General features: G+C 36.1%; 3 protein-coding genes across 3 annotated transcripts; all 3 read left to right on the top strand.

The window, feature by feature from the left end:
* The first annotated feature begins 7,475 nt into the window (after nucleotides 1–7,475).
* On the top strand, nucleotides 7,476–15,950 carry LOC110880101 (homeobox-leucine zipper protein GLABRA 2). Its single transcript, XM_022128662.2, has 11 exons — nucleotides 7,476–7,759; nucleotides 7,826–8,064; nucleotides 10,064–10,181; nucleotides 10,269–10,463; nucleotides 11,102–11,479; nucleotides 11,972–12,073; nucleotides 12,141–12,350; nucleotides 12,875–13,049; nucleotides 14,274–14,545; nucleotides 14,658–14,744; nucleotides 15,383–15,950. The coding sequence occupies exons 1-11, from the start codon at nucleotides 7,664–7,666 to the stop codon at nucleotides 15,758–15,760; spliced, it is 2,250 nt and encodes a 749-aa protein (XP_021984354.1). The 5' UTR covers nucleotides 7,476–7,663; the 3' UTR covers nucleotides 15,761–15,950.
* A 38,263-nt stretch (nucleotides 15,951–54,213) lies between these two features.
* LOC118479244 (probable 2-oxoglutarate-dependent dioxygenase AOP1) lies at nucleotides 54,214–55,612 on the top strand. The gene is made up of 3 exons (XM_022128663.2): nucleotides 54,214–54,643; nucleotides 54,771–55,095; nucleotides 55,182–55,612. The coding sequence occupies exons 1-3, from the start codon at nucleotides 54,285–54,287 to the stop codon at nucleotides 55,425–55,427; spliced, it is 930 nt and encodes a 309-aa protein (XP_021984355.1). The 5' UTR covers nucleotides 54,214–54,284; the 3' UTR covers nucleotides 55,428–55,612.
* Nucleotides 55,613–65,434: 9,822 nt separating this feature from the next.
* LOC110880103 (probable 2-oxoglutarate-dependent dioxygenase AOP1) lies at nucleotides 65,435–66,836 on the top strand. Its single transcript, XM_022128665.2, has 3 exons — nucleotides 65,435–65,858; nucleotides 65,983–66,307; nucleotides 66,394–66,836. The coding sequence occupies exons 1-3, from the start codon at nucleotides 65,500–65,502 to the stop codon at nucleotides 66,637–66,639; spliced, it is 930 nt and encodes a 309-aa protein (XP_021984357.1). The 5' UTR covers nucleotides 65,435–65,499; the 3' UTR covers nucleotides 66,640–66,836.
* Nucleotides 66,837–72,089: the final 5,253 nt, after the last annotated feature.

Raw genomic sequence — 72,089 nt, 5'->3', positions numbered from 1 at the left:
TATGTACCTTAGTAGAGTAATTATGTGCAATTACTCTAGAGCAATTATAAACTCTACTAATGTTATTTAAAAAAAATTGTATTAGATTTTAAGACTAAACTACCTGCTTATTAAGATGAGAAAAAAATCCAAAAAAAATTATCTTCTTCATTTCTTACGTTAAACTAATTTGTACGTTAAGACTCACCTGTATCAAAACTTACCTCTATATAATTATATTGGTTATCAAATCTAATAATCTATAATAGCATTTTGAAAAGCACCGTTAAAATGATATAGTACCTGCCTTAGGGAGGCGGGGCGCAACGTTGTGGTCCGTGGTGGTTGACGTTCCACACGTGGAACACTGTCGCCATTGAAGGTGACCACACGTGGTGGTCATAACGCGTTGTGGCCATGACGCGTGAAGATTGATGAAAGTTACCGATGATGATTGCAATGATGAAGATTAGTTAATTTTGAACTAGTAATGGGTACCCCCACTAAAATTTATCACTAGTAATTGAATGAAGTTCGATAACGTGACAGAAGCTGATTGAGTGTGATGAGTGATAAAAAGTGAAGCACCCCACCCATTATTGTGCTAAATATATGTGCTTTCTCAAACCACTCCATATTAATTTATTGAAACAACACTGAGTGGATAGAAGATAATGGGTTAATGGCCTAATTGGTAATGTTTTTTGAACTCGACGTCTGCACGATTATAAAATATTACTTTGTACTAGTGTTATAGTAATAACTAGTTGATGCCCCGCTCGCATTGTGGGCGATGGTCGAATAATTCTCAATAAATTAAAAAAACACAACTATAATTTTGCTAGGAAAAAAAACAAAAATGATGATAAGACCGTAATTTTAGGCTCAGGTCAAAACTGTAATTTTTCAGGACTAATGAGCCAGTGTTAGACAGCTCATTTACACGAAAAAAATTAAATCGAGTAAACAAATTAAAAAAAAAACCTTTATAGGTTTGCTAAAAAAAACTAAAACGATGGGAAAAACGTAATTTTTAACTGATGGCGAAATAATAATTTTAATTCAGGGATAAAATCGTAAATTAAATGGACCAATGGGGAGTGCCAGAAAGCTGTCGGCATGACTGTAATTTTACACTGGTGGCAAAATTGTAATTTCACCAGAAAAACAAACAAAAACGATGGACAAAATGTAAATTTAAGTTGAGGGCAAAATCGTAACTTGACTGTGAGAAAAAAAAACTAATGGTAAAACTATAAATTTATACGGGGTAAAATCGTAATTTTGAACTTAGTGCAAAATTGTAAGTTTTAGCTGGGAGCAAAAGGGTAAATTTATTTTTAAGTGTGGATAAAAACATAATTTTGAACTGATCGCAAAATCGTATTTTTAAGGGGAAAAACTAATGGCAAAACTGTAAATTGAAACGGGGCAAAATCGTAATTTTGAACGGGGGGCAAATTTGAAATATTTAGTTAGGAGCAAAAGCATAAATTTATTTTTAAATGGGGGCAAATACGTAAATTTAAACTAATGGCAAAAACGTAATTTTAAAACGGGATAAAATTGTAAATTTATTGGGCCAATAGAGGAATGCCATGTGCCTGACACTATTCCCTTTTACCGCCCCTTTCCTCCAATCAATAGGATTCTCTATTTCCGCATACATTTACCTTTGTTGTAGTTAGAAAATTACGTGTTTTGAAGTACTAAACCAAAATAAAAACTAAAAAGCCATATCGAATTACATACAAGATTCAGAATTTAACCAGCACACCAATACGTCATACTTTGAAACAATCAATGATAGTGTGTGTATAACATACATAATCATCCGACGGCCACATGACCAATGGATGAAAATTCAATAAGCAATTGTCTATATCGCCAATAAGGTGGTGGTGGAGTGATAAGGGAGAGACTTGGTATGTTAAGGAACTCAAGTTCGATTCATGCCCTCCGCATTGTTTTCTGCGGCACCTGGTAATGATGGGAGACGAGACGAATAGGTGGAGATCGATAGTTCGATCCTGAAACTGAGCGTGTTTTATCTCACCGCAATGTCGTGCCTTCAGGCGTGTGTTCACGGGCTTTGGCCCTAGGTGAGGGTTTTCCCAGGTTCCCATGCGAGTATCCCAATGTGGTGAATTTCGCTAGTAACTCATTTGGAGGATTCGTTGACCGTTAAAAAAAAAGAAGACTAAGTATATATTTTTATATCGTCACAACTCATCCAATAGTTTCCTTTTCTTAATTTGAGGTTGGTATTCTTAATCAAGACGGAGACAAGTTACATCACCTTCTACGTAATGAAGATAACGGAAGTAATTTGACAAATGGTGTGTGTTTATAAAAAAAATAATTAAAATTAAATGTTGAAGTAAAATTAACTATGTTTATAAATAGGCAAATTGGATTTTAATAATCTCAACTCACTGTTATTGGCCAATAATAATCCCAACTCATTTAATCACTCATTTAAATAATCTCAACTCACTATTATTGGCCAATAATAATCACAAATCATATATTTTTTTATCTTAAAGTAAAAAAAGAAAAACAAAAAGAGGTAGGAGTAGCAACACTACAAGTTATACATTTTCTAAACCATAAGGGGAGTGGGGTGGTTACTAGTGATGAATTTCCATCACTCACAAACATCCAATCATGTTACGCCATGTCAGCAACCATTTTTCCATCACTCACAACATTTTTTAGTGGCAATGATCATCATCACCACCATACCTAACAATTTCCTCCAACCAACATTTTCTCTCACAAAATCATATCATCACGCGTTGAAAAAATGACGCGTTAAAGAAATTGGCATTTATCACGCGTTCTAAATTGATGGTGGCGGTGGTATCTTCCTGTTTTCCACGATTTGAAAAGCCCATCACAGAACTTCAACGCTGCCACCTCAATGGCCTAAGGCTAAAAAGTATGGTGTCGTATGATTATGAAGATTGAAGTGCATAAAATTTTCTTAGTTTTTAAAAAGCAAATAAGATTTTATCATTTTGTTTGAATTATGTCCTAACTCCTTGCGAGGCATGTTTCAAAAATGATAAAATCTTATTTGTTTTTTAGAAACTTAGGAAATTTTATGCATGCGTCGCCCGTCAGCATCCTTAATTTATTGTACCTACCAAGCCAACATCTCAAAAGGGACCAGCCTTTTATTTGGTAACCTCCAAATCTTGGAACTCGACCCCACCATTGAGCATGAAATAGATTATTATTATTATTATTATTATTATTATTATTATTATTAATTTATTATTATTATTATTAATTTATTATTATTATTATTATTATTGTTGTTATATTATTAATTTTTTAATTTGTTATTTTATGATATATGATATGTTAGACTACATGTTGTGGTTCTTGTTAGGGGTGGCATGAGCCATGTCGGAGCCTATGTGGCTCACGAGCACCGCAACGGGGTGTTGCGAGCGGTAGCGCGTGATGAGAAAAGTGAGTATGGTAGCAGGTATGGAGGTGACCGTTGGGCATGGGGAAGACCAAACTATCCGTTGGGGATTTAAGAAAAAAACTCAATTTTTATTTTTTAAACCTACTTAAACCCTTTAAACCTTTTAAAAAAAATACCCACTTTCTCTCTTTCTCTACACACATACCTTTAGAAAAATACTCATCTTCTACATCATTTAAAAAAAACAATGAATCCCGATTTGTGGCGCACGAATTGTTACTGGGCCGAGGTTGACTTCGATTAATCCGACGGGTACGACACGGAGTTAGAGCGTAACATGAGTCAAATGCCACTATTTTCTCCCAACTTTGTTATTCCGAATACGCAACATGAACCGGTTTAAGGTCAAAAAATAGAATAACTCAAAAGGGTTCCAAGAAAACCGGAAGAGATAGAACCTCGAAAAAGACGGGAGAAACGTCCGGACCAAAACGCATAACTACTCCTTGGACGAAAGACGAGAAAATTGCATTGTGTTGTGCTTGGATTGAAATATCGAAGGATCGAAAAGCAGGTATAGTATTCCAATATTTTTTTTTCGTACACTTTTTTATATTTTTTAAACATTTGTTAACTTTTTTGTTATGTAGCGGACTACCAAAGAGCGAGAACATTTTGGAGTAAAATACGAGAGTTGTTCTACAAGCAAGTGGGAAGTGATGCATGTAATCAAGATATAATATCGGGACGGTGGGTGAAATTCGCAAATACATCGGGCTATTTACAAATCTGCATACAGAAACAGTAATCGAATGCGACCAAGTGGGAGTGACGATCTTCAAGTTTACCGATTCACTTGCGAAGAATGTAAGGAGGAGGTGTTTCATAAGTTCAAGGTTACGAAAAAGTTTTACGAGGACTATTTGTGTAAAATTATCAGGAATTGTTCAAAATGGACAGAGTTAATTAACATAGATGAAATGGGCGACTCAGTCTCAAAGTGTACGAAAACTAATTCGCCTGGCATTCGTCTCCTCTAGTGTTCGGATGCTCATGTAAGGATTGACATAAACGCTGACGAGTATGAAGCGGCAGAAGAGGCACCACGTCAACCAGCAGGAAAGCATCGTGGAAAAAAAACAACTTTAGAAGCTGATACAGAATTATGCGCTGAGATTCTAGAAAATATCAAGTAGTATTGCAGTGACAACGCAAGTAAAAACTGTGAAACAAAGGATGAGGAATTTTGACTTTCTTACCAAGGATTTCAGCAACCTATCACCAAGTCGTTGAGTGATACTTGAAAAAGAGTAGGAGCGTATTGCAAAGCAACTAGAAAAAAATCAAAGCACTATGGGCTAGATTTGTTTTTTTGTGTGTGTTTTTTTATTTGTTTTAAAATGTGTTATGTTTTTTCTTTAATGTTCTATGTATTATTATAAAATTTACCTTTTTAATTTATATTGTTAATTTTCATTTTTTAAATAAAATAAAAAACTTGCTCAAGCCACTGCTTACCTGGACCACAACAGGGTTAGGTGGCTTTAGAAATGACTTTAGTAGTGGCTTTATCCAGTGCTCTAACAACTCCCAAGATACCCTAGAAAGAACCCTGATCGAAACCCCGGACACGCATGACAAAACCCGACATGAAAAACGAAGAATCCACATCCTGGCATCCCAGGCGGCACGCGGGGGATACCCCTGCATATCCCGCGGCGCGCATGGGAGTACCAAGCCACGTGGCACTGTTTCGCAAAAAATTGGCAAGGTTGTGCAGTTGACAAGGCTGACCTAGCCCTAATAGGCTGCTATCGCGCCACGCGGGGGAGATCCCTAATCCTCCCGCGACGCGTTGGGGAACCTAAATAGGCTATATAAGGGCATCTGCAGGACGAGTCTCAGTGCACCTCTTCGATTAAAAAATCGGTACTCTTCCTCTCTTAAAACACTGTTCTAACACCCGAAGCCCCTAAACCCCTAAACTCTGCTCCATAATCAACGTGCTAACCCTAATCACTGGTACGATACCTTGTCCGATCTTCTGAAACCAAATCAACGGATGTTAAAGTGTTGTCTGAATAAGGCTATACTTTGTCATCTACGTTGAGGTTTTGATCTCGTGATTATCGTTAAAGTTTAAATTGGGTTAATACACTAATACGTGTTGAATTGTGTGTTTAATTGGGACCTCAGGACTTAGACTAGAACGCTATTACTGAAAACCCTAAATCTACAAAGTGAGTCATTCTCTTTTATCAAATGCTTTTAAAATCCTAAATGTTTTCTAGTTGTTTTTACAGTGATTAAGTCTTTGTATTCTGAAATTACAGCTGGTATGTGGGTTTTTATATACATTACTTGATAAGCTTTACTATTGAACAAAGGGTTAGCCAATAGTAATATGACCACCGTCACCGAAATGGGCGAGTGACAAGTACTATAGGTAATTGAAAAATATAAACAAATATAAAAACTGTTAATGTTGTAATTACAATATTGTGTCTTTTTATACAAATAGAATGAACTCAACAATATTTTTCGCTGATCAAATATTTTTAAAACGTGTTTCAGTTGATTTACTGTGAAGAGAAGGAATAGTGCTATGAGGCACTCAAAGCTTAAATAAGTGGCTATCTAACCTGAATAAAACGTGTTTTGTAATTAAGGGTTTATCCTTGTGAAAATCCTTTATGTAAATACGGGTTTCATCCCACAGTTTATGAAATGAATACTACGGTGTTTTGAAAACTCTGATTATTTTTCGTTGTGATAATTTTAATAAACACCGGTACCACTTGTAGCTGCTCACGGATCCCACCCAGGATGGGCTCGGGGGTTGTGACAGAAGGTGATATCCGAGCCATTGGTTTAAGCTAATTAAGTATTGAGAAAATACTTAAAATTAGTAGTCAGAAAATAAGTGAAATAACTTTTGCATGTGATCATTGTGCTACTAACTAAATATTATATATATATGATTTTCGGAGTTGGTTGTTTTTATTAATTTTTTGGCTAATAGTATGAGCTATAGAGAGTTGTCTGAAGCTTTCTGAAACATATCTGTTAACAATTCAGATATGGATACTACTGAAGATCAAGCCGGTACACAAGCCAGAATGAAGCAGACAAAGATGAACCGATGATATTCGAAGATCAACCATTAGAAAAAGCACTCCCTAAAAAGGAGATTGGACTGGAAGGTAAAAAGGGAAAAAAGGAAGAAGAAGAAACCAACATCAACAAAAACAAAACCAACTTGAGAAACAATCGGAAAACCAACCGAAGGCGAAAATTCATACCCAACACCCATGCACTGTCATGGGAAGAATTAGACCAACGTCTGGCCAATTGTGAAATATTCAGGCCAATAACCGATTGAATCAACCTTAATATGTCACCCTACTCATCAATACCAATTAACCTAAAACTTAAGAACCCTGAACCAATCATGCCACAACAACCACTTCCAAACTCAGTTGAAGAATGATGGACCAACGACTGGGCATTTCAAAATCCGTCACTGCACGTGAGGTCAATAAACGACCTAAATAGTTTTCAGTTGTATCATATACAAAAGAATATATTCTTCAAAGAAACTAATAACCCAAAAATTAAAGCCGTAATCTAAAAAAATTACAATAGAAATATCCATTCTCATTCACCGTTATCGTTTTCTTTCATATTCTTATTTTTTTTTCCCTAAAACCATCCATAAGATATATTTTCCACCACATCAACATTATTTCTCATTGTCTCTTTTCACTCTCCAATAACCCCGTAGAAGAGAAAACAACATTGAAGGCATCATCGAACCTCTTTATACCCATAATACCGATTACACATTCTAATGTCAACCAAACACTTATGTCCGACTTTCCATATAAAAATCCTTTCAAAAGTTCAAATCATAATGGCCTCGACTCCAAACACTCAATTCATGTGTAATGACATGTAATGTAGTTCGAAGCTTAACCCTGGTTAAAAGAAAAACTAGAGCCGGTCCAACACTATCTAACGGTCAACCCCTACCCGCCCCCACTCCCTCTCTCCACCACTACACCCTTCCCCACCCCACACACACATCTTTCCATTCCTTCTTTCTCTCTCTCTCTCTCTCTCTCTCTCTCTCAGCATCACATGGTCACAGTCCCGCACGCAGACCAAAAGCGAACACAATTTAGTAGAACCAGCACCAGCATACACAGCCATGGCTAATCCGTAACAAACTCTGCTACTACGGTCATGTCGTCTTCCAACGATAACAATAATAATTTCATTAACAATCCACTGACTTCTACCAAAGACCTTTTTCCGTCCACTTCTCTCTCGCTCACTCTCGTAAGTCTTCTTCTTCTGTTAATTAGGTTTAGTTTTTATAAATTTGTATGTGACGATGATATGTAGGGATTGTTTCGTGACGGAGAGGATGCGGTGGATGATCGAAAAGAGGAGGCTGCTAATACGACGGTGACGGAGATCAGCAGCGAGACTTCCGGACCGGTGAGATCACGATCGGATGATGACGATTTCGATGCTGATCCTGACGTCGATGACGGAGATGACGCTAGCAATAAGAATAACAAAAGTAAGAAGCGAAAAAAGTACCACCGCCACACCGCTGATCAAATTCGTGAGATGGAAGCGTACGTCATTCTCATTCTCATTCTCGTTCTTTCTTTTATTATTGTAAATTATTGTTGTTGTTATTTTGCCCTAAATTTCATCGTAACAACTTTGCATAAACTATTTAGGGATTGATTACGGATTAGCTGAGATTAGCCGTACTGCAATTTGATGCATGCTTGTAGATTAAAACGATTGCTAACATTAGGAATGAATTATCACTGGTTATAAGTTTAGAATCGGTGAAAAACATCGAAAAAACAATAACATTAGGAATGAATTGTCACTGGTTTTAAGTTTAGAATGGGTGAAAGACAGCGATAAATCTGACTTGACCGAGTTGTACCTATTTCGAGTAATGTTGACCGAGTTAAAGAAAATCGTCTCGGCACCCTACCGAGTACTGAGTACTCGACCGCCTAGACAGATTTTTACAACACTGCAACTTATATTACTTATATGACTGGAAACCTAGTTTCAATGGTTCAGTGGTTCATGTGGATTTACCAGAAATGAGGTTGGTGGTTTGTAACTATGTTAATCAAGAATATGTTAAAATTCTGAGGGGTGGATAGTCATAATCAAAATTGTGTATAAAAGAATCTTTCAAGAATATGGAGGTGGTTGGGTAAGAGGATACATTGAATAGGATCACTAATTCATCTTTTAAGAAACAACAAGAAAAGGGAAAGCTACTGTTAATTTAATATAAATAAATAAAGTCATCATGTTATAATGCCCTTTCTTTTCTCGTGTAATTTAATAATAAAGAGGCAACTACTAACCACAGCATGTGTGGCCGCATATTTTAAAGCACAATATTGTCACATGTATGTATAGTCAATATAGAATATTCAAAGTTCTTGTGTACTATGACAGTTTTGGTCCTTTGAGTTTGTGATATACTGATATGACTATCTTGTTTGGAAGCATTAAAAATTTTGTTATACAACATGATTCTTAATGAACCATTTGTTAGTTTAAATCATTCTTTTTGACATGCTTGCATCAGGGGCGGACCTAGTGTAGTCCAAGGCGTAGCCCGGGCTACGGCTCAACTTTTATCCGGTAGTGTAATTTTTTTTTTTTTTCGAGTTTTATACTAAGAACACCCCTCAACAACAACTAGGACACCCCTCAAAAAAAAAAAATTTACAAACTGAAATTAAGACCAAAAAATACTGATTATATTGGCCCAAATAACCATGGAAGGAAAACAAAGAAAAAAGATGAAGTTGGTAAAGTTTCTTTGTTAGCGTTGAAGTGAAATAAAAAAAAGTTGCAGGTTTTGATACAAGGAAGAAAGGTTTCTTGAGGAGTACATCTTGGGAAGATAAGTCTAAAAGTCAAAAGTTAATTAATTTACCTTTCAATTCCAAAAAAATACATTTTAATTCTTTCTTTAAAGAAACAATTTAATATAACCTGTTAGGTGGGGTGAGGATGGACTATTAAGGGATTTGTGTTGTGTATAAATATTGAGAAGCAGTTTCATTATATTCAACAATTAGTGTGCCTTGTAGCGAAATTCGGTTTACAATCTTCTTGCTCCAACGCACAGTCTTCATTCTCTGCGTAATCGATCGGCCCCTTACGTAAAAATTAAAAATAAATCTAGCCCGGTCTAAAACCTAAAAACTTATTGTCAATATTGATTCATGAAACATAGCTCAAATGTGAAATGCTCAATAGGGATTCATTAACCTAAATACTAATAACATTAAAAAAACTAGTTTATAAAATTTAATTCTTTAAGGCCTAAGTGTCTTTTTATGGCTCGACCAGGGCACTTGATTTTCAAGATTGGCCCTGCCCCGTAATACAGGTAAAAAAAATTCTCCATTCTATAAATTATATAAACACACGGTAAAAAAATTGGGATACCCCTGAATATTTCTTCTGGTTCCGCCACTGGCTTGCATATTGGATATATCAGTTTGGATGATATACGGTCTTGTAGGTCAGCATGACATCATGCATGGTTCTGTTATTGATTAATGGCTGACATTCATTTTACAGGCTCTTTAAGGAGTCACCTCACCCAGACGAAAAGCAACGACAACAGTTAAGCAAGCGGTTAGGTCTTCATCCTAGACAAGTGAAGTTCTGGTTTCAAAATCGCCGTACTCAAATCAAGGTGTTCATATTTACTGTCATGCCAAATAAGATTTTTGGTTATTGTTATGTTAAAAAGTGATAAGAGAAACTGTGTTTGCTGTTGCAGACTATACAGGAACGCCATGAAAATTCGTTACTAAAATCGGAACTGGATAAACTAGGTGAAGAAAATAAGTTATTAAGGGAGACAATCAAGAAGGGTACCTGTACCAACTGTGGTTTCGGTAGTTCTAGCAAGGATGTCACCACTTACGTTGATGAACAACAGCTTCGCGTTGAAAATGCCAAACTTAGAGCTGAGGTTGTACAGTTATCAGTAGGGCTGCACACAAACCGAGCAAACATGAACAGATCTTGTTCGTGTTCGTTTGTTGAGGAAATATATGTGTTCACGAACTGTTTGTGGACACTTATCGAACGAAACTTTATGTCCGTGTTCGTTTGTTAAGTAAATGAACATGTTCATGTTCGTTTGTTAATTTTAGGTGACGAAAGTTCATGAACACAAACTATGCTCATAAACACAAATGAAAACAAACAAGCATTCATTAATAGAATATATAATACACTGATACTTATTAAATATTTTATTATCAGAATTTTGAAGCATTTATATAAAATAAAATATAAAAACTAAAAACACTAATGAACTATCAATCAAAAACGAACACGTTACCGAACGTTCATGACATAAATGAACGAACGTGACCTCTGTTCGTGTTCGTTCGTTTAACTAAACGAACGGATTTCTTGTTCGTGTTCGTTTATTTATTAAAAGAACGAACACAAACGAACTTTCCGTCGAACGGTTCACGAACCGTTCACTGAACGTTTGGTTCTTTTGCAGCCCTAGTTTTCAGTTCCTCACCTGCGTTTTTTTTCCTTTTTTTAATGAAATTATGCACCTAACGTTAATAAATAAACTGGAGTTTTATGTAGATTGAGAAGCTAAGGACATCAGTTGGGAAATATCCACAGGGAGCATCACCAACGAACTCGTGTTCGGTAGGAAATGACCATGAAAACAAAAGCTCATTAGATTTGTGTAGTGGGTTATTCGGGCTTGAAAAATCTAGAGTAATGGAGGTTGTCGATCTGGCTGTGGAAGAGCTTGTACAAATGGCTAGTGCTGGTGAACCACTATGGGTCAAGAGCTTGGAGACGGGTCGAGAAATACTTAATTACGATGAATACTTGACCAAGTTCTCCACTGTGGATTCAAGCAATGTTCAACGGTTGAGATTCATTGAGGCATCTAGAGATAGTGGTGTTGTTTTTGTGGATCTCCCCCAGCTAGTTCGAAGTTTCATGGATGTGGTATGCTTACCTAAAATGGGTTAATTGCATTCATAATTTCCAACTACAGAACAGGGTCAAATCTAGAGGTGGCATTATGAACATTTTCGGTAACGGGTCAAAACGGGCACCGGGTTGAAGTGATGTGTTAACACTTTTTGTTCCTTTTTTTGGAGTGTTTTTATTAATACTGAATGATTTAATTATGATTACCAAATAACTATTTGAAGTACTAGTCTACATCTTCAATAAAACAATTAAAATAGACTTTGGGTGATCGACTTCCAATCCGTTTGACTAGTTAGACTCATTTTACTTGAAGTAAAATGCCATTTCGTCCCTGAGGTTTGGCCACTTTTGCGATTTTCGTCCAAAAGTTTGTTTTTTCGCATTTGGATCCAAAAGGTTGCCATTTTTATCCGGCTTGTTAACTCCATCCATTTTTCTCTGTTAAGGCAGGGGCATTTTCGTTTTTGTTTTTGGGCATTTTCTTACGTATATTTGTTATTGCAGAAAGAATTTGAGGAAATGTTTCCATGCATGATCTCAAAAGCAGCTACCCTTGATGTTATTTGTAACGGCGAAGGTCCTAACAGAAAGGGTGCGGTTCAACTGGTGAGTAACACACTTAAGTCAAACAATCTAGTTCCTAAAGTTGGTTGATATTTCACATTGGTTGCAGATGTTTGCTGAGCTGCAAATGCTAACTCCGTTGGTGGCCACAAGAGAAGTTTATTTCGTGAGATATTCCAAGCAATTGACTGCTGAAAAGTGGGCAATTGTTGACGTTTCTATTGACAATGTAGAAAAGAACATTGATGCCTCCTTAGCGAGATGCAGAAAACGTCCATCTGGTTGCATCATCGAGGACAAATCAAATGGTCACTGTAAGGTAAAGCATCATACTACACCTAATAATAATTGTGCAAGAAAAATTAAGAGTAAAATGCCATTTTTCGTCCCTCAGGTTTGGTAATTTTTTCGATTTTCATCCAAAGGTTTGTTTTTAGCATCCGGATCCAAAAGTTTGAAATCTTGCCATTTTCATCTGGCTTGTTAACTCCATCCAGTTTTCTCTGTTGTCAGGGATATTTTCGTCTTTTTTGCTAACTTAAAGGGGAATTCGGTCTTTTTCACTTTATGTAAAAAGACCTAGTACCCCTGAAAAAGACCGCATTGCCCTTTAAATTAACAAAAAAGACAGAAATACCCCAGACTTAACGGAGAAAAATGGATGGAGTTAACGAGCCGGATGAAAATGGCAAGATTTCAAACATTTTGGATCCGGATGCTAAAAAACAAACCTTTGGACGAAAGTCGCACTGGTCAAACCTCACGGATGAAAATGACATTTTACTCAAAAATTAATAACATATGCCCTTTTTTCCTGAATATATATCCAATGTGGTGTGCTAGGTGACATGGATAGAGCATTGGGAATGCCAAAAAAGCGTATCTCATTCTATGTTTCGTGCAATCATCAATAGCGGCCTCGCTTTTGGAGCAAGGCATTGGATGGCCACATTGCAGCAACAATGCGAACGTCTTGTGTTCTTCCTTGCAACAAATGTTCCCACTAAGGATTCTTGTGGTATTTGAATTTGAGTTGATACCATAAACAAGTCAACATACCTTCTCATTTTGCATGAAAAAGTCCTCAACCAAATTTGGATATTAAAGTCCCATATTGGGATACTCAGGTGTCATGGATAGGGGTGCAAACGGGCCGGGCAGCTCAGGAGCTGCTTGAGATCGACTCGAGAAAAAGCTCGCAACGAGCCGAGCCTGAGCCTAGCATGTGAAGCTTGTCAGGCTCGTCGAGCCTTATCGAGCGTTAGTGTAATATTAGTTTTTATTAATATTTAATAACATTTACCCCTTATTTAAAGTTGTCTAGTAGACAAGCCGAGCTTATTTAAACTTGTTTACGAGCGGAGCCCGAACCTAAAAATAAGCTTGTTAGTAAACGAGCCCGAGCTTCACTTTTCGAGCTCGTGAGCTTAAACGGGTCTATTTTTATATTATTTTTATTAAATATTTTAATTAATAGATAATAAACGCGTTGAGCTCGAGCTTGAGAAAATTAACAAGCTCAAGGACTTTAAGATGTCGAAATTTTGGACTTTAATATAAATTAACAAGTTCAAGGACTTTAATATGTCAAAATTTGGATTAAATAACTTCTTCATGCAAAATGAGAAATTGTGTTGGTTATATTCTAAGTAGCACTGGAACGGGTACGGGATCGGGGTACGGGGACGATACGGGAATGAGGAACGGCAAAACTCAAAATTCCAAGATACGGGTACGGCAATAAAAAATATAAAAAAATAAAAACACATTGAACAAATTCCAAAAATACTACATCTTCCAAAGGTAAATAGGTAATTAATTATCAATAATCAAATCATTTTCAAATTCCGGTTCATCTAGTGAGAGATCGGCAATCGGTAGAGAATTAGAGATGATGAGACTTGAGAGTTTAGAGATTAGAGAAGCCGAATATGATAGGTCTATTTATTTAATGGCCGGTTGTGGAATTTGAAAGGGTAAAAACCCTAAAAATAAATGGAAACGGGCTGGATACTTCTACCAGATACGTCCCCGACATTGGAAACGGTTAGGAAACGTCCCCGACGAGTACCTATGGTGTTTCCGTCCCCGACAAGTACCCGAAACGGGTACGGCCACATAAATGGAGTCCCCATGCTACATAGGTTATATTATATTGGTATTAAGTAATAACCTTTAAAATTCCGACGTTTTTTCACTCTACTAATAATTACTTACATATGTTGTTTTTGTATTGAATCAGGTATCGGTACACTGGCGGGGAGGAAAAGTATTCTAAAACTGGCACAGAGAATGACGTCGAGTTTTAGTAGAGCACTAGGAGCCTCAAGCTATCACACATGGAAAAAGATACCAAGTAAGACGGGATATGACATACGGGTGGCTTCCAGAAAGAACCTAAATGATGCCGGTGAACCTTTAGGTGTGATACTATGTGCAGTTTCGTCTATATGGTTGCCAGTTTCTCACACTCTTCTTTTTGACTTCCTAAGAGATGAAACTCGAAGAAATGAGGTAGACAATATACATACACCCCTTTTCAGTCTTTGAATACGAATAACGTTAAACAAAGTCTACCTAAAGCTTTGAAGTTTGAAATGTTTGTATTCTTGTTTGAATTTTCAAGTGGGATATTATGTCAAATGGTGGTCCGGTTCAATCTATTGCCAACCTGGCAAAAGGACAAGATCAAGGAAATACCGTCTCCATCCATGTAAGATTTGATTATTTTTTTTAGTAAAGGTGACAGTTTCAATCATTTACTTGTAAAGTTATGCTTTATCTCATATGGGTTAAATAATTGGTATAAAAAGTTGGTTAAATAGGAAACGGGTCAATTACGTGCGCTAATAAACCTCTTAAAATCATTTCATGAAAAAAATTACTAGATTATTTTTTAAATCTTTGCAGTTAATATCGGTTATCGGTCCCCATTTTAAATATCGGTGTCAAATATTGGTCAAGTCAGAATATTGATACCGATATGATTGGCGATATTGACCGATATATCACCGATTCTCCCGATATTAGTACCTTTCTTCTTAGTTCTACCATTCGTCTATCTTCTTATTGCTGCTATTATTGTTTTAAGTCTTAATTGTTAATTGTTAGTGTTAAATGTTGGTGTTTCAAGTCTTAGTCAGTTCCTACTTGCTACAGCTGTTAGTGTTTTGCAAGTTGCAAAAGGTTGTTAATTGCTATATATATAAATTTTGCATGATATTAAAATTACGGATATCCCACCGCGATAACCCATATCTTCTTATATACAACCTTTGACTTATAGAAGTCAAACTCAAAACTAACTGGATTATATTAACTAACCAACCAATTGTAACATATTGCATGCAGACAATGAAGTGGAAGGAGAACATGTGGATGATCCAAGATAGCTGCACAAACGCATACGAGTCCATGGTGGTGTGTGCACCGGTGGCTGTGACCGCCATGCAGTCCATAATGGCTGGCTGTGACTCTAGCAACATCGCCATATTACCCTTGGGTTTTTCAATTCTACCTGATGGGATTGAAACAAGGCCTTTGGTGATCACATCAAAGGCAGATGATCAAAGTTGGGAATACGGGTCGTTGTTAACCGTTGGATTTCAGATCCTTACAAGCGACTCACCCATATCTAAACTCAGTATGGAATCCGTGGATTCCGTTAATACGCTTATTTCGAGCACCCTGCACAATATCAAGACGGGTTTACAATGTGAAGATCAATGATTTTACTGCTACAATATAGAGATATACTTGTGCATCATGAATAATCTTTTAGTTTTAAGGACCACCCATAAAATCTGACTTTTTCCAGGTATTAGGTGAAAATGTCTTGGTACAAGTAAATATTTGGTGGGTTTTGAAAGATTAGATTTGAATACGTGAAGACAATTAAGATACTAATTATTGGAGACTAGATGATGATAATATATTTATGTTTGTAGAAAAAAGATCAAATACAAATAACTTTAATGTACAGAACGTATGAACCGAAGGTTTTGCTGAAAAAACGTGGTGATATTTTCGTAATTATTAGTACTTATCAAAATTACTCTACAAATAATTTTGATCTGGAAGAGTAATTTTGATCTTGTAGGGTAACTATCCAAATTACTCTACAAGAAAATTACTCTACAAGAATCTTGTAGAGTAATTTGGATCTTGTATGGTAATTATCAAAATTACTCTACAAGTGTATCAAAATTACTCAACCGCATTCAACGCTAATAATTTAGCGTAACCTCAACATCATTCTTTATTAGTGAGTCCACAAGCTATTCATTTATTACCCATTCATTTCTAAATTACCAGTAAATAACTAGTCTGACACATAGTATGCACCACTATTCAAGCATGTAGTACAAGACACTAATGCATACTTCCAAGGATGGGATTGGTACAGTACCTGTACTTATACTCATACCGGTACCGAAAATACCGTACCAAATATATAGGTACGGTACGGTACGGTCACGAGTACGGGTACTGGTATGGGTATTTCGGTACAGTACCCGCTTTGATACCATTTTGTTTTTATTTAGTTTTTGAGCACTTGTACAAGTACTAAATAGGTAAAATTGACATGAGTATCAATATAGTACGAGTGCCAAATAGTTAAAATTGGTACGAGTACCAATACAATATGGGTGTCATATAGGTAAAATTAATACGAGTACTATAAATACCATAATACGAAATAAGACATAATACAAAAAAACTTTTAAAGGTCTATATAAAATTTGGTACCAGTACCCGTTCTTACCCGTACCCGTACCAATACCGAAACTACCGAATACCAAAATCAATAAAACTGGGTACCGATACATGTACCAAATACCTAAAATTGGTACGGGTACGAGTGCGGGTATTTGGGAAAAAAAGCCCATCCTAACATACTTCTACCAATTTTGAACTCGGACAAAAACCTTCACATCGATTAATTCAAACACACCTTCCTCATATAAGCTTTCTAACAATTTCATTATTATCACATTCTATACATAATTACCATGTTTTTGCTTACAACATCACCTTCCAACTTCACATAGGCATTTCATGAGACACTCGGTATGTGCAGTGGCGAACCCATAAATTTTTCTATGGGGGTGCGGAATATTGTTAAAGATTTTAGGCCCCTGTGTATATATAAAAAAATCGGTTAATATCGGGCAAGTCTTGTAAAACAAAAGAACATCAAACTAAAATTTATATAACCATAAAAAATACGTCAAATGTCATTATAAGCATGTTTAAAATTGTGCCTTACAAGTTTTCATTTTTTTAAAATCTATGCAAAAAGTCATCTAGAGTTACTTTATTAATGGTTACTCATGAGAAATCTTGCCAAAGCTTCCCTACTCATGGTTTCTATCACATATAAATCAATCCATAAATTTCAATTTTAATTTTCAAGTCCTAGTAAAGTCTAGAACAACAATTTTTTTTTAATCAAAACACATAAAATTTCAAATCCTTTTAACATCTCTATAACTTTATCTATCCTAAAAATCACAAAAAAAAAAAAAAAAACAAAGGTACCTCGTGAAATTTTGTATTCCCGGTGATGGGGTGGCCGGAATCAAGCTTTTCCGTTGAGAATGTAGCCGTCGTCGTGCTTATTGACTGCTTTCGTGCGTCGGTCGTTGCGCGATCAGAAGAGGAGTGGGAAAAAGAACTGAAAGGGGTGGTTGGGTTGGGTTATTTTATTTAACTTCATATTTAATTGGGTGGGGTTAGTTGGGCTTAGGTTACAATGGAATGTTTACTGGGCTAATGGCTAAATTGTTAAATGAAAGTTATTGGGTTAAATTGTTAAGTAAAGTGGTTAAAGAATAATTATATACACTAGGTTATATTTTAATAAAAAGCAATGTTTATATATTTTATATGGATTCAGTTAGTTCTTTTTATTCTTGCTCGAGCCGGATGATGAAAAATTATCATGTCCGTAATAACTGAGGGAAATTTAACAAAGACCTGAAAAGTATATTGGAGGTAAAAAAATATAACAATTGAAGCATGAATTATATTGGGGGTAAAAAAATATAACAATTGAAGCATGAATTTTAATGGGTCCCAATTCTTTTTAAACGTGATCAAGAATGTACGGAATGTTAATGAGTAAGTATGGATAGTTAGAGCGTCAACGTGGCCTTTAGATGCGTCGGTCGTACAGTTGTACTGTAGAAAAGTATGCAGACGACTTCCATTCGTCAGCCAGACCACTCGAAGGCGTCGGACTGACCCCTAAAATGTGTCGGCCTTACGGTCTAGTGCGTCAGCCAGAACACTCAAAGGCGTTGGGCCTTACGTTCTAATGCATTGGCCTGACGGTCTAGCGCGTCAGCCAGACCACTCGAAGGCGTCGACCGTTACGTTCTAATGCGCCGGGCTGACAATCTTATGCGTCAGCCAGACCACTCTTATGCACCGGGCTGCCACTTTGTTGTGTCAGCCTGGCCTCAAATCCATGACGTCGGCCAGACCACTCCATTGCGTCGGCTTGACATCTCTATTGCGTCAGCCATAACGCAACACATATGCAAGCCACACAACTTTCCTAATATTGACGCAAGCCGTCTAGGAGACGTCGATACTATGTGTCAATCGACGCAACAGGTTTGTCGGACACGTGCCACCACCCCTTAATGGACGCAAAATCTAACACATGGACGCGTCCCATGGTTTAGACGTCACTCCATGAACGCTTGAGGGTGACATTTTGATAATATGAGTTGGTCAACTGACATTTTTGTAATTTCCACAAATTAAAAGTGACATGCTGACATACTACAACAACCTATTAAAATTGACATGCTGACATATTACAACAACCTATTAAGTTTAGGACCACATTATTTTTCTTTTGAAAGGAAAAGGAATTTCATTCAAAAAATAAAACAGTCCTTATCACCACATAAATAAAATCATTAAAACATTCATGTCGGTAGTGTTTGAATAGTCGCTTATCAGTTGTCACCGTTATTATCAACGTATATAACCGGTGATATTTGGGCTACACGTAATTTTTTCACAAAATTTCTTAACCTCGGATTAAAATTAAAACCTAGTAATGAAATTTTCTTGAAATTAGTTTAAATGACTTAATAGTTATCAAATAAATACGTCGAAATAATAAGAGTGTTTGAATAAATTTTGATTTCGAATTCAATGAAACACGAAAATAAAGGTGTGTTTGGATGGTCATCATGCAAAATTGGGTATACCTTGGAAATCACTTCGACACCTCACGTATACATATATTATCATCGACACTAGAACAATATTTAAAATCAATTCAAAACTTTTAAATATAGATATGAAAATATATAATAAAATTAAGTAGCAAAGATTGTTGAATAATCATTAAGTTGTAAAGTTACTTTTTTCTGTTACTAATAAAATTGATATAGTTTTGAAGCAGATTTCATGCTTTCTTTCAGTTTTACATGTGAAATGGAAAATTAAAAAAAAAAAAAAAAACATTTCCATTCAAAATATTCTTCTTTGTCATTCTCTCGTCCGCTTCCAAGTTGCATGCCCCCCACACCTCTTAGATGAGTTTGGTGTACGGATTATTATTAAAGGAATTAAAATTTGATAGAACTAGATTTGAAATATAGATATCTCTCTTGACTGTTTCCAAGTTTCATGGCCCCATCATCTCTGGATGCGTTTGCTTTACGGAATATAGTTAAAGAAATTGATTTTGATAGAAATGGATTTGAAATTTAGATCAAACAAAAAGATTTACAATTTTAAAGGAATTGAAGTTGGAATTTGAATTTGTAATGTATTAGGGTGATAAAACAATCATAAAAGAAATGAAATTTATCGCTACGTCCACCATCTACTCGTCAGAGTTACCACTGTCGTCAGGCCCATTCCACTTTTGCACTACCGTTTACCGGTTGCCACTAGAATCATCAATAGTGGTGACGATAGATGGTGAAGGCAAGTATGATCTGGACAACTACGTGGGTGGTGGAGGCGAGATGTGGTGGCTGCGAAGTTGGTGGTCATGATGGTGGGGTTGTGAGAGTAAGAGGAAGGCGGTGGTAAGTATCACACCACAATCGATGGTGGAAACATCAAGGCGGGACGAACGAGATTGCTCAAAACGTCATAACATACTATTTGTGATAATAAATTAAGATTTCAATTTTCGTTTCATTTCATAACTTCCAAAGATACATTGTCTCAAAAAAAATTCCAACAACTTGCATGGGATCAACATGACTAAACATCAAAAGAAATACATAAACAAAATTCGGGTGCGTTTCTAATTTCCACCTTAAGTTGATTTCTCGTGCATCGTCATAAATTTCCTGCAACATTTATATAAAGTATACGTCAATACAGAAAGATCGGTGAACATACAAGTTTTGTCTACATATCATAATTATAAAAGTGTCTCGAATCCACATGTTAATTGTACACGAGGTTATATGAACATACTAGCATGCACCAACTATAAATCAAACCAAAGTGTCCACTAGCTTAATCTTATAACCGAAGTGAATAAGACCGTATTGACTGAATAGTGAATACTTAACACTGACCACAAAATGGGCGATGTGCTATTCCTATAGCGCTATACATGTTAAGGAAGGCTTGCAAAGTTAATGATAGAGAGCATGCATGATAGGATTCTAGTATGTGTAAACAAGTAGCATTAGAAGTAGAATGTTAAGGATTGAATGTTTGCATAAGATTGATTGTATGTGTGATTGTGAATTTAGTAATGATACATGTTACAACCCAAAGTGTTTTAAAGCGTTAAATGGGTCAAGTATACTAATGGTTTGTGAATATATTCCACAAAAGCGAGTTGAATGAGTTTGAAGGTTGGAGTTACCCTAAAACGGGAAACAAAGGTGTGTGAGTTTATGAAGTTTGATGGTGGGAAATGTATTTGGTTATCTTTGCTTTGATACTCATTTGGACATGATCTTTAGTTAGTGTTTTTCATGGATGTTACACTCATGGAAGTCCAGAACAAGGAGTCCTAGACTAAGATAAGTTCCACCTTAATATCTAACATTCAACCATGGTCTCGGTTGATGTTATAGTTTGGTTTTTAGAAGTATTACAAAGGTATATTAATAAGTATATTATAGTCATGTGTTGTTATGTATTAGAGGAAGGGTAATCCACTAACCTCATGATGTTCACCATTGCACAAAAATCACCACAAGGATGATTCGAATTGTCATATATAATATGAAGAACATAAACCAACTCTTCTAATTCACCATGTAACCAAGTGAGTTCAACTAGACGAGTGCTTCCAAACATGCTTATTGTTGGAGACTTGGGGTAGTTTGTTCACTTTGTTAACTTGAAAGTTACTTGGTGACTTAGATTGTATGAAAATGGAGGTATATGACCTCAAAGTTTCTAAATTCATACCTCAACACAAATCTTCTAACAATAGAACTTGTTGGTAACCTGGTTTGGTGCAAAGAAATCCAAGAAACAAGGTACAAGATGAACAAGTATGAAAGTTTTAAGAAAAACACCCAATTTGGACATCAAAATGGTGATGTGCCAACTTGGTTTACCTTGGTAAACTTGTGGTAACGCTCCTAGAGGTTTTCCAAGTAGGAGGAAAGCAAGAAACAAGAAGAAAACAAGATTAAATGAGTTTAAAACTTACTGTTTTAAACTTAAGAACAATCTGCCAACACTTGAATTCTTATGAGATTGAGAAGATTTGAGATTGTTTTGTATGTGTGTAAAAGGATTAGGAGGTGTGGTGAAGGTGTATTCATAAGTGGGTATTAAGGTTTGGATTTAAATGAAGGTAGTTGGGAGTTGGAGTGGAGGGAAGGTGTAAAAGTGACAAAATTTGCTATTTGAAATGGAGTCTGTCATACCAGATCCTTGCGGATCGTATGACCTTTGGTCTTGCGGTCCATAAGACCTAAATTTTTTTTTCAAAAATGTCACTTTGAGTCCCTGCAGTTAGGTTGTGTGTTATTTCATGTTATAATTACACAATTAGGTATGTTTTAGGCATTTTATGGTGTATACAAGCATGCGTACTGTGTGAATATGTTTGAATATAATTCCGGGAAAATATATTCTCGGTGTATGACTTGGCTTTTAAATATAAATGTGTATTTCGTGATTGTTTGCATATAATGCAAGATTATTTGTGCAAGTATGATATAAAATGTGGTTTCCATTATGATCAAACTCTCGGAGTTACAAGAATTGAATTTGAAATACGAATTACAATAAATTGAAAACGAAACTGAAAAATACGGAACATTACAGCAAGGATGGGTGGCGTATGCAACGGTGGTGGTCGAAGATTAAAATTCCTTTGGTTAAATTTATTCACAACTTGGAAGGAATGTTGAAATCCCTCCTGTTGTGCTCTCGAGTTTAATAAACAAAACAAAAGAAGAGAAAATGTAATAAGGAGCGAAAAGAAAGTGTGGAAAGAAAATATTAAATTAACTATCGTGTTCCTGAGTTCGAAGAAAATGAAAATAAAAGTTAAGATACGTATTAAAAATCCTTTCCTTCCATATCTCTCGAATTCGGAAGGATTTAAAATGAAGGAAATTAAGATAAGTTTTCCTTTCCTTTCTCTCCATTTTCTTTCTTTAAAAAACTTTGGAACACGACTTTTTTTTTGACGTACTTCCAAATCCTTTCTTTTCCTTCGTTAAATGAAAGTCGGGAACACAACGTTAGCTAAAGAAATTTGAGAGATTTGATTTCAATTCTAATCTAATTCATTTATCTAACGAAACACATTAAACCTATTGCAATACTAACTAATTATACAAACCAAACTTTAAAAAAAATGGAATTTAAATTCCAATTTCAATGATGTCACACCCCAACCGATGTCGGAAACATCGAGGCGTGACAGGCGAGATTGCTCAAAGACAACATAACACAAAATTTGCGACAATAAACGTATAGGTATTAAGTGACTTGGTTGAAGGTTAAAAATTGGGTTTGGGTATTAAATGAGTTGGTTGGGGGTTAAATGTATGCAATCATAATAATAAAATTTATGAAATAACATTCCAAATAAAATCTTGATGTATGAATCGGTTTTGAATTACAAAGATTTGAAAATAGAATACGAATTAAAACAAAGTGGAAAGATATTGAAAAATACGGAATGTTACAATTGAATTACGTGAACCAAAGAACCATTGTATCTGCCAGACAGTTACTTCTCATGTACAAATATTTCAAATAACTAGATGATTCGACATTAAGCCGTGCAATAGATTCATATGGAACTGGTAAAGAGGTCACTATTATTCTTTTCAATCTGGTTTTGAAAACCATGTTCTATTATTTATATTACGTGTTGCTTACAAATTTAATATTTTAATATTTTATCTGGTTCACCTTATTATATTTGTAACAGTAAATTATTGTTTTCGTCACTTTGGTTTGCTTAAATAACTATTTTAGTCTAATAGTTCAAATCTTACCAAAACAATACTAGAGGTAGGGGTGTTCAGAATTCGATTCGTATTGAAAAAAATCGAAATTCAATTCGAATTCGATTAAAAAGGTTCGAATTTGAGTTAATTCGTATTCGAATCCAGTAATTGAATTAGAATCGAATACGAATTTATGATTTTTAGTTCGATTCGGTTTGAAATTCGAATTCAGTTTATATGTATTTTTTTAATATATGTATATACACACACAAACATATATACACATATAACTTCTAAACTTGGCTAAAGTACGAACTACCTTCATAAGTGATAAGTTTATTATTCATAACATTACCAAACCTACTCACAAATAGCCCATACTACTTATTTCTAAATTTTTACCTAACTTAAATCGCTACCAGTAACCAACCTATCTTCTAAATTTTGGTGTTTTAACATATTGATAGTTAATTAGTTTTGCAGATTATCATATTTTATGTTGAATATAATTATTTGTAGTAATTTTAAAAAATGAAAGTAAAACAATTTATTGTTTAGGGTAAAGTTGAACTGAATCGAATTTATTCGATGTGGTTCGAATTCGATTCGCATTCGAGTTTCAAATACTAATCGAAGCGAATACGAATTCAGGTAAAACATATAAATATTCGAATAATTCGATTCGAATGATTCGAAAATTTGTTATTCGATTCGATTAACACCCCTAACTACTCCAGAAATTTCATCTTCGTTTCATTTAACTTCATCTACTTATTATGCTAATTATGCATGAAATGACCATAGTGTCCTTATTATGCTAATTATGCATGAAATGAGCATAGTGTCCTTATTAGTAAAACTTATAATAGATATAAGAGTAAACTTCTATTTTGCTCCTTGTGGTTTGGTGGTTTTAACGCTTTTGCCCTAAACCTTTAAAAATAGACATTTTACTCCCTGATCTATGCCAGCTATCTCTATTATAGTCCCCGCCTCAAACGCCGTTCATTTCAGCTGTTAAATAACTGTCATGTGCCCCTCATGTGAGGGGCATTTTAGTCATTTCCAATCCAATCTAAAAAGATATTTTATTTTATTATTATATATAATACAAACATATAGACTATCTCCTCTCTCTCTCTCTCTCTCTCTCTCTCCTCTCTCAACATGTGTCTCTCTCCTCCATGACCAGACATCCCCATCAGCAACTTCACCATCAACAATCTCACAACCAACAGCAACCATCCCGCACCACCACCACACTTGCCGCATGCACCACCACTGCTAGTTCTGAATCGTCCCTCTCTATAAACCCCCATAGTCCACCATAACACAAACATAGACTCTAAACCCCAATAACCACCATAACACCACCTACCGACCACAACCACCTTGTCCTACCGACCACCACAACCTCCCCTTCGCCTAATTTGAAAACAATGATCTGAAAAATTATTTCTCCCCAAAACCCTAGTTGTCTGCCATCAAATCAGGCCCGAAACCCCAGATCCGACAATGAGATTCAAGACCCAACTAGATTGATTTCACCCGAGACACGTTTTCTTAGCCAAGGTTTTCGATTTGTCGATTTGGGGCGGTGTTATCGCCTGTTCATATTCCCCCGCCACCGCAAGTTAGGTTTGCAAGTGTCACACCCCCAATTTCCACGTGTCACCAGTGGGCCCGGTGGGGGTTCCGTGACGTAGTTGATATCGTCATAGTCAAACATAATATATAAATGCACAGCGGAAGCAAAAAAAAAATTATTTCAACTTATTAATATTGTAATATCCACGTATCACAAAATAGTCGAAATAGATCCACAGGCAGATTCAAACAAAAAGGAAACTTCATTTCAACAGACTTCATGTATCCTAAGCTTGCGAGACTTCTATGGATGCTAAGGAGTGACCAGCCTATTACGCGTAGTACCTGCACTTAGCCTTTTTGGAAAATACGTCAGTTTACACTAGTAAATACAATTTAAATGACTCATTTTGAAAATGTTTGAAAATTGATTTAAATGCCCGAGGCACAAAACTTTTTATAACTTGGGATAATTATTTGCTTAATAATCTTGTAAAAGAATTACATGTCTGTTATGCGTTCAGTTGCCCGGGTCGTGCCGGGTTAAAGATTAATAGACACACCACTTGATATAATTCCGCCGCGAGACTTCTCTCGACCGACGATTATACTTTATTGAAATGCACTACGGGTGTACGCCTACAGCTGTGTGCTCAGGTCGTGGCCATTCTTTTAACGATGCCAAGGATATCCGGGACATGGTCATTAAACCCCCAAAGACGTTAAACAAACAAAACAGCATTTGTAAACGGGTTAATTTGACAACACTTAGCCACCAACTGGTTAAGGTCAATTCCCCGACCAAGCGGTATTTTATATACCGTACCCCAAGCCCGTATAGGGAAAATAAGTTAAACGTATTTACCTGAGCAAAGTATTAATCAAATATAGCGAGTGCACGTAGCTTTTACTGGGCTCCTAGATCTGGAAATTAAGGTTTTAATAACCTATTAGAATTCTAACGGGTCTTAAGCTTAGACCGGTTAGTTTTATATAAAGATTACGGTTTTAAACGCATGATAAGGCGAAGACCGTTTTAGAATGTGGTTTTGACCCAACAAGCTTGAATGCTTGTTTAATATGGGTAACATAATCACATTCTGGATTTTGAGACCAAAATGATATGGTTTGACCCGTTTCGGCTAAAATGGCCAAACTAGTCACAAAAGCCGATCCGAACGCGTATAGTGCGTAACGAGTAACCATAAGATTCAAATACAAGTTTCTGAAGTTAATATGGCTAAAATATGTTGTGATATCAGAATGATACCTTCCATTATGCCCCAAATGGTTTTAAACCAAAACTACGCCTTATAAGGGCGTTTTGGTCATTTTATAAGGTGTAAAAAGGGTTAAAATAATAACCTGAGTTACAGGTCTGATTAAATTAGTAAATATACTTAATTTACTAAGTTATAACAGTAGGGTATCAAATCTATGTGAAATTTGTTACCTTTAACCTTACTATGCACCGTATGGGCATTTTGGTAATTTCACATGTGCCTATAAGGTCAATTCTGGAATTCTGAGTTCAAAACATTTGCCTACTGTTTAAAATATATAAATTCACTGATTACATCAGTAGGTTCAATCCCTTAAGCTTAATAAGGTTCTAGTGCACACATATGCGTTAAAAACGCTTAAAAAGGCGATTTGGAGCCATTTCCGGATTTTCTGTAAAAAGCTGATATTTTTAATATTCCAGAAGGCTCAAAATAATTTATTTATCATAACAAATCAGTAGAAATTGGTTTCAGGTCAAAAGGATTTGTAAAACTCATTTTATGGCTAAAAAGGGCAAAATCGGTATTAACCGGATTAATCTTAGAACACTAGGTTATGCTCAACCTAAAATTAAATAAAAATCTCCAAAAATCCCAAAATATTATTTTATAACAGTGGGTAAATAGTTTGGTATAGAAATCCGGGTTTTGATAGGCTATAAGCAATTTACGCCATTTAATTAGTAAAGAAGCTCTTAATTACGCTATTGAGCATAACTCTTAATCTAGACCTCAAACTGACCTCAAATTTTGGGTGCAAGTTTATAAATCAGCAGCTAAGGTGCCTACCCTTTTATTTTTCCAAAAATCTCATTTTAAGGTCATTTGGGCATAATGGTCAACATATAAGCGATTAACGGAAACATGCATGTGAATAGGTTATCTAATGAACCAAGTTGTATAATCTCAGAGAGTTATACTAACATGTAAATAGGTCCAAATGAAGCTCTAAGGCAATCCTAATCTTGGCTTAAACGGGTCAGAACCGATAGTCAAAGCAATAGTCAAACTTTGCGACTTTCGGTTCCAAACCGAGCCTAAACTGAAAATTGTCAAGTTGAACATGTTGGAACATGTTCTTACATTAATTACCAAGTTATTTTAATGATCAAACAGGTTGCATGTATCCTACATTGCTAATTATGCATTAATTTGCAAATAACCTTTCTGTTGACTTTTTATAATGAACTTTGACTCGACAATTAGCATAGTTAAAGTGGGAATCTAAAAATACCCTTTTAGGGGTTTGTTACCCACATAATTACCTACTTATAGGTATTTTTAATTCGGGATATTAGTGAGTAATTATTGACTAATCCCGAAGTCAAACCTTAATTACGACGGTTTGACTTTTAGCTAATTAACTAAGCTAAAACGAATTAAGAACGGTTAAGGACACTTACAAGAGTCCTAATTGTGATTAGAGAGCCTAATGAGTCCTTGTTGCTGACCAGAGAGCTTCAGGAGTGCACTTGTGAACTCTTTGCAAATGAATGCCTAAAATGGTTACAACCTCTTGTTCTTATACAGTGAACTTTGATCAACAAGATCATGCCAAGGAGGTCTACAAGGGTTTCCAGATCAAGACAAGTGCCCCCCTATGCATGTAAAACCATTGGAGAGGCTCTGGTATAAGAAAACAAGCCATTAAAGTCGGTTACAGACCTGAACTGGCATCTGTCCACGCTTTTCTGTCGCTGGCACCCTGACGCGGCCCGCATAAGCCTGTAAGGGGGGCTTACGCGGGTCGCCTGACCTGCATAACCTGCCAAACGTGTTTCATTCTTTGCACTTTTGGTCCCTGGTCCTTTGTAACGTGGTTTTAAGCTTCTAAATTGCTATTTCAGCCTTCTAACTTGATTTTTAAGGGCCTTGGGACTTTTACTAACTTGGTTAAGTCCTTGACTAACCTTGTAACCACACTCATAAGGCCTTAGAATTCAATGTTGACGCTTTTAACCCCTCGAACACGAATTTGATCATAACTTTCTCACACGATAACGAAACTTTATGAAATTTTAACCACGTATTCTAGTGAGTATATTTTATCGTTACAAAGCTTCGGGTCTGCCAAAAGGTCACTCAGAGGTATACTTTGCACATGTTGACACATTTAGCCCCTGTAGTTTGTAATTCCTCACTTTCTTTCATATTCAGCTTCGTATGATCCATGATTTATTCGTTTGAAGGTATAAACATTCTGCAGGGCTATTTTAGAATATATTTATCCATTGTTGACACTTTGGACCCTTATATTCTCATAGTTTCCCCGTTTGTCATCTTTCGTCCCTCCAAAGTATTCTTTCTCACGTTCAAAGCTTATGACACATGTTTAAACATTATTGGACATAAATTTTCAAGGTGTTACATCCTCACCCCCTTAAAAGAAATCTCGTCCTCGAGATTTATGGAAACAGATGGGGGTATTTCTCTTTCATTGTGGATTCTAGCTCCCACGTATATTCAGGACCTCTACGGGCATCCCACTTCACCTTGACAATAGGCACAAGCTTTCTTCGAAGCTTCTTCACCTGTCGATCCTCAATCGACACAGGTTTTTCCACAAATTTTAAGCTCTCGTCTATATGCACATCTGTGTGTGGTATGACTAGCGACTCATCAGCTAGACATTTCTTCAGATTGCAGACGTGAAATACATTATGAATACCATCGAGCTCTTCAGGTAAATTTAACTTATAAGCCACTGACCCCACACATTCGATGATCTCGAATGGTCCTATATACCTTGGGCTTAACTTACCTTTCTTACCGAATCGCATCACCCCTTTCCAAGGTGATACTTTGAGCAAAACTTTATCGCCAACCTCAAACTTGAGAGGTTTTCGCCTTTTATCCGCATAGCTCTTCTGCCTATCTCGAGCAGCTTTTAGGCGATCGCGAATCTGGACAATCTTGTCCGTTGTCTCGAAAACTATGTCAGGACCTGATAATTGAGTATCCCCTACTTCTGCCCAACAGATAGGCGTTCTGCACTTTCTACCATATAGTGCCTCAAAAGGTGCAGCCTGAATGCTGGTATGGTAGCTATTGTTGTAGGAGAACTCGACCAATGGTAGATGCCTGTCCCAACTACCACCTAGATCAATTACACATGCACGCAGCATGTCTTCCAACGTTTGAATAGTACGCTCACTCTGCCCATCCGTCTGAGGATGGTAAGCCGTACTGAAATTCAATTGGGAGCCTAGTGACTGTTGGAAACTCCTCCAAAAATGAGATGTGTATCTTGTATCCCTATCAGAGATAATAGATACTGGTACGCCATGCAAGGATACAATCTTATCCACGTACAGTTGGGCTAACATGTCAGAGCTGTAAGTCTCTTTAATGGGTAGGAAATGTGCTGACTTAGTCAGTCTATCAACTATAACCCATATTGTATCGTTTCCTTTCTGCGTCTTAGGCAACTTGGTGATGAAATCCATTGTTACCATTTCCCATTTCCATGTGGGAATCTCAGGCTGTTGCAGCAAACCTGACGGATTCTGATGTTCAGCTTTTACTTGGGCACACGTCAGACATTTAGCTACATAAGCAGCTATAGACTTTTTCAAGCCTATCCACCAATAATTTGCCTTTAAATCCTGGTACATCTTATCAGCTCCAGGATGAACGGAATACTTGGAACTGTGAGCTTCCTTGAGGATAACATCCCGAAGTCCTCCATATACAGGAACCCATATTCGTCCATTCAATCTCAACATTCCGTCCTTATCGTAGGACAACTGTTCTTCAGTCACTCCTAATTTTTCCTCAGGATAGTTAGCTTCCAACACAGCTTCCTTTTGTGCAACTAACAACCTTTCATTCAAACCGTTCTTAATTTCAATGCTCTTGGCATTGATCCGTATTGGTTTCACTCTCTCCTTTCTACTTAAGGCATCAGCGACTACGTTTGCCTTTCCCGGATGGTATCTTATTTCACAGTCATAATCGTTCAGAGTTTCCATCCATCGTCGCTGCCTCATATTTAAATCCTTCTGATTGAACAAGTGCTGAAGGCTCTTGTGATCGGAGTAGATCACACATTTAGTTCCATATAAGTAGTGCCTCCATAGCTTCAGTGCAAATACAACAGCACCCAATTCCAAATCATGAGTGGTGTAATTCTTCTCGTGCACCTTTAATTGTCGTGAAGCATAGGCAATAACCTTGCCTTTCTGCATTAACACACAACCCATACCAGTATGTGATGCATCACAGTACACGACAAACTCATCAATACCTTCAAGTAGAGTCAGCACTGGAGCGTTACTCAACTTCTACTTCAAGATATCAAAAGATTCTTGCTGCTTAGGCCCCCAATTAAACTTAATATTCTTACGTGTTAACGAAGTTAAGGGCACAACAATCCTTGAGAAATTTTCAATAAATCGCCTATAGTATCCAGCCAAACCTAGGAAGCTACGAATCTCTGAAGGCGTCTTTGGCTCTTGCCAGTTCATAATAGCTTCTATCTTTGCGGGATCCACTTGAATTCCACGTTCACTCACAAAATGTCCAAGAAACTGGACTTCACGAAGCCAAAATTCACACTTTGAAAACTTGGCATAGAGCTTCTCTTGATGAAGCAGTCTAAGAATGCATCTAAGATGTTTTTCGTGGCCAGCTTGGCTCTTCGAGTAGATGAGGATGTCATCGATGAAGACGATGACAAATTTATCTAGATAGGGCTTGCAAACGCGATTCATGAGATCCATGAACGCGGCAGGTGCGTTAGTGAGCCCAAAAGGCATCACTAGGAACTCGTAATGACTGTAACGAGTCCTAAACGCAGTCTTGTGCACATCTTCATCCTTGACTTTCAATTGATGATAGCCTGACCTGAGATCTATCTTGGAGAAGTAGCTTGCTCCTTGCAATTGGTCAAACAGATCGTCGATCCTGGGCAGAGGATATCTGTTCTTGATAGTAACCTTATTAAGCTCCCTGTAGTCGATGCATAAACGCATCGAACCATCTTTCTTCTTGACGAACAAGATTGGCGCTCCCCATGGAGACGAACTAGGTCTAATGAAGCCTTTAGCTAGCAATTCATCTAACTGCGTCCTTAATTCCTTCATCTCCGTTGGCGCTAATCTATTAGGTGCTCTGGCCACTGGTGCAGCTCCGTGGATGATGTCAATCCTAAATTCCACTTGCCTATCTGGCGGCAAACCAGGTAGTTCTTCCAGAAAAACCTCGGGATATTCGGAAATGACTGGTATGTCTTCGATCCTGGGCTTCTTCTCGTCAATGGTTACTTGTGCCATATAAATGATGCAACCTTTACTCAGACATCTGGATGCCTTAAGCATAGTCACTTGCTCAGGCAATCCATGTTGAGTATCTCCCTGAATGGTGAGTGGCTCACCAGATGGAGTCTTGATTACTACCTGCTTCTTGTTGCACATTATTTGGGCTTGGTTATGCGATAACAATCCATGCCTATCACTACATCAAAGCCAGCTAGCTTAAAAGGTAATAAGGACAAAGGAAAAGAGTGGTTCCTAATGGATATGACACATCCATCTAACACAGTCGAAGCGGTTTCTATGGTTCCATCTGCTAATTCCACTTCATATTTCATACTTAGGGTTTTAACAGGTAACTTCAATAATTCACAGAACTTATTATCTACAAAGGACTTATCTGCCCCAGAATCAAATAATACCCTTGCGAAGACATCATTTATGAGAAAAGTACCTGTTATGACATTGTCATCTTGAATAGCTTCCTTCGCATCCATGCGGAAGACCCTTGCATTAGTCTTCTTTCCCTCATCTGCTTTCTTTGCAAGTTTCGGGCAGTTGGGTCTAATATGCCCCTTCTCATTACAATTGAAGCATATGGCATCCTTAAGTTTCTTACAGTCTAAAGCGTTATGATCCGGGGTCTTGCAAATTCCACAAGCCTTTGGCTGGGACTGGGACTTTGACTCATACCTGCACCTCCCAAAATGGTGCCTCTTGCAAGTCTTGCACTTGGGTTTATCACCCGTCTGTTGATCTCCCTTCTTAGATCCCGACCCTTTCTTCTGGTCCTTGTTTCCCTTGCGCTTCTTATCTGAGCGTCGCGAACCATCATCTTCGCGTTTTCGTTTCTCGGCATCTGCAGCTCTTAGGGATCTCTGTCTGACTGCGTCTAGCGTAAGGGACAGAGATATGTCAGCTACTGATCGAAATGTAGTGGGCCGAGAGGCTTTGACACTCGCTTTGATTTCTGGAGCCAGACCCCCAATGAAACGGGCTATCCTCTTTGGTTCAGGCGTCACAAGATAAGGAACTAGCCTCGACAAGGTATTGAAACTTGTGAGATAAGCCTGGCAGTCCAGGTTCTTCATCACCAGAGATAGAAAATCAGACTCTATCTTTTCGACCTCGTGCTGAGGGCAGTAATTCTCCTTGATTAGGGCAACAAATTGTTCTCAAGACATGTTGTACAAAGGTACCTTTCCGGTGGCTTGAATCAACGACTTCCACCATGCTAGGGCTTCACCCTTGAAAGACTGCGACACAAACTTCACAATGTCTTTTTCAGCACAACCACTTATATCTACCACCGTGTCCATTTCATCCAGCCAAGTCATACAGTCCACCGCCCCCTTCTCCCCAGTAAAATCCCGGGGTTTACAAGACACGAAATATTTATACGTGCAACCTTTTGCACGTGGGGCATCATCAAACACAATCTTCTTGGAATGATCACCATTTTCATTTGAAGAATGTCTATCATCATCCTTCTTAGTCTCGTCCTTCTTAGACTTGGGTTGGACAAAAGGTGGCTTGCTGTGAGACTCCGAATGAGTCTTAGACTTATTATGCGGTGTAGACAGGGTCCTACTATGGGTCCCACTATACTCACTGTATTGCTGTTCCAAGGCCTTTGTGACTGCATCATCAATAAGCGCTTTCAGCTCTGCGCCAGTTAACTGTATCTTTGCATTCTCGTGGTTTTCCACCGGGCGACTATTCACCTCGTCCGACCTAGCCATGTAGCTTCAATTGCTACATAAAAGGATAATAGGCAAGGTTTTATTTAGAAGCTAATACAATATTTTATATTCTATTAACCATGGTTTTGAATAACCATTGCCGGTTAATTTGATAATTAATTATTTATGCAAGACCTTTATTATAATCCTATATTACAATTTAATATTAGCACAAAAGCTTAGTCACAAGGACAGGGTAAATCTATAACCAAGATTTTCACAGAATCAAGGTATTCGGGTCTGAATCGCAGTTCATTACCCTATTCTAGACAGTGAGTTGCAGACTTCTACTGTCTCTTAGTCCCAGAGGACATTAATTTATTACCCGTAGGCACTTCATCCCCAATGGATGGTTATTTAAATACAAGGAATTTTAAATTAACCCAATTTAAAGATGGCCTGTGTGATTTATACTGCATCACAATTTGCCGGATATGCTAACATACTTACAGATGTTAACAAAGTTTTGGAATCTTTTAGACAGGTTCTACCATCTTGGCCATGTCTGCGACAACACGTGGCTAGGTTTTACCCCTAAGATTCTCTTTATTTAACGCAGATCAATCCTAAGTTGAGACGTTAATTATGGATCTAAATCTAATTATGGAGATACCATCTTGGCCTTATCTTAAAATGACATATGGCTAGGTCTTGTCCCTTTTTAGATTTTGCCATTTAAAAAAATGGTAGATCTTCTTTATTAGGAATGTTATTTTCATTTTACTCTTTATTTTAAGTTTATGCATATAAATAATAAACAATTATGAAAATTTAAATTCAACCATTCCAATAATAAAGATTTAAACAGTACAACATTTGCCCTAAACGGGACTTCTACAAAATAACATGCCCACGCAGGGGCGAAAAATAAACAACAAACCCACGCAGGGGTTAACTAAAAGACATGCCCACGCAGGGGCAGAATACTGAAAGACAAGCCCGCGCAGGGGCTGAATACAGAAACAACAAGTCCACGCAGGGACTGATTACAACTAAACAAATAAATAACAAGGTCTTTAATGACCCCTTCTCTTGGACTTCCCCTTGAGCAAGTCTGATAGACCCTTGAAGAAGCCTCGGTTGCTTTCGCGGTCTTTACGGACCTCTTGCTCGACTCGGTTCAACCGGTCGAGAACCTGCTGCTGGCGCTCCGGCGGGATGAGCTGCGGCTGCGGCGGCTGGTACAGAGGTTGAGGAGGTGGTGGACGCTGGTACCCATATGTTGGGTAACCAGTGGTCCAAAGACCACCATAAGGTCCCTCTGGGTGACATGCGTTGTAGTCCCACACTTCCTGATATGGGTCTACGTTGGCATAGTCGAACTGGGTATGAGCCGGCTGCTCAAAAGGGTTGTACGCCGCTGAGCCGGCGTAAGCAGGTATTGGGTTGTCAAAACCCAACGGAGGTGCCATAGGCACTGAGTTGACCTCTGGAATGGGGTTTGATGGACCCCCCATTTGTGGTTCTTCTTCTTCTTCCTGGAGTGGCGGATAATGACTGCCACTAGATGGTTGGGGAGTGCTGATGCGGACTCCCCCTCGCACGGACATCCGTGCGTTCGACCTCCTCCGCCTCGGTGGCTCCGGAGGCGATTATTGCTCCACTGGTGGTGGTGGTGGTGGCGGAGTGACTGTCACAAAATGGTGATCCTCGGAAGGATCTTGCTGCTGCTGCTGGTGATAAGGGGACGAGTGCTCGGACGGGATGAAATACTAGTCCCACTGTTTGAACCTCTCCTGGTAACTGTTCGGACCGCGGTACGGTGATCTGTGGAAAGATGACCCATCTGAGATCTCGATGGGGTGGTTCGGCGTCCCTGTAGCAGGCTCCATGGGGTCAGTATCTTCGTCCATGTCATTCTCACCAGAAAAATGATCTTCTGGTCCAAGTGGGTTAAAACCCACGGGTTCTGGAAAAATGTTAGCCGGGTTGAACCGGCTTTGAAAAACTGGGGTTGGGTCGTCAAACGAATGGTGAGAATTGGACCTTTGCAATGGTATGAAAGAGGGTGGTTGATTATTGGGCTCATTCTCTAATTGGGGCCCAAAGGAATGTAAGTATGAAGGTGAGGAGCTGAGGGAGACTGACCGCCTCCCGGGTTCAACATAGAGCCTCCACGGCTCTTGTGGGCTCGTACTCATCGTAATGGAAGGTGTTCGCCGGTGTGAGGGCCCGGCTTCATGATCGTGGCTCGTGAAAGGATCCTTTCCTCGTCCGCGTCTCATTCGTGGCGGCATGATTTAGACCTGTCAACAAAATGATACAACAACATATATATATAAAATAAAATAAAGACAAAAATGAAATAAAACAAAACAGAGTTTGTCCTACGTTCTTTGTCTAGACTCGGAACTCGACGAATGTGCATTTATTTGACTGAGATTAAACACAAAAGGCTAGTGTTTAATTCACTCAGCGTTGGCTCTGATACCAACCTGTCACACCCCTAATTTCCACGTGTCACCGGTGGGCCCAGTGGGGGTTCCGTGACGTAGTTGATATCGTCATAGTCAAACATAATATATAAATGCACAGCGGAAGCAAAAAAAAATTATTTCAACTTATTAATATTGTAATATCCACGAATCACAAAATAGTCGAAATAGATCCACAGGCAGATTCAAACAAAAAGGAAACTTCATTTCAACAGACTTCATGTATCCTAAGCTTGCGAGACTTCTATGGATGCTAAGGAGTGACCAGCCTATTACGCGTAGTACCTGCACTTAGCCTTTTTGGAAAATACGTCAGTTTACACTGGTAAATACAATTTAACTGACTCATTTTGAAAATGTTTGAAAATTGATTTAAATGCCCGAGGCACAAAACTTTTTATAACTAGGGATAATTATTTGCTTAATAATCTTGTAAAAGAATTACATGTCTGTTATGCGTTCAGTTGCCCGGGTCGTGCCGGGTTAAAGATTAATAGACACACCACTTGATATAATTCCGCCGCGAGACTTCTCTCGAACGATGATTATACTTTATTGAAATGCACTACGGGTGTACGCCTGCACCCGTGTGCTAAGGTCGTGGCCATTCTTTGAATGATGCCAAGGATATCCGGGACATGGTCATTAAACCCCCAAAGGCGTTAAACAAACAAAACAACATTCTTAAACGGGTTAATTTGACAACACTTAACCACCAACTGGTTAAGGTCAATTCCCCGACCAAGCGGTATTTTATATACCGTACCCCAAGCCCGTATAGGGAAAATAAGTTAAACGTATTTACCTGAGCAAAGTATTAATCAAATATAGCGAGTGCACGTAGCTTTTACTGGGCTCCTAGATCTGGAAATTAAGGTTTTAATGACCTATTAGAATTCTAACGGGTCTTAAGCTTAGACCGGTTAGTTTTATATAAAGATTACGGTTTTAAACGCATGATAAGGCGAAGACCGTTTTAGAATGTGGTTTTGACCCAACAAGCTTGCATGCTTGTTTAATATGGGTAACATAATCACATTCTGGATTTTGAGACCAAAATGATATGGTTTGACCCGTTTCGGCTAAAATGGCCAAACTAGTCACATAAGCCGATCCGAACACGTATAGTGCGTAACGAGTAACCATAAGAGTCAAATACAAGTTTCTGAAGTTAATATGGCTAAAATATGTTGTGATTTCAGAATGATACATTCCATTATGCCCCAAATGGTTTTAAACCAAAACTACGCCTCATAAGGGCGTTTTGGTCATTTTATAAGGTGTAAAAAGGGTTAAAATAATAACCTGAGTTACAGATCTGATTAAATTAGTAAATATACTTAATTTACTAAGTTATAACAGTAGGGTATCAAATCTGTGTGAAATTTATTACCTTTAACCTTACTAGGCACCGTAGGGGCATTTTGGTAATTTCACATGTGCCTATAAGGTCAATTCTGGAATTCTGAGTTCAAAACATTTTCCTACTGTTTAAAATATAAAAATTCACTGATTACATCAGTAGGTTCAATCCCTTAAGCTTAATAAGGTTCTAGTGCACACATATGCGTTAAAAACGCTTAAAAAGGCGATTTGGAGCCATTTCCGGATTTTCTGTAAAAAGCTGATATTTTTAATATTCCAGAAGGCTCAAAATAATTTATTTATCATAACAAATCAGTAGAAATTGGTTTGAGGTCAAAAGGATTTGTAAAACTCATTTTATGGCTAAAAAGGGCAAAATCGGTATTAACCGGATTAATCTTAGAACACTAGGTTATGCTCAACCTAAAATTAAATAAAAATCTCCAAAAATCCCAAAATATTATTTTATAACAGTGGGTAAATAGTTTGGTATAGAAATCTGGGTTTTGATAGGCTATAAGCAATTTACGCCATTTAATTAGTAAAGAAGCTCTTAATTACGCTATTGAGCATAACTCTTAATCTAGACCTCAAACTGACCTCAAATTTTGGGTGCAAGTTTATAAATCAGCAGCTAAGGTGCCTACCCTTTTATTTTTCCAAAAATCTCATTTTAAGGTCATTTGGGCATAATGGTCAACATATAAGCGATTAACGGAAACATGCATGTGAATAGGTTATCTAATGAACCAAGTTGTATAATCTCAGAGAGTTATACTAACATGTAAATAGGTCCAAATGAAGCTCTAAGGCAATCCTAATCTTGGCTTAAACGGGTCAGAACCGATAGTCAAAGCAATAGTCAAACTTTGCGACTTTCGGTTCCAAACCGAGCCTAAACTGAAAATTGTCGAGTTGAACATGTTGGAACATGTTCTTACATTAATTACCAAGTTATTTTAATGATCAAACAGGTTGCATGTATCCTGCATTGCTAATTATGCATTAATTTGCAAATAACCTTTCTGTTGACTTTTTATAATGAACTTTGACTCGACAATTAGCATAGTTAAAGTGGGAATCTGAAAATACCCTTTTAGGGGTTTGTTACCCACATAATTACCTACTTATAGGTACTTTTAATTCGGGATATTAGTGAGTAATTATTGACTAATCCCGAAGTCAAAACTTAATTACGACGGTTTGACTTTTAGCTAATTAACTAAGCTAAAACGAATTAAGAAGGGTTAAGGACACTTACAAGAGTCCTAATTGTGATTAGAGAGCCTAATGAGTCCTTGTTGCTGACCAGAGAGCTTCAGGAGTGCACTTGTGAACTCTTTGCAAATGAATGCCTAAAATGGTTACAACCTCTTGTTCTTATATAGTGAACTTTGATCAACAAGATCATGCCAAAGAGGTCTACAAGGGTTTCCAGATCAAGACAAGTGCCCCCTATGCATGTAAAACCATTGGAGAGGCTCTGGTATAAGAAAACAAGCCATTAAAGTCGGTTACAGACCTGAACTGGCAGCTGTCCACGCTTTTCTGTCGTTGGCACCCTGACGCGGCCTGCATAAGCCTGTAAGGGGGGCTTACGCGGGTCGCCTGACCTGCATAACCTGCCAAACTTGTTTCATTCTTTGCACTTTTGGTCCCTGGTCCTTTGTAACGTGGTTTTAAGCTTCTAAATTGCTATTTCAGCCTTCTAACTTGATTTTTAAGGGCCTTGGGACTTTTACTAACTTGGTTAAGTCCTTGACTAACCTTGTAACCACTCATAAGGCCTTAGAATTCAATGTTGACGCTTTTAACCCCTCGAACACGAATTTGATCATAACTTTCTCATACGATAACGAAACTTTATGAAATTTTAACCACGTATTCTAGTGAGTATATTTTATCGTTACAAAGCTTCGGGTCTGCCAAAAGGTCACTCAGAGGTATACTTTGCACATGTTGACACATTTAGCCCCTGTAGTTTGTAATTCCTCACTTTCTTTCATATTCAGCTTCGTATGATCCATGATTTATTCGTTTAAAGGTATAAACATTGTGTAGGGCTATTTTAGAATATATTTATCCATTGTTGACACTTTGGACCCTTATATTCTCATAGTTTCCCCGTTTGTCAACTTTAGTCCCTCCAAAGTATTCTTTCTCACGTTCAGAGCTTGTGACACGTGTTTATACATTATTGGACATAAATTTTCAAGGTGTTACAGCAAGGTTGTGGTGGTAGCATTCGCCATATCTGAAGCCCTTCATCGGCCTTCCAGGTTTGCAGGTTGTGGTGGAAGCAGCCGCCGGATCTAATGGTGATTGTTGGTGGAGTGTAGTAGAGAATGTCGAGTGGTGGTGATGATGTCGGTTGATGGTGAGGCGGTGGGCGGTGGTGATTTCGGGTAGAGAATGTCAAGCGGTGGTGGTAGTGGTTGTTGTTGGCAAGTGGCGGCTAGTGGTGATCAGTGCTGGCCAGTGTTGGTGGTTTACAGAGAAGTTAGCGAGGTAGAGAAAGAAGAGAGAGAGAAGGGTGAGAGAAAAATGATGGGTTATAATTGGTATATAAATATCAGGGTTTGGAAATGACAGATTTGCCCCTCACATGAGGGGCACATGACAGTCATTTAACAGCTGAAATGAACGGCGTTTGAGGCGGGGAGTATAATAGAGATAGCTTGCATAGATCAGGGAGTAAAATGTCCATTTTTAAAGGTTTGGGGCAAAAGCGTTAAAACCACCAAATAACAGAGAGCAAAATAGAAGTTTACTCTAGATATAAATATATAATAAATACACACACAACTTCATCGCTTTCAAACCTTCATCGTCGGGCATCTTTGCTTTTCCGGTGATTTGGTAAAAATCCATGGGCAACGCGATGGTTATGGGGTCAAAATCTAGCACTTTAAAGGATCTTGACAATTTCAATTTGGGTATTTGTCACATAAATGAAAGAGACGAAGAAGAAGATAGATAATGCATTGATGGTGAGGGGGCATTGATTTTCAAAAAGGCAATTCAAGAAGCGACTGGTGGTGGTGGCCGATAGAAAGGGGTGGGCTGGGATAGTGGGAAAATGAAAGGGGGTATTATATTTTTTCACAACCAGTTAATAAAATAATTTTAACAATGTCACGTGCCAAGGTTTATTGGAAACGAAAATAAATTAGGTTTTGGTAAGTTTCGAACTTTTGAACTGAAATGGTTAGTTGGATTAAATCATAGGGACGAAAAGAACTTTTCTTTTTTTGAAAGGAAAACTTCATTAGAAACAACACCGACCCTAAACCGGGACGGTAAAACAGACACTTACATAATTACAAAGTCACGCCATCTATCCCAAAGCTTTGACATTACTAATAACCTCTTCGACCCGAACAGATTTGTTCGAGAACCTGGCTTCGTTCCTCGCTCTCCAAATGCACCAGCACCCAACAATGATGATTCCTTGGAAAGCAGCTTTAGCGTTCTGGTTCAGGCCGACCCCATTATGCAGCTTGAGGAGATCATGAACACTGAACTCGAAGATACTCGGAACTTTGCACCATACGCTGATATGCTGCCAAAGTAAAGTGGCAACCCGACAAGCCATGAATAATTGATCTGTAGAGTCCTCCCCTTCCGAACACAGCACGCACTCGACATTTGCGATCGGGATATTCCTTTTTTGAAGCGCAACCAAAGTAGGAATACGGTTTGGGAAAATTACCTAAAATAGTTTGTTGGCTATTTTTTTTTTCTTTTTGCAATGTAGACTTGAAAATTTAGCCGTCTCCAACTAGCTTTGCTAAGCCTAGATGAGCACCCTTAAAACGTAGACTTAGTCGCAATGGCATACCCACATAAGGGTCACCAGGGTGCATGCGGTAAGGGTGCATGCGGTAAGCTTGATCGGCATGGTGTTTGCCGATAGGCAACACCGCCGCCACATAATTGCCTAGCCGAACACAGCCTCAAATCAGCGAAAACTTGCCGCATTGGGGAAAAGAATTTCAACGTTGGTAGGTACAATTTTTTGGAAGGTATTTATGTCTTGAACGGTAATATTACTGTTGAGTTAAAAAAATAAAAAATAAATAAACACCCTATAAATATCAATCCATTCAATAAAAAATTCACCCCATTCTAAAAATTCACCCAATTTAAAAAGTTCTCAAGCACAACATGGATAGACAAAACAAGATCGATGGCAAGAAAAAAGTATCGGGTTCGGGTTCAAGAGGGTGTGGCTCGCAAAGTAGACGAGGTGGATCAAGTGAGTACCAACCCAACTTCCCACCGCAATTTTTTCCTACAACACCCAACCCCGACCCAACTATCCACCACAATTTTATTCATTTCCGCAACATTGAGCGAAAAGTCAATTGGTATGTCCGACAAGCTTCAACCGGTGGAGGAAGCTCACAGACCGTTCATCAAGTCCGACTGAAATGGAAAAATGTGCAATCAAGGTTGAACGAATTCAACGGTTTTTGGCATCAAACGGTATAACTTTTAAAGTTTAAATAGTTACTATTTTTTACCATAAAATAAATTGTTGTTTTTACATTGACATAATTTATATTTTTATTATAGGATCGTTTACGTCCTAATGGGTGTGACGATACTCATGTTATGAAACAAGCGCTAAAGGTTACCAAAAACGACATGCGGGTAGCTTTCCTCATATTGAGGCATGAGAGGTGGTTAGAAAGCATGAGAAATGGGCTCCGGTGCCATTGGTGGGTGAGGATAGTGGTGTTTCGGGGCAAAAAAGAAAGTCTTCTGATTCCGGTAACTATCAAGAGGGTATTGATCTACCCGACATAAACGTAGACCCCTCACCAACAAGGGAAAAAAGAAAGATAAAGGACCCGCAACATCGAGCGAAAAGTCAATTGGTATGTCCGACAAGTTTCAAGAATACAAAAATATAAAACAAGAGTTGGTGGCAATTAAAAAGAAACGAGAGGAAAAATATATCGAGTTAGCCGATGAACAACGAGAGGCGTTGAAATCAATTAGTTTGATAAAGATCCTGAGACATTTAACAGGCCACACGACAATGTTGCACCGGAGATGTTGGAAATCACACTAGCTTGAAAACGCGAGATCGCCAAAAAATATGGATGGCCATGTAGTTTTTAAATTTTATGTAATGTCATTTTTTTAATTTAGTTAATGTTATTTTACTTTATTTTAATATAATTTAAAAAAGAAAAATGGGTTTGCCTAAACTCAATTAGGCATGCATCCTTTGTGATTTTTTGGTAATAGGCAAAAACTTTAGACAAAAATAGCAATTCGGTCATTTTAAATAGCCGAATTGCATTTCTAGTTAATAGAATTACATATAAAATAATCGAATTGCCCTTCTCGTTAACAGAAAAAATGGATGAAGTTAACCTAGTGGACTAAAATGGTAACAATACCCACACGCAAAAAAAACGAAACCTTTGCACTAAACTGACAAAATGGCCCAAACCATTAAAATTACATTTAACTCGTCCTAAAAAAGTCCGCCTAATTAATCTTGCATCCAAATCGCCATTGGGAACTGAAGACTTGATCTAAACATCTCAATTCTGCATTTAATCAAAGTTCGCATCCATTAATTTTTGTTGAATCGCTTCTGAGTTCTGATAATAAGAATGATGAGCCCCTAGTGGAAGAAACAAGATTGAGACTACGAGAGTCGATGCTGAAGAGCCAACTACCAAGATTGATTATTGAAGAACGATTCAAAATTTCAAATCATGAGTTAATGTTTATTTTAAATTGTTCTTTAAGCTAAAATTGAAATTAGGTGTGTCTATTTTTTTTTTTTTTTTGTTGAATGGCACCTGAATTGAACCTAGGACCTTATGATCGCCAAGCATTATCTCATATCAAGATGCCACTAGGTTATAGTGTCATGAGCTAGGTGGTGGATTAGTTAATATGATTTTATACTTGATTACGTGTGTTTGTATGATTTTATAAATTATGATTTGAAGATGAAGTTGAATTTAGATTTTATACTTGATTAACGTTGATTTTAGGGTTTTGTTACCGACTTTAATGAAACTATATAGGATTATTAATTTTAGTTGGTATGGATCGTTATAGAAACCTGAAAACCCGTAAGGAACAACTATAAAATGTATTTTTTTTTTATATTTCAGATGACTTGTATTGTTATGGGTTGTTTTATCTATGGACATTGTAATTTTATTATAACTACTAAATTTTTCTCTCGCGTGTTACCGCGGCGTTGAAACGTAAACTAACGCGAATTTATATTGTCTAATGATAACATATTATATTTGACTCGACTTGTTTCTAGACATAATTTACGTCAAAACACAAAGCAATTGAAAACGTACATAAAAATACGCGCGAAAATGTTTTATATCACGAAAACGTTTTATATTCGATCCGACTTATTTCCTAAAAAAATTACGTTGAAACATAAGAGTATAGTGGTTTTACAAGTTAAATAATGGTACCGCGTTGCGGCGGCGCCAAAACGTAAAGAAATTCGAATTTATACTGTCTAATAAAAACGTATTATATTTGACCCAACTCGTTTCCGAACAACATTTATGTCAAAACATAGTCCAACTGAAAACTACATAAAAATATGGGCGAAAACGTATTATATTTGTCTCGACAAAATTTATGTCGAAACGTAAACCGACTTAATTTATACGTTGATTATATAGTCTAAAGGACGTGATTATGTAACATGATATATATATATATAGGGTAGGGATAGTGTACATTAATTCAGAAGTGTGAGAAGTGTATTATAACACTATATATAACACTATATAACACCATATAAACACCGTATAATAATATGTAACACCATATAACACTATGTAACACTATATAACACTATATAACTATATATAACACTACACATCTATCATAGACATGCTATCAGACAAATTATAGTGTTATATTTGTTATATAGTGTTACATAATGTTATATGGTGTTACATATTGTTATACGATGTTTATATAGTGTTATAATACACTTCTCACACTTCTGGATTAATGTACAGGATCCTCTACCTATATATATATATATATATATATATAGGTTCATGCGAGAACCACCTTTATTGCGAGAACCGCGAGAACCAATGTGAACAGGGGGCAATACCGTAAATATATAACAAAAATGAAATTAAGTGTCTCCTCCTAAACACCTGACATTAAGAGCCTCCTCCTGAACACCCATGTCTGATACTCCTGGACTTCAAAATTCGTCATCTCAGTTCACATCCGTCACTCCAGATTCTCCAAAATTCGTCATCTCGATCTTACCATTCATCCTTTATTCGTAGTATATTCGAAATTAGGGCACAAATAAAAGAGTCATCGAGCATATATTCGTTATATATGCGAAATTAGGGCAAAAAAGAACAGAATCATTGAAGATTGTGGCATAATTAGGGAGAATTTGAAGAACAAACGTCCAATAAACTGCCATAACTTAGTTATTGTCGGAATATCCAGCGTCATTACACCATTCCGTGAATTTGTAAGTTTATACACTTTGTTTTGCATATTTATATGTTAGCATGAAGCTTAATCACCGATTCATATCTTTTATATGTGAATATGAGGCTTAATCTTCGTTTCTTATATGCATTAGTGAAAATGGTGTGATGTATATAATTTTTAAGGGATTAGGGGCGATTGTTGTGTGATAGCACAATTTGTAATGTGGTAGTTATGTGCTTTTTTTGTATGTAATTTTGTTACTGATTAATGTTAAATATGATTGGTGGTAATACGAAATTGGATTTGCTACGGGTTAGGGTTTTTTCTAATGAAGCAAAACTGTTGATAAGGTCAGTCATGTTAATGCACATGTGCATTGTTATGCACATATGCATATTTTGCCATATTAGTTTAAAGGGTCAGTCATTTTGATGAAAATGCGTATAATTATGCACATGTGCATAATTTGCTAGAATAGGTTAATAAGGTTATTCCAGTTAAATTGTCCGCGCCTGGTACGTGGAAACAAATTGCCAATATTTCCAACGATTTTGCAGGTTTGGGGGTGGATCTAATGTCGTTGTTTAAGCGGGCTCAGAAAGTTAAGTAACATTCTGGAAGGAATTATGGTTGGGTGATGAGTCGTTGTGCAGCAGGCACACACTTTTATATGTGCTAGAACGCCGCAAATCAGCGTGTCTACAAGAGCGGATGGGGGTAGAAAACGGACAACTAACGCTGCATCTCCAATGGTCTAGGCTGCAACTTAACCCGTCTGAACTGGCTGAGTTGTCGGACTTAACCTATGCAGCGAATGCGGTTTCTTTCGAGGTGGGTCCAGACAGATGGATGTGGTCTCCGGAATCCTCAGGGTTATTTACAGTTCGTAACATCAGGAAGATAATCGAGGAAAAGTCGTTTCCAAATGATGGTTTCGGGTTCTTTTGGAACAGATGGGTGCCGCTAAAAATAAATTTATTGGTTTGGAGGCTTGTTTTGGATAGAATACCAACAACAACGAATCTTAGTAGAAGAAATGTCCAAATTCCAGACCTTGATTGCAAGATCTGCCATGACGGGGACGAAACAGCGAGCCAACTTTTTGTTTCATGTAGATTGGCTCAAAGTCTATGGGATTTTGTCGCTGAATGGTGCAAGTTGGGATCAATATGCGTGCTAGATCTGAAGGATTTTGTGTATCTGCATCAGCGCTACTGCGGATCTAAAAAATAGAAACAGGTTATGATCTCAATCATTCAGATTATGCTATTGTTTATATGGAGAAACATGAATGATGTTTTTAATAGGAAGCAAACGAATCTGACACGTCTGAAGGAGGAAGTTAACACGCTTGGGTTTCTTTGGATAAAAAATAGGACAAAGTGCAACTCTTTAAGTATCTGTTTTTTATCAGTAACACTTGGTAAGGATCTGATTATTACCAGTAGATATATATATTGCTCTTTAGGTATCTTTTTTTTATCAGTAATTTTGATTTCCATCAATGATTTATATGAATGTAATTCAACTCGTTGATCTGTTAACTGTGCTTGTTATGTTATCACACATATCTTATACAGTGCCATAGCCGACCTAGCATGTATATGTGAACCAAATAAAGTTAATAATATCATTCATGTGCATAGTGAGTTTGAGCAGATTTGTTTAGGATACGTGTATATGATTTTGGGTAATTAGAAAATGCTGGTGTTGTTGTTTTAGGTAATGCACATGTGCATAGTGAACTTGTGAAGTTTTGTGTAAGATACATGGTTTTGTGTAATTAGGATATGATGGTGTTATTGTGATTTTGTGTAATTAGGATATGATGGTGTTATTGTTTCATGTGATTCACATGTGCATAGCAAACATGAGCAGCTTTGTTTAATATACGTGTATATGATTCTGTGTAATTAGATCTTGTTGATGTTGTTGTTTAAATTGATGCAAGTGTGCATATTGAATTTGAGCACATAACATTAAAATTTACATATGGATTGATTTTAAGCATCATTATAAGAATATGTGATGCACATGTGCATATAGATGCACGAATTCATATCGTTATAGTGATGAAAAAGGTTGTTTAATGCACATACTAATTGAAATTGCATGTTTGATTATATTATGTTTCAATTATTATTGTAGGCAAAAAAAAAATGGAAAAAGCGAAGAAAATAACACTTTTGTTGAGATTGAATGACAAAGGGGCAACAAAACTGCCAGATGATATGGAATGTGAATTCAAAAGTGTTAAGTGAACAACCAAAGAAGGTTGGTTACTAGTCGATGATGCAGTTGGTAATATATGCACATGTGCATCCAATTGTTACTTTCTATTGAACGATATTCTTTGATGTCACATGCAGTTACGTCAGGATAAAGAAATAAAAGGAATAGGACAAGTAGACGAATGCACGATGTCATGGATCTTATGTGATGGATGATAAGGGTGACAAGACAGTGGAAAACATTAATGAAAGAAAGTTGGATAGAACGATGTTATATTGAAAATTATGGTTGGTTTTTGTATGATGGTTTATATGTTAGTTATTTTCTTTTAACGATAATTTATATTTGTTTATTGGACAATGACAACTATGTGATTGTTAATTCCATAATTTGATGTAATATGGTATAGTATATGTTGGAAATGCACATATGCATAAGGTGAATTAGTATGCATAGTGATGATATATGATGTGTTACCGGATGATTATATTCAGTTTACAACGTTTTCAAATGTTATATGGTGGTTGGTATAGTATATGTTAGAAATATACAAGTGTATAATATTGTGACGTAAATGATTGTGTTGCCTATGCACATGTGCAAATTTATATATTATGATGCATAGTGGTAATTCATGATGGTGTTTGGTATAGGACATGTAGTTTACAATGTTGTATGGTGTCTGGTATAATATATGTTGGAAATGCCCAGGCACATATTGATGTGATATAATGTGTGACATAAATTATGTTGGCAATGCACATGTGCATAACGTAAAGGTGGTAATGTTTAATGTTGTTTGACATAGTATATGGTGGCAATGCACATGTGCATAATGTATACGTTCCAATGCACATGCACTTAAAACATAATGACATTAGAAACAGTGAATCAACAAGTTTAGATGCTACGTTTTCAATGTTGAAAATGCACGCGTTAGGTAATGCACATGTGCATGTGTTGAAACAGTGGACATATTGGTAATTTATGTTAAATGGACATGAATAAAACAATGAATATTACACCGTTAAGTAGATAAACAATAAGTATAAACATTGAATGTAAACAAAAAACAAGTAATAATCAATATATAAGTAGTTGTGTGTGGAAAATCCAGTTGTTGTATCATAAGTGTTGTACATCATCACAATGTCCTCCTAGTGATTAAACGTTATATTTAGAGTAGGGAATTCATTATCAACATCAGTGCCAACCCCACCCATCTTGACCCGTCTTCACTCTGGTGTTTCTTAGCACGCCATAAGATGCATAAACTCCACCCATGCCTCCCCGGTTGTCGGCTTGTTCTTCCATTTTTTTGTAGTTGTCCGCCACCCAAGACCCTTTGTTTAATGCCATTCTGTACATAATTGGATAGTCATCCGTAAGGCACCTGTTCAGAATCCATACATAAACAGGATCCATACATCAACGACATGGTATAATTTTCAACATAATGCACATGTGCATATAAGTTGATACAATATCATTTACAATCAACATGATGCACATGTGCATATAATTTAATACAACATCATTTACAGTCAATATAACGCACATGTGCACATCATTTAATACAATATCATGTACAAAAGTATAAACATCGTTTACAGTCAACATAATACCTTTAGTCACAAATCGAATGAATTGCAACTCTTGATGATCTGTATTTGTAGGTGTTGTCAAAGTGATGTAGACATAGAGTCAAGAGTCTGAATTCAAACCTATGAAGGGTATGTCGACTTTCCACAGTTTTAGACATAATTCTGTGACTATCAACGGGACTGACAACAGATGGACCACCAAAGTCGGCATCAGATGTTGTATGATGATGATATTTCAGACAATAAATGAGGAGGTTCATCGGATATACGAGGATCGACACATACAATAGGTAATTGATAACAAAATATAACACATACAATAGGTAATTGATAACAAAATATAACGATGATAATCATAAACATTTGAAAACAAACATATAGTGCAAGAGCTTGCTCAAGAATAATAAGTCGGGTTGGTTGATTTATGGACTTCTGGTCTGGTTGAACGTCTAAGAGCTTGCTCAGATTCTTGTATGTATGCAGATTCTTCGGGATCATCGTCAATATCGGGTATCCAATATGGGGTGCCATTAGGCGTACTGTTCCTGTGTAAATAATAAATAAAAGTTGTTTAAAATTTTGTAATTATTACAGGGTGTGGTAATGGGATGCACATGTGCATGATAAGTAATATACGTAAGAAAACAATAAGTTGGTTGTTTCATGTTTATTAATGATAAATAGGTGATATTAGTGATGTTTAAACATATGTATAGTTATGTATCGTTGGGTTGGCTAAAAGTTTATATGTGATGATTAATTTGTGATGGTTATAGATTGTCGTTAAATGTCTACATAGTTTAATTGTCAAAATAATGCACATGTGCACAAATGTGCACAATGTAGTTGTCAACATAATAATGTCTACATAATGCACACGTGCATAATGTAATTGTCACATAATGGACATGTGAATTATCGTTTAATATATAACGACATAATGTATTTGTCAACATAATGCACATTTACATATCATTCAATGCAGTATAATTTATTGCTTATCATTTTAATGCAGTAGTATAATTCACAAGTATAGATAATTTACAAGTATAGATGTATAATACCTTTTAGTCTCAAACCGTATAAACTGCAATGCACATGTGCATATCAGTCACAAAAAACTTATAAAGATGAGAAACACTGAATTATGCCAATCAGAGCAATCTCATCTCCTCTTGACGTCATTTTTATTCACTTTTACATAAGCACTTCAAATATAGTAAATTTAATAATTCAAAAGCAACATACGGACAGAAAAAAAAAACTTAAAGTTAACACCGATTTACACAATAATAAACACTTACAAATGTCCAATCCGCAGTGACCCATCCGGGATGGTCCGGTGGTGTAGTTGTAACCGCGATGTTGGATTGACGGTGGTGAACCCACTAACTACACGATGAACCGATCTGCATAAAAATGGAGAGATGCAGACGAACAGAGATTACCTGAATTCTCGCTAGAACACCGATTCAAGTCTCTGATTCAAGTCTCTGACTTCAAGATCACCTTCAAGTGTCCCATTCTGTATCTAGATCGGTCGATTCAAGTCAATGACGTTGCGGTTGTTCAAGATAACATTCAAGTGTCCCATTCTGTATCTAGATCGGTCGATGAGAGACACTATGAGAGACACTGGTACCCTTGCCGGAACCCTAGACACACAGTTGTCATGGTCACCACCACCAGACCATCACCACCGCCGACTTATGCCCCGCCATGGATCCCGTGAACGCCGACTGCCGCTCCATCGTGAAATCCGTGAACGGCCGATGAGATACGAACGAACCCGTGAAATTTGTGGGATCGACCGTTGTTTATTGCCGTGAGAACCACCGTACACTCTTGTGTGCCGCCTGTACGCCCAGGCACATATTGATGTGATATAATGTGTGACATAAATTATGTTGGCAATGCACATGTGCATAACGTAAAGGTAGTAATGTTTAATGTTGTTTGACATAGTATATGGTGGCAATGCACATGTGCATAATGTATACGTTCCAATGCACATGCACTTAAAACATAATGACATTAGAAACAGTGAATCAACAAGTTTAGACGCTACGTTTTCAATGTTGAAAATGCACGCGTTGGGTAATGCACATGTGCATGTGTTGAAACAGTGGACATATTGGTAATTTATGTTAAATGGACATGAATAAAACAATGAATATTACACCGTTAAGTAGATAAACAATAAGTATAAACATTAAATGTAAACAAAAAACAAGTGATAATCAATATATAAGTAGTTGTGTGTGGAAAATCCAGTTGTTGTATCATAAGTGTTGTACATCATCACAATGTCCTCCTAGTGATTAAACGTTATACTTAGAGTAGGGAATTCATTATCAACATCAGTGCCAACCCCACCCATCTTGACCCGTCTTCACTCTGGTGTTTCTCAGCACGCCATAAGATGCATAAACTCCACCCATGCCTCCCCGGTTGTCGGCTTGTTCTTCCATTTTTTTGTAGTTGTCCGCCACCCAAGACCCTTTGTTTAATGCCATTCTGTACATAATTGGATAGTCATCCGTAAGGCACCTGTTCAGAATCCATACATAAACAGGATCCATACATCAACGACATGGTATAATTTTCAACATAATGCACATGTGCATATAAGTTGATACAATATCATTTACAATCAACATGATGCACATGTGCATATAATTTAATACAACATCATTTACAATCAATATAATGCACATGTGCACATCATTTAATACAATATCATGTACAAAAGTATAAACATCGTTTACAGTCAACATAATACCTTTAGTCACAAATCGAATGAATTGCAACTTTTGATGATCTGTATTTGTAGGTGTTGTCAAAGTGATGTAGACATAGAGTCAAGAGTCTGAATTTCAAATCTATGAAGGGTATGTCGACTTTCCACAGTTTTAGACATAATTCTGTGACTATCAACGGGACTGACAACAGATGGACCACCAAAGTCGGCATCAGATGTTGTATGATGATGATATTTCAGACAATATATGAGGAGGTTCATCGGATATACGAGGATCGACACAGATCGACACGAAGACGCCATATGCCATTGTAAACATCGTGCCGACCCGACTGCAACCACCATGAAGTACATGAACACGACTATCTATATGCCATGAAAACCATCGTGCACGACTATCTATATGCCATGAAAACCATCGTGCACGGCTCTCCGCCGCCGTGAACCGCCGTGAATGCCTCTCGGCCGAGTGAGAAGACCATGAACTGGTGCTGGTGAACTACCGAAACCCCAAAGTGGAGATAATATATGTGCATATAATATTGAGTAACCATAATTAAATAAGTGTATGCGCAGGTGCATTTTTTCATATCAGTAACCATAAGGAGTCAAACAGTAAACATGTATGCACATGTGCATTTTTCTGTCAATATAGTAAGTTTGGTCATATAAGTTAGATGGATAATAATAAAATATGAAACGATTACATATAATAGGTAATTGATAACAAAGTATAACACATACAATAGGTAATTGATAACAAAATATAACGATGATAATCTTAAACATTTGAAAACAAACATATAGTGCAAGAGCTTGCTCAAGAATAATAAGTCGGGTTGGTTGATTTATGGACTTCTGGTCTGGTTGAACGTCTAAGAGCTTGCTCAGATTCTTGTATGTATGCAGATTCTTCGGGATCATCGTCAACATCGGGTATCCAATATGGGGTGCTATTAGGCGTACTGTTCCTGTACTGTTCCTGTGTAAATAATAAATAAAAGTTGTTTAAAATTTTGTAATTATTACAGGGTGTGGTAATGGGATGCACATGTGCATGATAAGTAATATACGTAAGAAAACAATAAGTTAGTTGTTTCATGTTTATTAATGATAAATAGGTGATTTTAGTGATGTTTAAACATATGTATAGTTATGTATCGTTGGGTTGGCTAAAAGTTTATATGTGATGATTAATTTGTGATGGTTATAGATTGTCGTTAAATGTCTACATAGTTTAATTGTCAAAATAATGCATATGTGCACAAATGTGCACAATGTAGTTGTCAACATAATAATGTCTACATAATGCACACGTGCATAATGTAATTGTCACACAATGCACATGTGCATTATCATTTAATATATAACGACATAATGTATTTGTCAACATAATGCACATTTACATATCATTCAATGCAGTATAATTTATTGCTTATCATTTTAACGCAATAGTATAATTCACAAGTATAGATAATTTACAAGTATAGATGTATAATACCTTTTAGTCTCAAACCGTATAAACTGCAATGCACATGTGCATATCAGTCACAAAAAACTTATAAAGATGAGAAACACTGAATTATGCCAATCAGAGCAATCTCATCTCCTCTTGACGTCATTTTTATTCACTTTTACATAAGCACTTCAAATATAGTAAATGTAATAATTCAAAAGCAACATACGGACAGAAAAAAAAACTTAAAGTTAACACCGATTTACACAATAATAAACACTTACAAATGTCCAATCCGCAGTGACCCATCCGGGATGGTCCGGTGGTGTAGTTGTAACCGCGATGTTGGATTGACGGTGGTGAACCTACAGTCACTGCCCATCTCCTTCACGCTCGCCCACTAACTACACGATGAACCGATCTGCATAAAAATGGAGAGATGCAGACGAACAGAGATTACCTGAATTCTCGCTGGAACACCGATTCAAGTCTTTGATTCAAGTCTCTGACTTCAAGATCACCTTCAAGTGTCCCATTCTGTATCTAGATCGGTCGATTCAAGTCAATGACGTTGCGGTTGTTCAAGATAACATTCAAGTGTCCCATTCTGTATCTAGATCGGTCGATGAGAGACACTATGAGAGACACTGGTACCCTTGCCGGAACCCTAGACACACAGTTGTCATGGTCACCACCACCAGACCATCACCACCGCCGACTTATGCCCCGCCGTGGATCCCGTGAACGCCGACTGCCGCTCCACCGTGAAATGCGTGAACGGCCGATGAGATACGAACGAACCCGTGAAATTTGTGGGATCGACCGTTGTTTATTGCCGTGAGAACCACCGTACACTCTTGTGTGCCGCCTGTACGCCGCCGTGAACAGCCGTGATCCCTCAATGTGTCGTTGCTGATGATGCAGATTGTGGTTTGGGAATGAATGAATTGAACTGGAGAAACCCTAAAACAGGGGACGTGTCTTATGTTACAGTTCAATATATTTATAATATATGCCACCGCGTGTTTTGTGTTGTAGTTCAATATATTTACAATAATGCCATGTGTTCACATTGTTTCTCGCGGTTCTCGCAATAAAGGGGGGTTCCTAACGGATCCTTATCCTATATATATATATATATATATATATGTGTGTGTGTGTGTGTGTAGAGAGAGGGAACACATTTCTAATAGAAATATTATTTTGTCCAATAAAACAAAAGATACAAGTTTTAATGCGGTTTCCGCAATTCTCAACATACTTATTGAGCCTAAAATGAACGTGCAAACGGTCAAATGAATAACAAACTCTGTTATGAAAAAAGTCAGGCTTTTCAATTTTAGCAATTACAGTATCACCATCGCAATTAACATTTGACATCAATTATTGATCACGTAATGTATAGTACATCGAAAAAAAAAAAAAAATAATAATAATAATAATAATAATAATAATAATAATAATAATAATAATAATAATAAATATATTTAAATGACTAAATTAAGGTAGTTTCCCTTGAGTTTTCTATGTACTCCATTCATTCATCTATAAATATAACCACCAACCCAGCGTTATGATCACATCTTGTTCCAAACAAGTCTCTGTTACAAAATAATAATAAAAAAATCTTGTTCCAAATGGCTTCCCTTCCTGTTATTAACGTGTCTGTAAAAGACTTGAACTCTAATTCGAGCTCTTGGGCGAAAACATGCGATGAAGTTGTGCGTGCACTTGAAGAATACGGCTGTTTCATAGCCGTATATGATGGTGTGTCTTCACAACTTCATGATGCAATATTCGCTGCATCTCAGCAAGTACTTGATCTTCCCTATGAGGTCAAAATCCTAAACACTTCAGATGGAGCGGGTCATGGTTATTTTGGCCAGTCACCCAAGAATCCTGGTTTTGAAAGATTAACCATTGAAAAAGCAACCACTAAAGAAGGAGTTGAAGCATTTACAAAACTCATGTGGCCCTCAGGAAATGACACATTCAGGTATGTTGTTCCCTTCGGTTTGATTCCTTTTGCTTTACTTGACAACATTGGTCTATACATGATATAAAATAGTAACAATATTCTTGGTCAACTTGCCTATTTTCCATTTTGTTGCATTATGTTTCAGTGAAACTGCATCGACGTTCGTACATGCTGTAGCACAACTAGAGGAGATAGTGATGAAAATGGTGGCGAAAAGTTATGGAGTAGAGCAACACTATGAGCCGTTCCTTGGATCAACGGATTACATTCTTAAATTCAATAAATACGAAAGCCCTAAGACAGACGAACCGAGGCTAGGCCTCTTTCCTCACACGGATAAGAGTTTCATAACCATACTCCATCAAAAAGAACAAGGAAAAGGTCTCGAGATAAAGACGAAGGACCAGAAATGGGTTGAAGTTGATCTTTCTCCCTCCGGTTTTGTGTTCATGGCCGGGGATGCTTGCACGGTACGTACATAAATAATTTCACAATAATTTAGTGTTTTGTAATGAAATTCACATGTGAAGGATACAAGTGTTTTGAATATTGTTAGGCATGGACAAATGGACGAATGGAGGCACCAGTCCATAGGGTGATGATGGAAGGGAAGAAAGACAGATTTTCGATGGTGGTTTCATCGTATATCCGAGACCTCGAGATACAGGCACCTCAAGAACTGGTTGATGAAGAACACCCTATGCAGTATAAGCCATTTGAGCACTACAAGTATATAGATTTCCATACCTACCAAAATAGTAGAAAACTGAGAAACCCCCTCAAACACTATTGTGGTGTTTGATGGAATTTCTCTCGTTTATCATTCTATATTGCGTTTGTTGTATTGGTTATGTGTTTCATAACCGTGTGTATTGTATTGGCTATGTGTTTCATTATTGTGTGCATGACTATGTATTTCGAATAATGTGTGTGCGGGTGCACCGTAATGTGTATTATTAATGAAATGATCAAATTCAGTGTGCTTGAGTCCACTTGTTAATAGTCATCCTTCCATTTTTTTTCTACACCATTTCATTGTGACAAAGATACCAACCTTCCGATAAATTTATACGATCTCTTGTAATGAGGCCCATCAGGCAAAACCACCGGTTCAATATGTCTTTTAATAGCTTTCACCGAAAAAAACATCCAACTCCAACTCCCAACATCACTTATCCTCACAATCTCGCATAGAAACAGAAGTACCAAACGTTCTCAACTCATGAAGTTGAGAGGCTTCAATCCTGCTCCTAGGAATACGCCTCCAATCCCACAACCATCCTAAATTAACCCACCAATCTATGATCAAACAGTTTTTATTCCCGTTAACAAATACCAACTAACTTCCCAATCACCGAATGAGTGATTATATCATCAGCGTTAAGCTTATTAACCGAATTAATAATATTAGACCAAATCTCTTTACTTTAAATCATAAGAATTTGAGTGATTATATCATCAGCGTTAAGTTTCTCCCCATGAATACTTTTTATAACTTTCACCCACAAAGAATTTGAGCTATTTATGAATCTCCATTTGACTTATTTGGTTTATATGCTTCGAACAAAATCTGAAATAAAAAACAGAACCAAAAATCTTATGCTATGATATTCTTTGTGTGAAAATCTCCTAGAATGATGATTGTTTCAAAACCATGTTTGTTCATGCAAAAATTCTCAAAATGAATATATAAAAAATACTCCAAAATGAATATCGACTTTCCAAGTTCTAAAATTAACATGCATTATGTGCAAAAACGTATTCCACTTGTCAAAGTTGGTGTGAGAACGCACTCCATGTAGAGACCATAGTTGTGTGATACGTGCATTCTTTGTGCAAAAAAGACATTAGGCTTAAGAGTGTGGGACTCGTCCCCGGGACGACAAGCCACGTTGAGGACCGGCTACAACTCCCTTACCTCGTCGCGTTGCCATCGTCTCTCCTTAGACGTTCTCGCCGGGCCTCCAATTCAAATATATAGCGGTTGAACAGCTCTTTCTATTAAAAAAGTAATAATAATTTCTTTTTTCCTTTATAAATACTAACCATTTATTCCATTTTTTCATACAATATCAACCCAATCTCTCTCGCTTTTATACATCTCTTCATTTTTATAAATACTAGTCATGGATCCCTACAATTAAAACAACCCGAATCCAAACATTTTCTCGTTACCCACCTACACTCCAACACTCGACACGAATTGGTCGGCATCAAAATCTTCTTTTGCGGGTTTCCAACAAATCCCCCAATGCTTTCACTCAAACGATCTTCAGGAGATCAGTTGTAATGGGGAGTATTTGTGATAAGCAGTTGGTTTTGAATTGATATAATCAATCGACGAATTCCGTCTCGACTACGTATGCCTCTCACTATATTTCACATTGTGCCCAACAATGATCCCTACAATTGGGTTGTCAAAGAACAGTGTTAAACCATGTCCAAAAAAAAAAACAACGTTCCATAGTGTTGGGCATATGCTACATACGGGTAGCTAAAAACTCACATGTAACCATGTATGAATGCCACAATCCACACAACTGTACATTTCAATGGTCCCATAAAAGAGGGATTGTTTGTAGGAGTTTATTGTTTGGAAGGGCATAAAAATTTATTTGCCACAAAAAAAACTAACTAGACATATGATAAGGCATTTTGGGAGCAATGTTTTTAGATTACTTAGAGGTGCTAAGTTACCGGTTAGCATGTTTGATTGTTTAGCATATCATGATGCTATCTTGATTACCTATTTGGTCATGCCATATGGTGAACGTATAAATATTCTAGTAACTTCTGGTTATTCACCATATTTGATTTACTGGAACATTGTGGAAAATTAGTATCATTTCTAGTAAATTCTAATATAGTCTTCTGGCCATATTACTATATGATATATTTTAGATATTTAGTACATTTTCTTTTACACCATTCCAAGGTGATGACTTTTCATTCAAACATAGTGGAAACTTAATAAATTTCTTCGGTATACATTAGAATATGATGCATTATGAATTAAAAAATTCGATATCATCGAGTAAACTATCGATGCTCTTCTGGAGCATTTAATATGCTATTAACACGTGAAATAGTATCAATAGCGTCTCTACCACGTGAAATATTATAGTTTTAGCCTTTGTTTAGAGGGAAAACATGTACTATTCATAAGGTTTTCCATCACTAGGCTATATGTTAGCCAAAAATGTCAAGTGCGATGAACTAAAGTTTGGGTTGAACTTGAAAAATCATTATCAAAACAAACGGGACTTTGTATACATTTGGGAGAACTTCGGGTTCTCAACATTGATTTAGGATTCATGTGAAATTCTGTATAAATGAGCATCAACACTAACTCAAATGAACTATTATCTATCAAATTAAGTAACTAACATCAGAGTAGTTTACTTATGAACAAGAGAACGAACATAAGAAAAAGATTTCCCTCATCATTTACCATGATCATGACCTTTATAACGATCATTATATCATCACATTCACTTTTAGAGAATGGATTATAACCACACAACTTTCATAGTGCTATCATTACAATTGCTTTTGTTATGTACATGATCTCGACCTTTCACTAATCTATCATTGCATTTACCTTAAGAGATAGCTTAGAGCCACACAACCTTCATTCTGGTTATTTCAAACCTTATATATATATATATATATATATATATATAGTGGAGAGTTCAAATGAGAAGAAATATTTTGTAAGAAGAAAAAAGAACAAATTTCAACCAATAAGAATGCTTTATTTTACTTTATTTAATATAAGTATTTAATGTTACTATAAGGGTACATTGGTAAATCTACATTGGTAATTAATTTGTAGTCTTCCTCTTTAATAGCTAGTACATTAAATTTTTTGTAACTTATTTTCAAAATATATATTTTTTCAAAAAAAATAATATAAAATAATTTAAAGTGTAGGATAAATTACGAGTTGTGTAGGACAAATTACGAGTTGTGTAGGATAAATTTCAACGTGTAGGATGAATTTCGAAATATGTAGGATAACTTTTGATGTGTGTAGGAAAAAAAACTTAAGGTGGAGGATAGTAGTCTTTATGACTAATTAATTAGTAAAAAATGATAATAAATGAGATAAGTGAAAAAACTATTTAATGTTTTACAAAATTACCCTTTGTTCTTTTTCTTCTCAATTAAATTTTCTTCTCAAATGAACCTTCATATATAGGGTGGGAGTTGGCTACAAAGTCCATTTTTCCTACAAAGTGTAAAAAGTCATAAAACACCACAATGCCAACCATAAAACACACTCAAAACGCACAAATAACAAAGTGAAAATTACTAAAACACCATATTTTGTGGGTTTTGTGTTGTGTTTTGGATGATAAGGCTTTGATTATTGAATGACTAACATTAGTGTGTTTTATGTTGATTATCATTTTGTGTTTTATGTTCATAGTTCTACGATAGCGTGTTTGAAGTTTCTATGAACTGTTATGGTTTGAATATTGTGTTTTAGTCACTCAGTTATTTGTGGGTTTCGAGTGTGTTTTACGGCTGAAATTGTGGTGTTTTATGACTTTGTACACTTTGTAGGAAAAATGGACTTTGTAGCCAAACCCCACCCTATATATATATATATATATATATATATATATATATATATATTAATATTACTACTTTATCAGCATATTTGAGGTTTGACAAATGGAAATTGTTTTATTCAACCAATATAAATAATCTTTTCATCACATAACCTCAACTAGAAAAAGTTATATGACCGGGACATTAGGATTTATCGGTCCAAACTCTTACAAGCTTTGATAAGTTTATAATATGCTTTAGGGAATTAGACACTTCGAGTGTCATACTATAAATGATTCTTGATCACAATTCAGTTGTGTTTATAACTTGTGAGCATACACAACTTTGGTTATTTTGATGTTCTTATCAAAACTGCTAATATATGAAACACAATGTATACATAAAATTACAAATGCATGACTTTGTAACACGTCGCCAAAAAATATAATAAAAGATAATTGTATATAAACCATTTGAGACAACGAAATTATCTTTAGAACCACTATTAAAATATTATAAAGATTTATATAAACATGACTAAATACAATTTAACTCAATTTAAATAGTTGAGCCATTATAGGCTATTACTTTATGAACTAGAAATGCAACAAAGTGTCACACTTTTACTTTTTGAATATCAGAATGAATAATCATAATAATAATAAAGATGATTGATGCTTAATGTAATTAATCATACATGCAAGAGTTATTTTACCTTTAAAACATGTATTATGATGAAAAACGTAAATGAAAATAATACATAAAAGTGTTGAAAGAATATAATGAAGTGGCAAAGATGTAAAACTTATCTAAATTGCTAATAAACTTTTCATTAATTATATAAACTAATAGGGAATGTTAACTGCCACTTTAAATGATTTCTTTATAGCTTTTTATGGCTAATTTAAATGATTTCTTTATAGCTCTTTATGGCTAATTTAAATGATTTCTTTATAGCTCTTTATGGCTAATTTAAATGATTTCTTTATAGCTCTTTATAGCTAATTTAAAAATTGAATTATAGTAATTAGTTACCATCCAGTTTCTTCTTAACCTCCCTTCAAATTCTTTGGTGGTTTTAGAAAGCAATCGGCCAAACACAAAAGCATAATTCTAGATCATGTATATCAAATTATCAATTCCAACGAGATTTCAACCGGTGAAGTATATGGCCAATTAAATACATAGAAAATCAGGTTTCTTCGGCAAATATTAATTAGATATATGCAAATTAACTTGTTTTCAAACAAAGTTTATTTGGCTCATCATCTTAAATACAATTTCTTAGTTGAAATCAAAAGGTCAAAATAATTCTTAATACAAACAAATAATTTATGTGCATGTTGATGATCATATTGACCCGTTACTAGCAAATGTAAATATTATATATCACATTTAAACTTTCATACATTTATAATGGATGAATAATAGATTATGACTAGTTAACCTATGCAAGATTTTCATCGAGCCCATATAAGAACAACCAAAAGAAAAAATATACATAAAAAAATAATGAGGTCACGAGTCATGATGACTTAATGATGATATTGGGGGAAATCTGAAATATTACAAATCTAAAATGTAGTAAATTTTATGAAAGAGTCCGATTTTATAAAGTAGAAGTCACACATTTTTTATTTGATGCTAATGAAGAACGTAAGCAATTGCATGGAAAAAAAATAATCTTCAAAGGCTTTAAACGTTGTTATTTATTTATTTTTTGAAAACAAATCAAATATAATTTATTTTTCGATCATTTTCTCCTCAGTTACTTTCATGCCATCAAAATATTCACAAAACTAAATCCAAATTTTCTAGTTATGAGTATATACAAAAACAATAAAATGAGGACAAAACATGGAGCCATGAAGTCCAAGGTGAAAGGCGGTAGGTCAATTGTTTCTACTCTTAATTTTACTTTTCATGGATACGATAACATTATTCAAGATGTCTAAAATAATAAAACAATTATTAAGTAGAAATATGAGCTTTGTGTATTGTTACCTGAATGGATGAAAGAAAAATCAAATCATGGATATGAAGATTCAAATCATGGATATGAAGATATTGCAGCAACTCGTACTGATAACGTGTTGTAAAACAATGGTCTATTAGCAATCCATATACAACTATACTAAACATGAGAGAACAAGACTATAGAGAATAAGTGAATAGGAATTCTTTTTCATTGAGATGTAAACATGCAATACAAAGAACTCTATATATATTGTTCTTACATTAATACAAAGGACATGAAGAGATAAGAGTTAGAATGTGGATAGTCACCATAATATAGTTTATTTATAACAAGAAGGCGTTTATTAATTATTAAATGCAACTATTGTTGGTATATGGTGTATTTGAAATAGATGGTATATAACTTCCATTGACTTTTCAATATATATATATATAGGGGATGGCTATATAGAAAACCCTATATATATAGAAAATCCTAGAAAACCCAACCTCCCGACATTTTTTTTTTTTTGAAAAAAAATAACACATGTAATATACATGTTTTTAAGAGTTTTAGGCCAAAAAAATAAAAAAAGCGCCGAAGGGATGATTTTAAAAAAAATCAGCAAGTTTCTGTCTTTTGTGCCTAACACATGTTAGGCAACCGGACATTGTTGAAATTTGTTTATTTTTTTAAAAAACATCCCTTCGGCGCTTTTTTGTTTTTTTTTTGGGCCAAAACACTTTAAAACATGTATATTACATGTGTTATTTTTTTCAAAAAAAAAAAATGTCGGGAGGTTGGGTAAAAATGGGGGGAGATTTGAGTTTCCAGAGTTTCCTAAAATTTTTAGGGTTTTTTGTCTAGCATATATATATATATATATATATATGAGTTTTCACACAAAATTTGATTTGAAGTACATTATTAGTACTGAATACATATTCATTTTTTGAAATTTGGAAAGTTGATATTCATTTTAGATAGGTAGGGTAATAAATCAAACCAATATGTGGTGACACGTTTTATTAATTAATAATAAATTATTAAATTTTATCCTACCTTGAATTTGAAATAGAATCCTTCTATTTCTCTAATAAAATATTATCCTTAAATTTAAATTGTTAATTTAAGATAAAATGTTTTTAAATAAACCAAATTATCTATTATGAAAACCAAACTTAATATTGTCAGATAAATATAATATCCGCACGGCAACTAATATATTAATCAAAACAAAAAGAATATTAACATAACATTATGTAAATTAATATTTTACATGTTTTAATATTAATATAACGTTAACATTTAGTTTGACGATGATATTGTATTAATATAATAAACATGGTATTATACAAAAAAAAATGTGATAATATATATCTTATCGGCTCTTCTCCGTGAGGTGTTATAACCTTTAAGAAAGATGTTTTTATTTGATTGAGTTTAGTTTATAAAAACAAACCTAACCTGTAACCCTTTTATTATTTAATATGTAAAATTATATTTATTCAACCCATGTAATACACGAGTTTTTTAAAGATGTAACTTTTTTTTATTTTTTAGTATACAAAATTACATTTATTCAACCGGTGTAATAAACGAGGTTTTTAAAGATATATTTTTTTATCATTTGCTATATTTACATTTATTCAACCCGTGTAATACAATGGGGTTTAAAGATATAATTTTTTATTATTTAGTATATAAAATTACATTTATTCAACCCGTACAATACACGGGGTGTTTAAAGTTTTTTATTATTTATTATGTAAAATTACATTTATTCAACCCGTGTGATAAACATGACTTTTAAAGATATATCTTTTTTTTATTTAGAGTAAACCTTAATATTCGTCTTTATGGTTTGCTGATTTTAACTCTATTAGTCTAATAGTTTAAAAATTGCATTTATCATACAATAGTTTGTAATTCTCAACATAGTTATTGAGTCTAAAATAAACGTGCAAGCGGTCAAATCAATAACAAACTCCGTTATGAAAAAAGTCAGGCTTTTTCAATTTTAGCAATTACAATATCACCATCGCAATTAACATTTGACGTCAATTATTGATCACGTAATGTATCGTACATTGAAAAAAAATCAAACTCCGTTTATTAATTATTAAATGCTACTACTGTTGGTATATAGTGTATTGTTTAGTCCTTGACATAGATGGTAATCCATTGGTGCCATCATCACTTTGGTGGGGTGATAGAGGCTTTTATGCTTCCTGAGAAGAGACTAGGATTGAGAAGAGACTAGGATTTCTGGAGTAAATTGGTGTAATTTAGAAGTAGGGATTATATGACCTTGCTGTTAAAAAAAAACATATTTTCATACAAAATTTGAAATTTGGAAAGTCAATATTCATTTTAGAGAGTTAGGGTAACAAAATTGAATTCTGGTTCTCGGTTTTCTGCGGAATGACTTTCTTATTTATTTTTTATTTGTTTTAACTGTTCTTTTTTTAAACTTGGTATATTATTTGATATTTTACCATTTTTTGGAAAGACAAACTTTATAAAAACCAACCTAATTAGCAAATCCTAACAAAAAAGAAAGAGAAAAAACAAAGAAAGTTACATATTAAAAACTCTAACAAAACAAAGCTGCACTTAGGATTTCGAGACGAAAACCAAAGAAAAGAAATCAAAACAAATGAACAAAAAGACTTTATTTGTACTCCTTAATTTTGCCGACCAAACAATTCTTTGTTTCAAAATCTCCAAATCTGTTCAAATCTATCTATGAATCATGGAGGAAGGGCCTTTGTTATCCGGAAAGGAAACATCCCTACCCACCACGAAACATTTACCAAAACTGTTTATATGATCTCGAAGCATGAGGCTCATCAGGCAAAACCACCCGATCAGTATGTCTTTTAATAGCTTTCACCTAAAAAAACATCCAACTCCCAACACCACGTATCCTCACAATCTCGCATAAACAGAAGTACGAAACTTTTCCATCGATCATAGAGTTGAGAGGCTTCAATCGCGCCCCCTGGAAATTGAGCCGAAAGGGTAGCATTACCCAGCCAAATATCTTTCCAAGACAAAGTATTATTCCCGTTATTAAATACCCAACCAACTGAATGAGTGATTATAGCATCATCGTTCAGCTTATTAACCGAATTAATAATATTAGACCAAATCTCTTTACTTTAAATCAGACAAGTTGGATTCATCAAGTTTCTCCCCATGAATACTTTTTATAACTTTCACCCACAAATAATTTGGGCTATTTATGAATCTCCATTTGACTTGTTTGGTTTATTTGCTTTGAACAAAATTCAAATATCTGAAATCAAAAACAGAACCAAAAATCTTATGCTATGAGATTGTTTGTGTGAAAATCTCCTAGAATGGTGATTGTTTATGTGTATCCTGATTTATTTTCAAAACCATATTCGTTCATGCAAAATTCTTAAAATGAATATACAAAAAAAAACTCCAAAATGAATATAGACTTTCCAAGTTCTAAAATGAGCATGGATTCTGTGAAAAGCGTATTCCACTTGTCAAAGTTGGTGTGAGAACGCACTCCATGTAGAGACCTTAGTTGTGTGACACGTGTATTCTTAATTTGTGCAAAAAAGACATTAGGAAAAATTATTTGTGTGAAATTGCATTCTACGTGGCAACAAATCACGCTAAAGAATAGAAAATAATAAAACTCTTGGTTATATAAATCATTTTTCTTTGTGCAACCCCGCGACACCTTTAATTTCTTTGTTACGTCTCGCCGAAGCCTTTAATTTTGATTTCTTTGTGCATCCACCCAGCAGCCATTGATATCTTTGTGCGTCTCGCACAAAGAAGTTAAAAAATGAGTTTACTTTTGCACAAAAAGTATGTGTTGAGTCCCAATTGTGTCCATGTGGAATGAGTTATGTGAAGTGCGTACGTTTTTTAGTACTTAATACTTCATTTTTGAAATTTGGAAAGTCAATTTTCATTTTAGAGAGTTAGGGTAACAAATAAGTGGCGGGTAAACAGGCAAAAGCTACGCCGCAACCCTCTTTTGAATAGCAAACACTATCCTACAAAAGACAAAGCTATGGGTCCTAGGGCTCGAGAAATTACTATCAACAACCCTCAAGACCCTGTTTAGGAATTTTAGAGTAATTTTTTATCATATGTTCTATTTAGGACTTTTCCCTTTCATTTATATTATGTCCTAACTCATAATCAATCACTGTTATTTTGATATTTCATGTGGTCCACCTTAAGAAATTCATAATTTTATGGGTTGAACTCAGTGATCATTCATCTATAAGTACAGCCAGGAACCCAACGCTATGATCACTATATCTTGTTCCAATCAAGTCTTTGTTACAAAATAAAAATCTTGTTCCAAATGGCTTCCCTTCCTGTTATTAACGTGTCTGTAAAAGACTTGAACTCTGATTCGAGCTCATGGGCGAAAACATGCGATGAAGTTGTTCGTGCACTTGAAGAATACGGCTGTTTCATAGCCATATATGATGGTGTCTCTTCACAACTTCACGATGCAATATTCGCTGCATCTCAGGAACTACTAGATCTTCCCTATGAGGTCAAAATCCTAAACACTTCAGATGGAGCGGGTCATGGTTATTTTGGCCAATCCCCCAAGAATCCTGGTTTCGAAAGATTAACCATTGAAAAAGCAACCACTAAAGAAGGAGTTGAAGCATTTGCAAAACTCATGTGGCCCTCAGGAAATGACACATTCAGGTATGTTGTTACGTTTCGGTTCGATTCCTTTTGCTTTACTTAACAATATTGGTCTATACATAATAAATAGTAACAATTTTCCTGGTCGACTTGCCTATTTCCATTTGGTTGCATTATGTTTCAGTGAAACTGCATCAACGTTCGTACATGCTGTAGCACAACTAGAGGAGATAGTGATGAGAATGGTGGCGAAAAGTTATGGAATAGAGCAACACTACGAGCCGTTCCTTGCATCTACGGATTACATTCTTAAATTCAATAAATACGAAAGCCCTAAGGGGGACGAGCCAAGGTTAGGTCTCTTTCCTCACACGGACAAAAGTTTCATAACCATACTCCATCAAAAAGAACAAGGAAAGGGTCTCGAGATAAAGACGAAGGACCAGAAATGGGTTGAAGTTGATCTTTCACCCTCGGGTTTTGTGTTCATGGCCGGTGATGTTTGCACGGTACGTCCATGAATAATTTCGCAATAATTTAGTGTTCTGTAATGAAATTCAGATGTGAAATATACAAGTGTTTTGAATATTGTTAGGCATGGACAAATGGACGGATGGAGGCACCGGTCCATAGGGTGATGATGGAAGGGAAAAAAGACAGATTTTCGATGGTGGTGTCGTCGTATATCCGGGACCTCGAGATACAGGCACCTCAAGAACTGGTTGATGAAGAACACCCTGTGCAGTATAAGCCATTTGAGCACTACAAGTATATAGATTTCCATACCTACCAAAATAGTAGAAAACTGAGAAACCCCCTCAAACACTATTGTGGTGTTTGATGGAATTTCTCTCGTTTATCATTCTATATTGCGTTTGTTGTATTTGGTTATGTGTTTCATAACCGTGTGTATTGTATTGGCTTTGTGTTTCATTATTGTGTGCATGACTATGTATTTCGAATAATGTGTGTGTGGGTGCACCATAACGTGTATTATTTATGAAATGATCAAATTCAGTGTGTTTGTGTTTGAGTCCACTTGTTTTTTTCTAAGTCTTTGTACTTGCCATTTCATTGTCACATTCATTTGATCCGTTATCGTGTCATAATATCCCAATGGGCTTTTCGCAAATGATGTCATGCGGATGCTACCTAGACAAACCAAATGTTAGATATAATACACTTATATTATTTTAAGCTAGATAGTATTGTTATTATTATTAATATTAGGTTTAGTATAAGTTAATTAGGGGAGGCGGTTATCACCGAATGAAACCCAGCGTATATGTATTTCTGCATCTCGACATTATTCATTTTTATCAAGTCATATTCATATGAACCAGTTTCTTCATTCGTCTAACCCTATATTCAGAAATCTCAAAGTCTAACAAAGTGGTATCAGAGCCACATTTGATCGAATTCGGAAATTGCAAGTTTAAACAATCAACATGAATCAGGCACAAGGACTCCAAACACAGATTCCCAAACTCACCGGGCAAAATTATTACCACTGGCACATTCAAATCAAAGTATTATTTGAATCGCAAGATCTGTGGAATATCATAGATGAGGGATTCAAGGAACTGGGTACAAATCCCACCGAGGAGGCAGCTGCAACATACAAAGATGCGGTCAAGAAGGATAAACGAGCGTTGCATATCATTTTTCAATCAGTAAACGAAACAATATTTGAGCGGATTGCACTTGCAAAGACATCAAAAGAGGCATGGGACATCCTGCACAAATCTTACAGAGGAGAAAATCGGGTAAAAACCATTAAACTTCAATCTCTTCGTAGCGATTTTGATGCACTTAGGATGAAAGAAGGAGAATCTATCGAAGATTACTTCAATAGAACAGTATTAATAGTAAATCAATTGCGTATGAATGAAGACAATATTAGTGAACAAAAGATAGTGGAAAAGATCCTGCGTAGTTTGACTCGAAATTATGAGTCGGTAGTGATTACAATAGAGGAAACGAAAGATTTACATGATGTTTCGACGGAAGAATTGATGGGAATTCTTCAATCTCATGAACTGAGATTAAAATGATATGATGATATTCCGATTGAACATGCATTTCAAGTACAAAATTCTATCCAAGATAGATACAAACTGACTCGGAATGATGGTTCAATGAAACAGCGGAACAAAGGGAAGGGTCGAAACTGGAATAACATTAGATGTTATAATTGTCAAAGGCTCGGACATACAACAAAATTCTGTCAAAGGAAGGATGAGGGTGAGAAACCGGATAATGTTTTAATACATAAAGACGATGAAAGTGATGAACATGAAGATACGATGTTCATGATATTTAATATGGAAGAGACAGTCAAGGATGATTGTTGGTTTCTCGACAGTGGCTGTAGTAATCACATGACAGGAAGCAGGAGTTTATTCATCAATCTGGATGAATCCATAAAAAAGGAAGTAAGAACAGGAGACGACAAGAGATTAGAAGTTGTCGGTAGTGGAGAAGTGTCCGTCTCTTTTAAAGGAAAAGCCCGGACAATACCAAACGTATTCTATGTAGAAGGTTTAAAGCACAATCTGTTAAGTGTGGAACAACTAATAAATAAAGGATATACAATTCTGTTTCAAAAGGGTCGATGCTTTATAAAGGATGCAAATAGTGAAGTTATCAGAGATATTCGGATGACAAGTAATAAGATGTTCCCTCTACATCTGAGTAGTGACATAAGTCTTGCTATGACAATGACAACAAAATGCTCATCAACTCTGTGGCACGAAAGATATGGACACGTTAATATGGATACACTTATCAACATGGGAAATAAGGGTCTTGTTTCCGGGTTGCCCAAAATCATGAAACAAGAACATATATGTGAGGGGTGCATTTCAGGAAAACAAACAAGAAAGGCATTTCCAAAGAAATCAACGTGGCAAGCTAGTAAACCATTATAGCTCGTACATTCTGACATATGCGGACCAATGAAGACAGAATCAATAGGAGGATGCAGGTATTTTATTACTTTTATCGATGATTGCACAAGGAAAACCTGGGTATATTTTCTAAAATACAAGTCAGAAGCTTTAAATTATTTCAAGTCCTTCAAAGCCTTGAATGAAAAACAATCTGATCATCCGGTCAAAACACTAAGGTCAGATCGAGGTGGAGAGTATTGTAGCAATGCATTTCAAGAATACTTGAAATCAAATGGGATACGACATCAACTCACAAATAGCTATTCCCCGCAACAAAACGGTGTGGCCGAGAGAAAAAATAGAACCTTGATGGAACTAAGCAGAAGTATGATGAACGCCAAACAGTTGACAGATTGTTATTGGGCTGAAGCTGTAGCATGTGCTACCTACGTTTTAAATCGAACGGTGACCAAAACTAGACCAGATACGACGCCTTATGAAGCATGGAATGGAAGCAAACCGAATGTCGAGCACCTTAGAGTATTCGGTTGTTTGGCTTATGTGCATACACCTAAACAACGTCGTGATAAGTTAAATATGAAAACAGAAAAGACTGTTTTTGTGGGATATAGTGATCGTAGCAAAGGATATAGATTATATAATCCACTAACGAACAAGATTATAATCAGCCGAGATGTAGTGTTTGATGAAAACAAAAGATGGGTTTCAACCTCTAAAACAAACGATGTGCCACTTGATATAACCGATGATGAAGAAAGTCTAACTCAAGAAAAAGGAAATTCTGGGAGTACTGAAAGTGATTCTGCATCACAAGAACATTCAGAGCAAAGTATGCCATCACCGCATGTAGACGAAGAACTAAGTCCGATTGGGAACAATCACTCTCAAAACGAGGAATTATCTGCGACTAATCACTCACAAGAGCACGAAAACACATCATCATCGGATTCAGAAAATGAAGTTATTCGCACTAAAAGTCTTCACATCATTTATCAAAATTCTAGAGAATTGACTGAGGAAGAAGTGCAACAGAAATATAACGAACGTCAAACTGTAAATTTTGTTCTCTATACAAGTGCTGATCCAACATCATATGAGGAAGCCAGCAAGGACTCAAGATGGACAGATGCAATGGATAAGGAAATCGAGTCAATTCACAAAAATCAAACATGGGAACTTGTAGATCCTCCATTACATCAGAAACCTATTGGTGTAAAGTGGATATATAAGACAAAGTATGACGAGGAAGGAAACATAGATAAATACAAGGCCAGATTAGTTGTTAAGGGATACAAGCAGAAATATGGGATAGATTATCAAGAGGTATTTGCTCCTGTAATCAGATTTGAAACAGTTAGACTAGTGTTAGCCCTCGCAGCTCATCATGGATGGCACCTTCACCAAATGGACGTAAAAACAGCTTTCTTGAATGGCAAGCTAGAGGAACAAGTTTATATTGAACAACCTCAAGGGTACATCAAGAAAGGAGAAGAGAAAAAGGTATGTCACCTAAAACGTGCCCTATATGGGTTGAAACAAGCTCCGAGAGCATGGTATAGTCGAATAGATGCTTATTTCGTTCAGAACAAGTTTAAGAAGTGTATTTATGAACATACACTTTACATAAAGGACACGGAAGAAGGAAAACTAGTAATATGCTTGTATGTAGATGACCTAATTCTAGCAAGTAATTCAATGAGATTAATTACGGATTTCAAAGAATCAATGAAAAAGGAATTCGAAATGACAGATATGGGACGTCTACATTATTTTCTTGGAGTAGAAGTAACTTATGAAAATGGAAATGTCATTCTTTCACAAAAGAAGTACATGAGAAACCTACTAGAAAAGTTCCGAATGACTGGATGTAACACTGTATCCACACCAATGGAGTATGGTTTAAAGTTATCCAAAGATGATCCAGAAGATTTTGTTGATGAAGGGGTATACCGCAGTTTAGTCGGAAGCTTAATGTATCTAACCAACACGAGACCGGATATTATGTTTGCAGTAAGCAAAGTAAGTAGGTTTATGGAAAATCCAAAGAAAAGTCATTGGGATGCCGCAAAACGTATACTGAAATACATCAAAGGAACTCAGGAGCAAGGAATTACATATTCAAAAGGAGGAAAGAAACAACTAGTGGGATTCAGTGACAGCGATTATGCTGGAAACATAGATGATAGTAAGAGCACCTCTGGATATATATTTCATTTAGGATCAGGCCCCATATCGTGGCAATCCAAGAAACAAAAGGTGGTCGCGTTGTCCTCAACGGAAGCAGAATACATGGCTTTATCTTTAACAGGGTGTCAAGCATTATGGATTAAAGGAATTTTAGATGATCTAGAAGGAAAACAAGATTATTCCATTCCAATATTTTGTGATAACAAGTCAACCATCTGCTTGGCAAGAGATCCAGTATATCATGGGAAGAGTAAGCATATAAGAGTCAAATATCATTTCATTAGAGACTTGATCAAGAAAAGGGAAGTAGCAGTTATATTTTGTGCAACAAAAGATCAAATGGCGGATATCATGACAAAAGCATTGCAACCAAAGGACTTCTTGCGGTTGAAGAATCTGCTACACATAAATCTGAAGTGATCTAGCTTACGGGAGGGTGTTAGATATAATACACTTATATTATTTTAAGCTAGATAGTATTGTTATTATTATTAATATTAGGTTTAGTATAAGTTAATTAGGGGAGGCGGTTATCACCGAATGAAACCCAGCGTATATGTATTTCTGCATCTCGACATTATTCATTTTTATCAAGTCATATTCATATGAACCAGTTTCTTCATTCGTCTAACCCTATATTCAGAAATCTCAAAGTCTAACACCAAATGGACGCCCCAGATGAACCCTTTCTTTCCATCCCGCCTAACGCATCCCTCTCTCATCTCTCTATCCGTGGACATTCGTCATCGCTGATTTTCTTTCTGATTTTTACCCACCTTTTATAATCCTAACACTTCTTTTTATTTCAACAATTTGACATTAATAAAAATAAAATTATTTTACGTATAAGATCAAAAGTTAATAAAAAATAAGAGCACAAAAGAGAGGTAAACGTTAACTGAATTGGAACTAAGGTAGCATACGTCATACGACTAACGACAAGCCCAAAATGGTCCTTGAATCAATAACATGGCCCTTTAGAGAACTGAATGTGGGGACTTCCATAGTAATGGGAAGTTTGTAACTTGAAATACTAGATAATACGATGACATATACAACTGTACAAGACTTTGTCAACCACTCAACCCAAAGCATTACAAGCACACGTAAACATCTAAGAGGAGATGTCATATCAGCTTTAATTTATTTTATAAAAGTGTAGATTCGTTTTTCAACTCTACAAAGATTCATG

Source organism: Helianthus annuus, chromosome 9 (genome assembly GCF_002127325.2).
Source record: "Helianthus annuus cultivar XRQ/B chromosome 9, HanXRQr2.0-SUNRISE, whole genome shotgun sequence".
NCBI lineage: Eukaryota > Viridiplantae > Streptophyta > Magnoliopsida > Asterales > Asteraceae > Helianthus > Helianthus annuus.
Note: the sequence above shows the minus strand (reverse complement) of the source record. Positions and strands in the feature narration are given on the sequence as shown.

Coding starts and splice junctions, on each gene's coding strand:
- LOC110880101 (XM_022128662.2), top strand. CDS start 7,664: ATGTCGTCTTCCAACGATAACAATAATAATTTCATTAACAATCCACTG. Junction 11,480..11,971: donor TTCGAAGTTTCATGGATGTG/GTATGCTTACCT, acceptor TTGTTATTGCAG/AAAGAATTTGAGGAAATGTT. Junction 14,745..15,382: donor GAAATACCGTCTCCATCCAT/GTAAGATTTGAT, acceptor TATTGCATGCAG/ACAATGAAGTGGAAGGAGAA.
- LOC118479244 (XM_022128663.2), top strand. CDS start 54,285: ATGGCTTCCCTTCCTGTTATTAACGTGTCTGTAAAAGACTTGAACTCT. Junction 54,644..54,770: donor TCAGGAAATGACACATTCAG/GTATGTTGTTCC, acceptor ATTATGTTTCAG/TGAAACTGCATCGACGTTCG. Junction 55,096..55,181: donor TGGCCGGGGATGCTTGCACG/GTACGTACATAA, acceptor GAATATTGTTAG/GCATGGACAAATGGACGAAT.
- LOC110880103 (XM_022128665.2), top strand. CDS start 65,500: ATGGCTTCCCTTCCTGTTATTAACGTGTCTGTAAAAGACTTGAACTCT. Junction 65,859..65,982: donor TCAGGAAATGACACATTCAG/GTATGTTGTTAC, acceptor ATTATGTTTCAG/TGAAACTGCATCAACGTTCG. Junction 66,308..66,393: donor TGGCCGGTGATGTTTGCACG/GTACGTCCATGA, acceptor GAATATTGTTAG/GCATGGACAAATGGACGGAT.